Source organism: Capricornis sumatraensis, chromosome 10 (genome assembly GCF_032405125.1).
Source record: "Capricornis sumatraensis isolate serow.1 chromosome 10, serow.2, whole genome shotgun sequence".
NCBI classification, from domain to species: domain Eukaryota; kingdom Metazoa; phylum Chordata; class Mammalia; order Artiodactyla; family Bovidae; genus Capricornis; species Capricornis sumatraensis.
In genome coordinates, this window is record NC_091078.1 from 19866732 (window position 1) to 19938820 (window position 72089).

At 41.7% G+C, this 72089-nt stretch overlaps 1 protein-coding gene, 2 non-coding genes and 1 pseudogene across 4 annotated transcripts; 1 reads left to right on the top strand and 3 right to left on the bottom strand.

Moving 5' to 3' along the window:
• Window positions 1-14223: 14223 nt before the first annotated feature.
• Window positions 14224-29507, bottom strand: SRGN (serglycin). Of its 2 annotated transcripts, none has more exons than XM_068982578.1 (3): window positions 29379-29507; window positions 19646-19778; window positions 14224-15086 (listed from the first exon to the last, which is right to left on the bottom strand). In XM_068982578.1, exons 1-3 carry the CDS (start codon window positions 29449-29451, stop codon window positions 14855-14857), a joined length of 438 nt encoding a protein of 145 aa, XP_068838679.1. In that variant the 5' UTR covers window positions 29452-29507; the 3' UTR covers window positions 14224-14854. The 2 variants fall into 2 exon arrangements, with proteins under 2 accessions (XP_068838679.1, XP_068838678.1); XM_068982577.1 differs by having other exon boundaries at window positions 19631-19778.
• On the bottom strand, window positions 18224-18293 carry LOC138088090 (small nucleolar RNA U2-30). The gene has a single exon (XR_011145676.1). It is a non-coding gene; the product is annotated as a small nucleolar RNA U2-30 (small nucleolar RNA).
• On the bottom strand, window positions 18418-18497 carry LOC138088091 (small nucleolar RNA U2-19). The gene has a single exon (XR_011145677.1). It is a non-coding gene; the product is annotated as a small nucleolar RNA U2-19 (small nucleolar RNA).
• A 33714-nt stretch (window positions 29508-63221) lies between the features above and the next one.
• On the top strand, window positions 63222-63836 carry LOC138087886 (meiotic nuclear division protein 1 homolog pseudogene; annotated as a pseudogene).
• The last annotated feature ends 8253 nt before the right edge of the window (window positions 63837-72089 follow it).

Here is a 72089-nt window from a genome sequence, read left to right on the forward strand (position 1 = left end):
CTGTGATTTTTGTTGGGATTGACTAAACATTTAGCTCTATTTGAGCTTCCCTGGTGGCTCAGATGGTAAAGAATCCACCTGCAATGTGGGAGACCTGGATTCGATCCCTGGATTGGGAAGATCCCCTAGAGAAGGGAATGGCTACCCAGTCCAGTATTATGGCCTGAAGAATTCCATGGACAGAGGACCCTAGCAGGTACAGTCCATGGGGTGGCAAAGAGTTGGACACTACTGAGCAACTTTCACACTTAGCTTTATTTGAGGGAAATTGACTTCTTAACAATATTGAGCTTTGCAATCCATGAACATGGTATATTTCTCTATTTAGGAAGGTCTTTACTTTTTCTTAGCAGAGCTTTGTAACTTTCAGTGTAGAGATCTTGTACATGTTTTGTTAAATTTATCCCTAAGCATTAATATTTTTCTAATATTATAAATTGAATTTAAAATTTTCATTTTCCAGTTTTTCCATGCTTGTGTGTGTGTGTGTGTGTGTGTGTGTGTGTGTGTATAAGAGACAGAAAGATATTCCATGTTGACTTTACAACTCGCAATCTTGTTAAATTCTTTGTTAGTTTCCTCCCTTCTCTTTTCTCTCCTCTTTTCCTGAATCTTGTATTCATCATATTGGGCTTCCTAATTGATTTTGTCATTTTCTTTCTTTTTCTTTCCTATTTTCCAAAGCCAGAAAGACAGTCTCACCAAGATGGTTAGATAGCATCATGGACTCAATGAAAATGAATTTGAGCAAACTAGGAGGTAGTGGAGGACAGAAGAGTCTGATGTGTCACAGTCCATGGGGTTGCAAAGAGTCAGACGTGATTTAGTGACCGAACAACAACAATGGCAACTCTGTTTGAAATAATACATGTTATTGTTGTTTTAAGCCACTGAGTTGTGAGGCAATTTATCACACAGCAATAGATAACTAATAGATGTTATATTTTTTATTTCCAAGAACTCTTTTTAGTCTCTGATAGTCCCATTTTAATAGCTTGTTGTCCTTGTGGAGATAAAGAAACAAAACATCCAGTAATCAACATATAAACATCTAAAATTGCAGACTTTTTCATAAATCACTGATATAATTTCTGTCGTATCAGATGATATATCAAGTAGCTGAATGATCATGATAGTAAAGTTTCTGATTCCTATGGACCAATGATAAATCATACTATTTCATTATAAGGTGAGAAGATAACTAATAAGACTTTAGTCCACAAATAATCATTGATTTAGTGCCGTGATTCTCAAGAAAGAAAGAAAGAAAGTGAAGTCACTCAGTCGTGTCCTACTCTGCAACCCCATGGACTATAGCCTGCCAGGATCCTCTGTCCATGGGATTTTCCAGGCAAGAGTACTGAACTGGGTTGCTATTTCTTTCTCCAGGAGATCTTTCCAACCCAGGGATTGAACCCACATCTCCCGCATTGTAGGCAGACGCTTTACCATCTGAGCCACCAGGGGAGTCTCAAGAGGAGAGGATAATTCTCCTCAATGGATATTTGGCAATGTTTGGAGACATTTTTAATTGTCAAGTCTGGGAGAGTGCTACTAAGATCAGAAATGCTGCTAAACATCTTAACAATGCTCAGGACAAGCCCCTACAACAAAGAAATATTGTGTCCAAAATGTCAATAATGCCAAGGCTGAGAAACCCTGGGGTAGTATAAACCTAAGAAGAAAACAGAATTATGAAAGATCAATTATATAATATTTTAAGCAATGACTTGAGTGGTAAAACAGACTACATGTTGAGGGAATAGAGACACAAAGCTTAGCAAAATCAATCATTCCCTTCTCTTTGCTACCTTAGCATTTTGTTTATAAATGTTAAAAATTGGGGGAAAAAAGCATAATGTAATGTATTACAGTTATTTGTTTCCCCCACTACATTGTGAGTAACCTTAACTGTTTATTCCTAGTATCTTGGTCCTTAGTACATTTTTGTTGATTGCATAATATGAGAAAAAGTGACTGTGAATTAGAGGGGTACAGAAAGTTCAAACTGGAAAAAGCCCAACCCTTTCCCTTCCCTCATACTCTATAATTATGGCAAATGACTGATTAAAAAAAAAAGGTAAAAGAGTAAGAATGAGAAAGAACATGGGTTATATACTATTTCCCCTATGTGCCTGAGAATAGTTACTTCTATCTATCTACCTTCTTTTGTGCCAGGCAAGACTAACATCTATTCAGTCTCACTTGATCCCTGTTAAGACTCTAGGCTCAAGGTCAAAGTCTGTCTTGGAAATTCCCTGGTAGTCCACTGGTTAGGACTGTGAGCTCTCATCCCTGAGGGCTGGGGTTCAGGAGAACTAAAATCCCACAAGCCTTGAAGGTACAGCCACAAAGAAAGGACAAAAGCTGTCTGGTGTGTCTTTGTTTCCCTTTGTATCTTCAGTGCCTAGCACAATGCTTGGCTATGCCAGGAATCTTTAAAATAATCTTAGGAAGTAGCTGTAACACATATTCATGATTATAATTTTTAGGGGCTTTGAGCTAATCAAATCTCATACATTGCCTCATTTAATCTTCACCACAAGCCTATGGGCAAATGTTGTTAACCTGTAGTACAGATCATAATAACAGCTTGTACATTTATTGATCACTCAATGACATTGTTCTAAGCATTTTACATACATTATTTAATTTCAACAAACCTATAACGTAGTCACTATCATCATCTTCATTTTAAAGAGAAGAAAACTGAGGTACACAGAGGTTGAGTTAACTCATCTGTTGTAACTTAGTGACAGCTTTGAGCCCAGGTGATCTGATTTCAGAGGCCACACAATTGCCCTCCCTAGACAAATTAGCAAAATTAACTAACTTGCCTTAAAAGAGTGAAGTAAAGGGTGAAATTGGTACTTAAGCCAGGACTTTGAAATTCTAAAGTTTATACTTCTTTTATTAATCTAATTACTTGCCTAAACATAGACATATTCTACATTTTCTTTGTGGCAAGTTTAAGATCTTTCTCCAAAAAAAGGTCACTTTTTAATAAAAATCAGCCTAGATTATCCTTTCCAAATGTGTAAAACCTTGTACTTAACTCGAAAATGCAAAAATGGTATGTGTATTTTTTAAAACATGCCTTATTTTTCCTGCTGTGTTTTGAGGGAGCCCAAAAATAGATCTCATGACAGTAACATCCTATTGGGCATAAAACTCTCTAAATTCCTATTAAATAAATCACAGATTTATTCATGGAAAATTCAAGGTATAACTTAACAACTGTCATCAGAAGTAAAACGCTATAAAGATAATTCCTATGAGTTGGATCCTATGGAAAGCAAACCCACAGAAGAAGTTTATCAGGGATTGTCCTTAGGATCAATGCCTGTGGATGATTGGAAGGAAGCAAGTTTAGACAGGCATAAACTGAACTGCAATGGAATCACAACAAAGCTTCATATGACACCATAAAAAGTAGCTGTCCCTTCAGAGTTGCCCCAAGGGGAGCATGAAGTCTGCAACTTTATACTGCCACATACAGAAGTCTTCGTCCTAGGAAGAGAGTATGACTATCAGCCAGCCTTCTCTGTAGCTGGAGGAATAAGTCCTCTGATTCTCAAGGGGAATCGGCAACACGGTACAGCACAGTCCACCCTTGTGCCTCTCAGCTCTGCTTGCTTCATATCAATTCTGGAAGCAGCTTCTTAAGGACTCTGGAGAGTTCTTTTCTTGGGGAAAACTTACGAGGGGAGGTTCGATGGAATGAACTGCAGCTCCTTCTGCTGCAGCTGGTAGCAAGATATAATTGATACTCGTCAAATTCCTCCTTTGTTATCAGTGTAGGTTTTTCTTATTCCTAGCTACTTACATCACTAGTGGTCTAGATGGCTTAGTTGGAGGATTGACGGTACCTTTAACCATGAGGATATGAGCCGCTGGTTACCATACATTTCTCAGGCCTGACTACTAAATTTGTCCATTTACCATCAAAACTGGATAAGGAAGTACTAAGAGAAGCCTGAGTAGATTTCAGTGGCTTTCAAAGATAGTCCTCCGTGTCCCTGTTGTGTAGCAGCAGCCCTCTCTCTTCTTGATGATCAGGTCCATTGCCCCCACCTAGATGACTACTTCATATTAACTGTTGAACCCTTGGCAAAAAGACCTTAAAGTGCCTGAGTGATGACAGTCATAGCTTAAAGTTCAATAGGATTCTTACTATGTCTGTCAACTGGTAGAAACATTTCCCCAAATATATTATAACATCTAAATCTGCAAAACACAGTTGCAAGAATCGGAAGCATAGATTCCCAAGTAGGCTTGATGTTAAGTTACTTCCACTCCTTGGTTCCTAGAGCCATATATTCTCTGCATATTAAGGATAACATAAATGTTATTGATTTAGCATGTATATTGCATCCTGGCAGTTGGTGTGCAAAACTCAGTATGTGATATCCAAGGTGGTACCTCAGCTGTGCCTTCAGTAGGTCCTTCCATCATTCTACCATGTTGGTGGCATCTAGAACCAGTGGATCCTATTTTCATGTGCCGCTGGTAAATCTCTTTGGCTGTAGAATAGGTCCTTAGGTCTGATACAATGTTATACATGAAATCTGTTAGTGGATCAAACATTCTGTAAGCCCTTAGATATTGATGCTCTGAAGGCCCCAAGAGTAGCAAAAACAAATACATACCTAGAATACATATCTATTCCTATTAAAACAAATCTCTGGCGTATCCAGAATGGAAGGGGTCAAAGGAGTCAACCTGCCACCAGAGTCTCCTTGAAGAATAGCTCCATATCAGCAACATAGCAGTGAGCTCTGTTGCTAGCATATGGGACATTTGGCAACATCAGTAGCTAAATTTGCCCGGTCAGTGGGAACCTATGCATAGCCTGCCTCTCTGCCATTATGGCTACTTCTCCATCAGTTCACTGTGCTATCATTAGGGTAGCCCATTACAGAGACTGATGCCCACCCAAGTCATTTTATTTACCTGATTGTTTAGTGCCTCTTCTGTACTGGATGTTTTCTGACTGACATTTGACACAAAGATTTTCACACTTTGCATCTTCTCTCATTGACCCATTCATGTGCTGTTGCAGAATTCTTAGTCCTCATTCGTCCAATCTTTTCTATTTTAGGCCCCTTGTTGTTGTCGTTGTTCAGTTGCTAAGTCGCTAGTCCCCTTACAAACTTACCAAAACATTTACCACTACTTGTGAAACTGTATGTATTGTAACCTTGGACTACTTCTTTTTCTATACAGGGTAAATAACCAGGTATACCACTTGAAGCTCTATTCATTGGGAGGGTTTCCCCTCACAGCTGTTTTCAGCACTACTCCTGATGGACACTGCAGAGCAGCTGCCATCCTTTTTTAAAATTATTATTAATTTATTTTTTAATTGAAGGATAATTGCTTTACAGAATTTTGTTGTTTTCTGTCAAACCTCAACATGAATCAGCCATAGGTATACATATATCCCCACCCTTTTGAACCTCCCTCACACCTCCTGCCCCATCCCACCCCTCTAGATTGATACAGAGCCCCTGTTTGAGTTTCCTGAGCCACACAGCAAATTCCTGTTGGCCATCTATTTTACATATGGTAATTAAGTTTCCATGTTACTCTTTCCATGCATCTCACCCTCTCCTCCCCTCTCCCCATGTCCATAAGTCTATTCTTTATGTCTGTTTCTCCACTGCTGCCCTGTAAATAAATTCTTCAGTACCATTTTTCTAGATTCTGTATATATGTGTTAGAATACAATATTTATCTTTCTCTTCCTGACTCACTTCAGTCTGTATAATAGGTTCTAGGTTCATCCACCTCATCAGAACTGCCTCAAATGCCTTCCTTTTTATGGCTGAGTAATATTCCATTGTGTATATGTACCACAACTTCTTTATCCATTCATCTGTCAGTGGACATCTAGGTTGCTTCCATGTTCCAGCTATTGTAAATAGTGCTGCAATGAACAATGGGATACATGTGTCTTTTTCAATTTTGGTTTGCTCAGGGTATATGCCTAGGAGTGGGATTAATGGGTCATATGCTGATTTTATTCCTAGTTTTTAAAGGAATCTCCATACTGTCTTCCATAGTGGCTGTATCAATTTACATTCTCACTAACAATGCAAGAATGTTTCCTTTTCTCCACACCCTCTCCAGCATTTATTATTTGTAGACTTTTTGATGATGGTCATTCTGACTGCCGTGAGGTGATATCTCATTGTAGTTTTGATTTGCATTTCTCTAATAATGAATAATGTTGAGCATCTTTTCACATGTTAGCTGTCTGTATGTCTTTGGAGAAATGTCTGTTTAGGTCTTTTCCCCACTTTTTGATTTGATTGTTTTTCTGGCATTGAGTTGTATGAGCTGCTTGTATATTTTGGAAATTAATCCTTTGTCAGTTGTTTCATTTGCTATTTTTTTCTCCCATTCTGAGGGTTATCTTTTCACCTTGCTTATAATTCTCTTTGCTGTGCAAAAGCTTTTAAGTTTAATCAGGTCCCACTTGTTTACTTTTCTTTTGTTTCCTAAGAGGTGGATCGTAGAGGATCTTGCTTTGATTTATGTCATCGAGTGTTCTGCCTATGTTTTCCTCTAAGAGTTTTATAGTTTCTGGTCTTACATTTACGTCTTTAATCCATTTTGAGTTTATCTTTGTGTGTGGTGTTAGGAAGTGTTCTAATTTCATTCTTTTACATGTAGCTGTCCAGTTTTCCCAGCACCATTTATTGAAGAGGCTGTCTTTGCTCCATTGTATGTTCTTGCCTCGTTTGTGAAAAAGAAGGTACTCATAGGTGCATGGGTTTATTTCTTGGCTTTCTATCTTGTTCCATTGGTCTCTATTTCTGTTTTTGTGCCAGTACCATACTGTCTTGATGACTGTAGCTTTGCAGTATAATCTGAAGTCAGGAAGGTTGATTCCTCCAGTTCCATTCTTCTTTCTCAAGACTGCTTTGGCTATTTGGGGTCTTTTGTGTTTCCATATGAACTGTGTTCTAATTTTGTGGAAAATGCCATTGGTAATTTGATAGGGATCACATTGAATCTGTAGATTGCATATGGTAGTATAGTCATTTTCACAGTATGGATTCTTCCTACCCAAGAACATGGAATATCTCTCCATCTGTTTATATCATCTTTGATTTCTTTCATTAGTGTGTTAAAATTTTCTGTGTACAGTTCTTTTGTCTCCTTAGGTAAGTTTATTCCTAGATATTGAATTCTTTTTGTTGCAATGGTGAATGGGATTGATTCCTTAATTTCTCTTTTTGATTTTTCATTGTTAGTATATAGAAATGCAAGTGACTTCTGTGTGTTCTACCTCCTGACCTCCAGGAAAGGGAGATGGGAGAGGGGCTGGAGATTAAGTTCAATTACCAGTCATCAAGCAGGAGATGGCAAGAATGAACACCAACGTTTTAGGAATCAGTGAACTAAAGTGGACAAGAATGGGTGAATTTAATTAAGATGACCACTGTATCTACTACTATGGGAAAAAAAATCCCTTAGAAGAAATAGAGTAATCCTCATAGTCAACAGAAGAGTCGGAAATGCAGTACTTGGGTGCAATCTCAAAACCGAGAGTAATCTCAGTTCATTTCCAAGACAGACCATTCAACATCACAGTAATCCAAGTCTGTGCCCCAACCACTAATGCTGAAGAAACTAAAGTTGAATGATTCCATGAAGACCAACAAGACCTTCTAGAACTAGCATCAAAGAATAAAGATTTCCTTTTCATCACAGGGGATTGGAATGCAAAAGTAGGAAGTCAAGAGATACCTGGAGTAACAGGCAAGTTTGGCCTTGAGGTACAAAATGAAGTAGGGCAAAGGCTAAGAGAGTTTTGCCAAGAGAACACACTGGTCATAGCAAACACCTTCTTTCAACAACACAAGAGATGATTCTACACATGGACATCACCAGATGGTCAATGCTGAAATCAGATTGTTACATTCTTTGCAGCCGAAGATGGAGAAGCTCTATATAGTCAGCAAAAACAAGACCTGGAGTTGACTGTGGCTCAGATCATGAGCTCTTTATTGTAAAATTCAGGCTTAAATTGAATAAAGTAGGGGAAACCACTAGACCATTCAGGTATGACCTAAATCAAATCCTTTATGATTATACAGTGGAGGTAACCAATAGATTTGAAAGATTAGATCTGGTAGAGAAAATGCCTTAAGAACTATGGATGGAGGTTCATAATATTGTACAGGAGGCAGTGACCAAAATCATCCCCCAAAAAAGAAATGCAAGAAGACAAAGTGACTGTCTGAGGAGGCCTTACAAGTAACTGAGAAAAGAAGAGAAGCTAAGGGCAAAGGAGAAAGAGAGAGAGATATAACCAACTGAATGCAGAATTCCAGAGAATAGCAAGTAGAGATAAGAAGGCATTCTTAAATGAACAATGCAAAGAAGTAGAGGAAAGCAATATGAAGGGAAATACAATTTTTTGCAAGAAAATTGGAGATACCAAGGGAGCGTTTCATACAAAGATGGGCACAATAAAGGACAGAAATGGCAAAGACCTAACAGTAGCAGAAGAGATTACAAAGAGGTGGCAGAAATGCACAGATACAACAAAGGTCTTAATGACCCAGATAACTATGATGGTGTGGTCACTCACCTAGAGCCAGACATTCTGGAGTGTGAAGTCAAGTGGACCTTAGGAAGCATTACCATGAACAAAGCTAGTGGAGATGATGGAATTCCAGCTGAGCTATTTAAAATCCTAAAAGATGATCCTATTAAAGTGCTACACTCAATATGTCAGCAAATTTGGAAAACTCAGCAGTGGTCACAGGACTGGAAAAGGTCAGTTTTCATTCCAGTCTCAAAGAAAGGCAATGCCAAGAATGTTCAAACTACTGCACAATTGAACTCATTTCACATGCTAGCAAGGTAATCTCAAAATCCTTCAAGTTAGGCTTCAACAGTATGTGAACTGAGAACTTCCAGATGTACAAGATGGACTTAGAAAAGGCAGAGGAACCAGAGATCAAATTGCCAACATCCATTAGATCACAGAAAAAGCAAGAAAATTCCAGAAAAACATCTGCTTCTTTTACTATGCTAAAGCCTTTGACTGTGTGTATCACAGGAAATGAAAATTCTTAAAGAGATGGGAATACCAGGCCACCTTACCTGCCTCCTGAGAAGCCTGTATGCAGGTCAAGAAGCAACAGTTAGAACCAGACAGGGAACAACAGATTGGTTCAAAACTGGGAAAGGAGTACATCAAGGCTATATATTGTCACCCTGCTTATTAACTTATACGCAGAGTACATCATGTGACATGCTGGGCTGGATGAATCACAGCTGGAATCAAGATTGCTGGGAGAAATATCAACAACCTCAGATATGCACATGATACCACTCTAATGGCAGAAAGCAAAGAGGAACTAAAGAGCCTCTTGATGAAGGTGAAAGAGGAGAGTGAAAGATCTGGCTTAAAATTCAACATTCAAAAAACTAAGATCATGGCATCCATTCCCATCACTTCATGGCAAATAGATGAGGGAAAAGTGGAAACAGTAACCGATTTATTTTCTTGGGCTCTGAAATCACTGCAGTTTGTGACTATTGCCATGAAATTAAAAGAACTTGCTTCTTGGAAGAAAATCTATGACAAACCTAGACAGCATATTAAAAAGCAGAGACGTCACTTTGCCAACAAAAGTTGGTAAAGTCAGAGCTTTGGTTTTTCCATGTATGGATGTGAGAGCTGGACCACAAAGAAGGCTGAGTACTGAAGAACTGATGCTTTTGAATTGTGGTGCTGGCAAAGGCTCTTGTGAGTCCTTTGGACTGCATGGAAATCAAACCAGTCAATCCCAGAGGATATCAACCTTGATTATTCATTGGAAGGACTGGTGCCGATGCTGAAGTTCAATACCTTGGCCACTTGATGCGCAGAGCCAACTCATTGGAAAAGACTCTGATGCTGGAAAAGTTTGAGAGCAGAAGGAGAGGGGGTTGGCAGAGGCCGAGACAGCTGAAAGGCATCACTGACTCAATGGACATGAGTTTGAGCAAACTCCGGGAGTCTATGAAGGACAGAGCAGCCTGGTGTGCTGCAGTTCACGGTATCACAAAGAGTTGGATATGACTTAGCAATCAAACAACAACATGATTTATTTAATTAATCATACCTCTATAATGAAGGCTTCAAAAAAAAATAAAGGACAGGGTTTAAAGAACTTCAGATTGGGGAACCAGAACCTTCTGCTTGCCACTGTGCCAGGTGTTAGGGAAATTAAAATGGAGGAAGTCTTGTTCAGACTTCAGAGACAAGAAAGCAGAGCAAGCCTCTCATCTTGCTTCTGGCCTGCCTAGACACTGCCTGACTATGTGCTTGCTTGTGAGCGCACCAGTTGTTACCAGTAAGCCAAGCAGCACTATAGATAAGATAGGGAAGCCCCTGAAGATCTGGCCCATCTCCCAGGGTCTCATTACTCACCAGATAAACAGCATTGTAAAAAGATTAATGTGAAACCAGAGCTGCATTTTTGCTCTCAAACTAATGATGATATCAGTTTGTGGCCCTGGATTATAAACAGGAACCCCCAAACTCAATTTGTAGTCTTGCCCATAGCAGGGACACACTGCCCAGGACCTTTTCCCAACTGGGACTCCAGATTGCCGTTACTTAGGACTTCCCAGTGCTATTTCAACCTGGATGTTAGTCGGCCCAATTTGGTGATATATGTACTGTTACTCTCCTCTGCTGTTTCTATTTATCTTTGCTTTTCATGATCATATGTTGAAAATAAGTTAGATAATTCACTATTAAATATTGAAATTATGCACCTGTGTCTGATTCATGTCAATGTATGGCAATAACTGCCACAATGTTGTAATTATCCTCCAATTAAAATAAATTTAAAAATTTAAAAAGATGTTAATTTTTTTTAATATTAAAATTGTTTATTTCTGTAAAATGAGTGATTTCTTTTGTTAATGAATCCTTCAAACCTGAAAGTTAAAACTTTCAGCAAAACACGAGGCCCTAAACTCCGCAAGGACAGAACCTCCTTTATTTGGGAACTCATCTTGGGTATCTCCTCATCTAGCTTGAGTTATATGCTTTTATAATAAACTGGTGATCGAGTAAGTAAAATGTTTCTCCAAGTTTTGTAAGTTGCTTTAGCAAATTAGCTGCACCTGAGGAGGGGACCATTGGAAGCTCTAATTTATACCCAATCAGAGGCATAGGAAACAACCTAGGCATCTGAGGTGAAGAGAAGTCTTATGGGACTGAGCCTTTACCCTGTGGAATCTGATGCTGACTCCAGGTAGACAGTGTCAGAATTGAGTTGAATTATAAGAAACCTAGATGATGTCAGAAACTTGCTTGTTGGTGTGGGGAAATTCCTCCCTACTACCACACTACTCTACCCCTACTGCAATGGAATTGGGTGCAGACCGTTACCAACTATCTTACCTCTGAAGATGCCACTCCATTACTTTGCCCATCAGGCTTCCCTGCTTTCCAGTCTGACCTTGCTCATATGGTAATGATACCATCTGGCTTCCGATGGCTGAATGGCTTCAGCTGGCCTCTATTATTTTGGGATGCCCATCATTCCCACTGCTATTAGCCCAGTTCTGTAACAACGTTCTACCATCAACTCTGCCCTGTAAGGGGAGAGCTACCACTGATAGTTCAGAGATGCTATCTCTCTTGCCAGCATATTCTTCATTGCTTTGACTTTCCTGCAGAACTAAGCCATTTGGTAGGTTTTTAGAGCTTACACAATCTGTCCATTCTAGCATGCTCGCTTCCTTAAACTTTTTGACCCCTTTTCCACTGTCTGCCATAGTAGTTCTAGCATTTCTACTTAAGGGAAGCTTTTACTTTCTCCAGGCTTCTAAGGGCCATTCTAGTGTATGTCAACACTTTCTCCCAGGGTTCTTACCAGGATGACAACACCTGTTTCCCAGATGAGTACTCCTGTTGCAAGAATGGGGACCCTTTCAGGGCCTGAGAGTAGGCTCTTGTCTAACACTCAGAAATGAATTGTCTGAGGAGAACACATACTGACAAAGTGAGAGAATTTATTGGCAAGGGACACCTGGGCAGAGAACAGCACGATAAGGAAACCTAGAACTGTTCTGCCATGTGGCTCACATTCTCAGGTTTCATGGTAATGGAGTAAGTTTCTGAGTTGTCTCTGGCCAATCATTCTGACTCAGGGTCCTTTCTGGTGCGGCACACATTACTCAGCCAAGATGGATTCTAGTGAGAAAGATCCTGGGAGGTTGGTAAGACATATTGACTTGCGTCTCCTCTCCCTTTTGACCTTTCCCAAATCCTTTCAGTTGGTGGTAGCTTGTCAGTTCCACGTTCCTTGCTTGGACCTTCTGTTGTTAACCACCTGTAACTCATACAAGCTAACTGTTGTTAACCACCTTTAACTCATACGAGTGGTTACTGAGTTGGTTGAACAGGGTAGGACAGTTTTGGTCAGTGATTCCACTAACGCTTCTGTATTGGTGAACATTTCCTTATCCAACTTTATGATTTGTCTCCATCCCTTGATCTAGCACTCTTGGAGTTAAGTTGGGCTTCCCTAGTTGCTCAGAGGTAAAAAATTCGCCTGCCAATGCAGTTCAATCCTTGGGCTGGGAAGATCCCTTGAGAAGGAAATGGCAACCCACTCCAGTATTCTTGCCTGGGAAATCCCATGGACAGAGAAGCCTGATGGGCTATAGTCTATGGGATCACAAAATAGTTGGACATGACTTAGCGACCAATCAACAATAGAGTTAAGTCTCATAGACCCTCTCTTGGCTTCTGAGGTGCATAACAACTAAGTTCTGCCGAACCTTCACCTTTCCTCCTTACCAGGCCCAACACTCTCCTGTTGGTTTATATTGTAACTTTAGTTATGGATCTGTTGGCTAGGCAGGGGGGTGGGGCAGACCTTGAGGGAGAGTGCATATGGTCTTAAAGGGCAGAGGCCTCTTAACCATCTTCAAGCCAGAGGAAAGCATTAATTTTTAAGGAGTGAGCCTGTTCTATAAAACCAAAGGGTTTGAAGAAGCTTAGGGGTTCAAATTCTGAATGTATCGACCCAGATACATTTATACCCAGATGTCCTCATTTCTGAGGTCCAGTACTTTCCAAATCAGGGTCCTGACGTTGTATAACAGACTTGGTTAGATTGGCACCTTAACATTCTTGAACTCTGCTATTCTTCTGATTATATCCTGGGCCTGGGCCTCAACTTTTTCAGCCCTCCCACTGCAGAAGAGAGTTTCTTAATATGCTGCTGAGGAGACCCATTTGTTTTCACAGTTAGTCTTTAATTAATCATCCTTGATCTTTCATTAGTTACCTCCAGCAAGAGCTATCTAATGCCGTCATCTTTATAATTACTGCTTCTCCATATTCTCAGATGTTTCATATACTGCACCCTGGTACACTTCCTTCCACTGGTACACCATCCCAGTTCATCATTAGTGCAAGTTTGAATAATTGCAATGCTCTCTTGTGTGTTTTCTGCATTTACAGCCAGGGATAGGGTCCTCATTACCAGCCAAGACAGTAGGCGATCCAGCTCCAAAATCTCATTTTAGCAACTGCTTTCTCCCCGTCCTAGCAGTTGGAATCTCCATGGAAGAAACATTGATATGAAAACTAGTGTGCACAAAGTTTCTAAGGGAGCTACGTCAGGGGGGATGCAAGGAAGCAAGACTAAGTAAAAGAAGAAACCGAGCTACAAAGCAGTCCCAACAAAGCCTCAGCCAAATCCTCAGGGAATTCTGAATCTGTGATTTCCCTGCCAAGTTGTTCCAAGTTCAGGGGAGGAATATGGTATCCATATGCCCACCTGGACCAGGCATTGGGTGAAGGCTGCTGTGGGAAGCAGTGTGGCCTTAGACAAGGTGCATCGCTTCCACAGAGGTTAATTTCAATAAGGTATCAGTTCTGAAGAGGGGATCTAGATAATGCAGGATCCATGAGAGACTTTTAAAAACTAGGGGGAACAGGGATGGGTACAGTATAGCCTTCAAGAAGAGGAAGTGTTTGGACAAGAATAACCCTCTTTCTGTATAATGATTGTTTTCTTCATCTGCTAGTTAATAGGATTTGATTATAGCTATAAAATTTGGTCTCACTGTAAAGTAACTTTACACTTGATGAGAATCTAGAAACATTTAAACAAAAATAATCCTTTCATGAACAAAAGAGAGCCCAGACAGCGTAACTCTTTGATAATACTTCTGCTTTAATAGACTGTTTGCAAATACATAGATATCCAGGAGGAAAGGTAACACAGCATGACCTACAGAGAGCACAACTGTGCTTTAATTTAGGCACTAAGTTTCTAAATGTGGCAGCAATCACGCTTCTAAGCAAACAATGTCCACTAGCTCGCAAACACATTTGATGCCGATATTAGAACAGTTAACTTCATACTGTAAAATATGTTACATACCTCCTCTATACATTCATGGTATGTTGCATCTGTGTTTTGTCACAAAAAAGAGGCATGTCTAGATTTCATAATCAGAGTCAGCTTCATGAAGACTTAGATATGAAACAGTGCCTCTCAATTTGTTTCTCAAACTAAATTTTTTAAAAACAGTGTAATTTATTCTTTAAAGCAATTTTATAGATATGGAGAGTCTAGCTAATTTCGTAGTGATATAGTTGAATATGATACATAAGAAATGCAGGTATTTTCCAGGACAGCAGGATAGATAAAGGAGGCTTTAAGAATCCATGAGGAAAAAAGATTATAAAACTTAAACTTCCTTTTCAGACGTTTTAAATTTTCTAAAAAGCTTTTTGTCCTCAAATTAATTACATTGTATTTAATTACAAATTAAATACATTGTCTGGTGTGAAGATGGGAAACCCTCTCTTTTATATAGTAAAATCTTCTTCTGGTCCATCCTGCCCCAAGTCCTGGTTGTATGAGGGCGCATTTCCCTCCTTAGATCTAAAGTTGTAATAAAAAGCATCATTTTCTTCTACTGGTTGGTATTCCTGTTCTATTTCATTTAGGAAGCCATTTCCAGATCCTGCTCCAGAACCTGATCCTGAGACGTCCTCAGAAAGAGGGAAGACTTCATTCAAATCCCTGGAATTCTCCAGTCTGAAGTAAGACAGAAAAAAGGGGGGAAAAAACCATTAAAGTTTGAGACATAAAAAGATAATCATGAAACATTTTTTAAGGTAAGAAAGTAATAGTGACTCAGTTGCTGAAATTAGAAGTTAAAAGTTTCTAGTTATTTAGTGCTTTGAAACAAAAAAATAAGTCAGCCTTTCCACATGTTTGCATATACTTAGTGTAACTAACTCATTGCCTTTTTCAGTTCCACATCTGCTCATTGCAGATGGATACAAAATGCTATCACTAACATGGCAATCCTATATTTGGAATTTCTTTTTTTTTTTTTTTAAACAGAAAAGTTCCCATTTCTACACTTTCTCCCACTCAATAGATAGATGATATTTTTCCTAATTTAAAACTTCTACAAAACTTCTAATAATGTCACAGTACTTCAACAAAGCTCACTCTTAGGTAATTCTTTGTAACAAGTCAAGAATTATATATACCAACATGTTAACATTTCAGTTTGTATGTGCTCAGTCGCTTAGTCATGTCCAACTCCTTGTGACTCTGTGGACTGTAGTCCACCAGGCTCCTCTGTTCATGGGGATTCTCCAGGCAAGAATACTGGAGTGGGTTGCCATGCCCTCCCTCAGGGGATCTTCCCAACCCAGGGATCAAACCCAGGTCTCCTGCATTACAGGTGGATTCTCTACAGACTGAGCCACCAGGGAATCCCAGTTTAAATGTTTATAAAGCTTTAAATTCCCTCAGAATTTTTGCCAGTGTGAAGGAAAATAAAAAAGAACTTAAATTGGGAATTCCCTGGTGGTCCAGTGGTTTCACTGCTGAGAGCTCAGGTTTGATATCTGGTCGGGTAACTTGGATCCCACATGCCAAGCAGCCAAAAAATAAAAGAAAAAGAAAAAGAAAAAAAGTAAGTGCTTCCACCAAGCACTCTGGGTAGAAGGTAGAACCAGAAGGGGTTGAGGAGAGGAGAGGGGTGACAGTAAGCAGAGAAAAGGACAACAGCTGGAGAGGAAGCAGAATCAAAGAGAAGATTTTACCTAAAAGTAGGTGATACTAGAGAATGTCTGCAGACTAATGCTGGCTTCAGAGGGTGGACTGCAGAATTGAAGTCCTGGAGAAGGTGCATGAGATAAGATACCCAGCACAAGGAAGGTGGCCTTGGAAGCTGCCACAGTCAGAGTCCAATCAGGAAACTTAATCTAAATATTTAAGACAGGGAATTGCTTACACATGAGATGGAAAAGAAGGAAAGCCAAATAGAGAACAGTGAGGAACTCCAGAGATGAGCAACAGCAAGAAAACACTTCTCTCCCTGGGCTAGAAGGACAGTAGAGGAAGTGGTACTACCTAAGCCCAGGGACCAAGAGCACTGGTGGAAGCTGAAGTCATGTATGAGATATTAGCCTTGCCAGAGGTGCCACCAAGGCAGGAATGAGAAGAAACATATTTCTCTCTCCCTGCCACCCATGCTGAGCAGTCTCCCTTCCAGGCATCCCAATGGCCAAACTCAGCCACAGATCCAGAAGTGTGAGAAATGCAGATCACAGGGATCAGCCCTCATCCCTCCACCCAATACAGAGCAGGGATGGGGAAGAAGAAATGCATCTGACTGACACAGAAGGAGAGGCTGTGCATCCATAGTGACAGGAGTTTCAGACCAGGAAGGAAAGTTACTGGCTGAGAAAAGGGAAGATTATACAGATGTTTTAAGAAACTATTTAAAGGTTATGTTCTATTTATGGCTATTATAAAACATTGACCATATTCCCTGTTGTATATACTACATCTTTGTAGATTGTTTTAGTCATAGTATTTTGTACCTCTTAATCCCTTGCCCCTACCTTGCCACTCCCCACTTTCCTCTCCCCATTGGTAACCACTGGTTTGTGCTCTACATCTGTGTATCTCTTTTTTGTTATATTCATGAATTTGTTTTATTTTTTTAGATTCCACATATAAGTAATATACAGTATTTGTCTTTCTCTGGCTTATTTCACTAAGCATAATACCCTCCAAGTCCATGCATGTTGTTACAAATGGGAAAAATCTCTTGGACTTTTATGGCTGAGTAGTATTCCAATGCATGTGTCCGTGTGTGTGTGTGTGTGTATCACATCTTCTTCATCCATTCATCTTGTTGATGGGCACTTAGGTTGCTTCTGCATCTTGGCTATCATAAATAATGCTGCTGTGAACATTGGGGTACATATATCTTTTCAAATTAGTGTTTTCATTTCCTTTGGATAAATATCTAAGAATGCAATTGCAGGATTATATGGTGACTCCATTTCTAGTTTTCTGAGTTTTCTACAGTGATAGCACCAATTTACATTCCCACTAACAATGTACAAGAGTTCTCTTTTCCTACATCCTCACCAACATTTGTTAATTGTGGTCTTTTCGATGACAGCCATTCTGACAGGTGTGAGGTGATTTTTTCGTGGGTTTTAGTTGCATTTCTCTGGTGATTAGTGATGTTGAGCATCTTTTCATGTTCATGTTGCCCATTCTTCTTTGGGAAAATGTCTATTCAGATCTTCTGCCCATTTTTCAGGTCGTTTGCTTTATGATGTTGAGTCATGTGAGCTGTTTGTATATTTTAGATATTAACCCCTTATCAGTCATATCACTTGTAAATATTTTCTCCCATTTCAGTAGGTCATCTTTTTGTTTTGTCAATGGTTTCCTTTGCTGTGCAAAACCTTTTATGTTTAGTTAGGTCCCATTTGCTTACTTTTGCTTTTGTTTCCTTTGCCATAAGACACAGATCCAAAAAAATATTGCTACAATTTATGTCAAAGAGTATGGAAGATTATGGAGATTTGAGGAGGGAAGAAATAGTATAAAATAGCTGTTTTGGAGGATTTAGGTTATTCCTCTAATATTTTAGATTAAATGAATTAGTATTGAAATCCATGACTTAAAATAATGGAGGAAGTTGTAACATCAGGTTCAACCTTTGTGCCGGAGAATTAAAACAGAAGCACAGCGTTGCAGACTTGTATTTTGAGGATGGTGATGATATAATTTCAGTGATGAAGGGGGTTGCCGGTATCCCCAAAGTGATAACAGGCTTACCTGGTTTGGGCACAATGACTTATGTGGCTTTCAAAAGGGTGATTTTCTTTTATTATTTTTTTCTTTAATTTAGAGCTCAGATCAAGTGTAGAAATCTTTATAGTTATAAAGGTCTGTAGTAAAACCTTTTCGTCATTGCTCAGAACTGATCAGCCTTTTATACACACACACCTGCAGCCAGTTCTCACTCACTCACCTGTAAGTCCTCAGTTATCCATTGTTACTTTTACACACATGCACGCCTTATTTTAAATTACTCTTTGCTTCTCAGAACTACAGAGATCATACATCAAGTAGACTAGGAGATCTTCAGATGCTCAGATTTGGCTATTTTCATCATTGATCCACTTCATTTTTTAAAAAAGATTTCTTTATTGGCCGTGCTGGGTCTTTGTTGCTGTGAGTGGGCTTTCTCTAGTGGCAGTGAGCAGAAAACTACTCTCAGGCTATTCTCTAGTTGCAGTGTGCAGGCTTCTCACTTCAGTGGCTTCTCATATTGCAAAGCACAGGCTCTAGAGCACACGGGCTCAGTAGTTGTGGCTGACGGGCTTAGTTGCTCTGCAGCATGTGGGATCTCAGTTCCTGGACTAAGGATTGAACCCATGTCCCCTGCATTGGCAGGAGGATTTTTACTGGGCCACCAGGGAAGTCCCAGGAGAGTGATTTTCTATTTAAGCCTGAATATTAAAACTTTTATGATAATTCTTTTCATAATATATCTTTGCCACATGTAACTTTGATATTCAGTGAAATAATGGGCTCTAATACAATTCAATTTTTTGTTACTTATGAATTCCTATCGGATCCTTTTGGCAAGTATAAGGCAGGTTTTATTTGATCAAGAAGAGGTATGGCTTTCTTTTTTATGAGTCACAGCCACTTATTGTTCCTTCCCCTAATTTCTTTTTTTTATCACTACTGTCTAAACAGAACATTTTTATTACCCCTCAAAAATTATTTTCTGTGGGTTTTGCCTATTTTTGTACACTTCATATAGATGGAATCATATAATATGTGGCTTTTTATGTCTGGTTTCCTTTACTTTGCATAATGCTTTCCAGATTCAGCCATGTTGCAGCATTTATCAGTACTTCTTTCTTATGGTCAAATAATATTACACTTTATGTACATGTCACATTTTGTTTATGCATTCAGATGATAGACTCCTACTGGATTTTAATATATAATGTGCTCTATTTACATTAATAAAATAATGTTCAATTATTTTCAATACCTATTGGTGAAAAGTATTCAATTTTTGTTTCTGCCACCAGAAAAAGACCTTGCGAAAGTGTGAGTCATGTATTCTTGTGCATCTCATATACCAGTAAATACACTACAGTTTTACCCTGCACTATGCAGTAAAAACTGAACTGTGGAAGCAAGAGCCTAAAGAAAACACTCTGGGCAACCCTTCTGCCTCCATGCCAAGATCTCAACAGAGGCTGACAAAAGTAAAATCAAGAAAGTCCACTTACGAGAAAATGTCAGACCTTAGAGGTGGGATTCTGCTGGATTCATCTGGAAGTATATCAAACACTCTTCCCTTTTCTTCAATGCAGTTTGCAGAATTACTGTCAGGATTGCAGCGTACCCACTGGTATCTGGCTCTCTGCACAGGAGAACCTGCCCAAACAAGGAAACCTCATGATCAATAAGTATCTCTTACACAGCTTCTAATCACTTTTCCCCTAAGAAATTTTTAATTAAATAGATTTTAAATTTGGTAGGTAAGGTGTGGACAGGTTTTATGACCATTAATATAACAGGAGCACCCACTGTTTCCCAGCCCTTTATACATAGTTTATCCTTCTCACACTACACCTGTGCAAAGTAGCCTAGAGTTTAACATTAGAATAGGCTTTGGCAGTTAGCTGCCTCTGTTACTGGTGACTTGTGAAACCTTCACTTCCCCAAGTACCCAACAGAAAACTCAGGAACTAAAAGTGTCTCTTTTTCATAAGCTGGTCACAAAAATTAAATGAGAAAATGCATGTAAAGATCTTAACATAGTGCCAGGCACACAGTAAATAAACACCTAATAATATTAACTATTATTGTCTCTGTACTATTATTTCCATTTTATACAAAGGAAAACTGAGGCTGCACAGGTACTAAGCATCCAGAATCCAACCTTCTATCTGACCCCGAAGTCTGCCTCTTCTGATAGAGATGAGTCAAATTATGTTCAGAAAGGTTAAGAAATGTACCAAATAGTCCTGAGATATTACAGAATCCTAGTTCTTTGGGGTCATGTGGTATTCTTGAGAATTAAAAGCAGATTATGGAGAAGGAAATGGCAACCCACTCCAGTGTTCTTGCCTGGAGAATCCCAGGGACAGGGGAGCCCAGTGGGCTGCCGTCTATGGGGTCGCACAGAGTCGGACATGACTGAAGTGACTTAGCAGCAGCAGCAGCAAGAATTCTGAGAAAAATGGTCTAAGAACCATTGCTTTCTCTTAAAGTATGTAATTTAATCACTGGTTTTAATATTTTCAACTTGGATAACCTAGTTAATGTCTGAGAATATAAAATTTATATGGGTCTGCTTTCTTCATTAAAATAAAATTAAGAAAAGCAGATTAAAAACTTAACCTCTTTCTTTGGCCTCACATCTAGTCAGAGATTTCAAAAGTCAAGGCTCTTCTGTTCACCAAAGATGGGCTTTCACAGCCTCTTTTAATTTCTACATAAAAGGCTCCATATCTTGTGTTGGGAGGTTATATAGGAGATTGCTTATTAATTTACAAAATAAATTTCATTCCTCAGTTTAGCAAGGATGGAGCCCTGGTGGTGAGAAATATTTCACTACCCTGCCAAAGGATCGTCTCCTCCCCACCTCAAGTACATTTGATTCACACAAGTACAGCTAATCGTCACCTAACATGGAGGAGCACATCTAAAACTCCTGAAAAGCAGAAAAGGAGGTTTTGTTAGGGGCACCACAGACTAAAGCTCCCTTGTCCTGGCCAAGCACAATCGTAACCACTTGCTCGAGTCATCTATCATACAGTAGGAGGTCCTGGTAAAGAATGCAGACTAACAAGCTACCACCTGGAAGCATTTAGGAAAGGTCAAAAGGAAAGAGGAGATGAGAGTCCATATGTCCTACAAACCTCCCAGAATCCTCCTCACTAGAATCCATCTTAGCTGAGTGATGTGCATGCTACCAGGAAGGACCCTGAGTCAGAATAACTAGCCAGAGAGAACCTGAAAACTAACCCCATTACCAAAAAACCTGAGACTGCAAATTACATGGAAGAGCAGTTCTCCTGGGTGCCCTACCCTGCTGCTCTCTGCCCGGGGGTCCCGTCCCAATAAAGTCTCTTGCTTTCCCAGTACATGTGTCTTCTTGGACAATATATTTCTGAGTGTTAGACAAGAATCCACTCTCAGGCCATGGAAGGGGTCCCCCTTCCTGCAAGAGTTTTAAAGCCCAGTACATTATTGTTCTGTACAGATTGAGATGCAACTGATAACACATATTTAAGAAAACAAAATAAAATGAAGAACAGTGTTGTGGATAATCACTGCAATAATTTTTTGCAGTACCAAAGACTATAAAATCAGATGTTAATGAGTTAAGATGCAGTGTACAATACTATGCAGCTATTAAAATAATGTGGCAATTCTCTGGGTACTGATATATAATAATCTCCAAGTGTGTGTGTATACATAGTACATATATGTATATGTATGTGTATGTGTGTGTGTGTATACGTATATATATATTTTTTGGCCATGCTATGTGACTTGCAAGAATTTAGTTCCCCGAACAGAGATTTGAACATGTCCTCGGTAATTAAAGCATGGAGTCTTAAATACTGGACTTCGAGGGCATTCCCTCCAAGGTTAAAAAAAGTAAAGAACACTATGCATTGTGTGTTACCATTTGTGTGTGTTGTGGTTTTTTGGAATTTATTTACATACAAGCTTACGTGCACAGAACACCTCTTAAAAGATAGACAACAAACTGATCATCTTAGTGGAGAGAACTGGTGGCTAGAAGAGAGTGGAAGGAAGAACACTGACTTTTCACTGCATATCCTTTTGAACTTTTAGATTCTTGAGTTATACTATGTATTATCTTTCAAAATTAATTATTTTTATTTTTAATAGCTTTATTAAGTGGATTTGACATTCAATAAGCTGTGCATATTTAAAGTGTACTATTTAATGTTTCAACAAGTGGATACAGCATGGAACCATCACCACAATCAAGGGTATAAACATATCCAACATCCCCCAGAGTTTCCTTGTGCCCCTCTGTGACCCTGCCCTTCTCCCTCCCTTCTCCTGACTCCCCCAAGCCCCCCTCAACCATTAGTCTGCTTTCTGTGATTATAAATTAGTTTGCATTTTCTAGATTTTATGTAAATGGACTCATACAGCTACTTGTCAAAAGTTTTCTGACTTTAACTCTGGGTCTAGAGGGCTCTCTACCTTTTATAGTACTCTCTCCTAAAAGTGGAGAGATTAGTTAGGTACTCCTTAAAACTGAAAAATGTAGCAAACAAAGAAAAAAAATTATTCCTAATCTCATTAGCCAAACCCCTAGAGACTATAAGTTTTAGAGTTTTCTTTCCTTCTGGGTATCACTATTTCTCAGAGAATATGCACAAGTTGTTTCCCTTCTCAGCTATCAGAGGTTGAAAAGTGGAGCCTCTACCAAGGTCAAATTCACTTTATATCTCAATGGGATGGCCAAGGGCTTTGTTACTAAAAGACTGCAGACCCACAGAATTTTGCAAAATGTTCTTTCCTTATGAACCTCTATTATGTCTATTTATACTCAACTTTGTCCTAGTTAATATTTCTGATTAATTTCATAAATACAGCTTTGTTAGGTTTCATTAAGATATACATATATATGAAGGGGAATATATAAATAATTCATGATGCTGTTCACCCTAGTATTATTTAAAATAGGAAAACAGTAAATAACTAATCAAAACAAGAGAAAACACTGAGATTAACTCTGAGGCATTACTATGAGAGAATATTAACCAAATGGAAAAAAAGTAGTAGCTATGGAAAAGACTACATAGCATCATAGGAAAATTTATATTAAAAAATGAGTTAAAAATAGTAGAATGCCATTCTATGCATAATAGTTATTAATGTAACTACATATATAGATATGGGGGATGGGAGGAAATACACAGAAATAGCTATAGTGGTAGGCTCTGGTGATTTTTTTTTCTCACTTTGTTTTCTAAATTACTCTAATAAACAATATTCTTTTAAAATATAAACAAAGCAAAAACTCTAATGTAGAAAGTAAATGTTCTCCCATTGTTTTTCTTCTTTCTTTCTGTCTTGCTTCATTTTTTTCTTTTTTTTTAGAACTGCTACTCTGTCATACTCTTCCCCATAGTTCCTGAATATAGCTTACAAATTTCTGGTCTGGGACACTAGTCATCCAGAATGGGTTAGCTTTGTCATGGCTTAGAGGCTGAAGGTAAGGTTGCCAGATGACATCACAATGGCTGACCCTTACTAGCTATATAACTATAACCTCCCTGGACCTCAGTTTCCTCATCCATAAAATGGGGACAGTAATAGATCTCATAATAAGATACAAATATTAGGTTCTTAGAATAGTTCCTAGCGCCATTGTCAGAGCTCTTTAAATGCTAGTTTCTGTGATGAAGAGGATGACAATGACCTATTGACCTATCTCTGATAGAGATAAACCAAATTTAAATTCCTGTCCCACCACTGAGCACCTTTCTGATTCTGAATTTCTCATCTTTAAAATAGGAATAATAGTCTCCCAAATAGCTCAGCTGGTAAATAATCCACCTGCAGTGCAGGAGACTCAGGTTTGATTCCTGGGTTGGGAAGATCCCCTGGAGAAGGGAAAGGCTACCCACTCCAGTATTCTGGCCTGGAGAATTCCATGGACTGACTATAGTTTATGGGGTCGCAAAGAGTTGGACAGGAATGAGCAGCTTTCACTTTCAAAGAGTTCCAGTTTAAACAAGATAGAAGTATGTGACACATCTATCACAAGCCTTTGTGTGCAGTAGGTATTGAATACAGTTTAGCTCTTTCTCCCTCTCTGATTCTTTCTTGAAGAACTTTGCCATCTAATGAATTGCTGCTTAGAAGCTTCATCATGTGAAATCGGGTGAAAATTCAACATGTCCTCCAGCAGAGGGCAATGTCTTCACACCCTATGCCATCTTGACCAGTGCAGTCCAATAGAAACAAGAGGAACCATCCGAACATGTATGAAATTTTCAATATTAGGACAGTCATATTTTAAAAAGTAAAAAAAGAAATGTGACCTTAATTTTAAAACATTTTACTTAAACCAATATATCCAATAAACAATGTAAGTTATCAATGGATATTTTACACTTTTTTTCACACTAGGATTTTAAATCTGGTGTGCATTTTGCACTTACACCAGGTGTGTTTGGACTTGCCACATTTCACACATTTCAAGTGCTTAGTAGCCGCAAGAGGCTGCTGCCCACCGTTTTGGATAGAACAGGTCTAGACATACCCCTCTACTGCCATTGATGACCGAGTATCAAACCGAGAAAGTGCTTACATAGACAGGAAGTTAAACAGAAAAGTAAAACTAATAGTTTATGAAGAAGAATCCAAGTGAAAGACTGTATCTTTTCACTAGCATAAAAAAACACAACTTTCATAAATTAGAAAACTAAAATACAAATTCTTTCTAGAGTTTGGCATCTCAGCTTTCAAAATTTATAACGAGTTTCTCTTTTTGAGAGAGAGAGAGCATGTGAAAATTCTCTTTAAGGCAAGACATTTCTTTCCAACGTCAGCACGTGGGACCTTAGTTCCCTGATCAAACCCATGCCCCCTGCGCTGGAAGTGTGGCGTCTTAACCACTGGACTGCCAGGGAAGTCCCCAAGAGGGATTTCCTTTTTTGGGTAATGAAAATGTTCTAAAATTGACTATGGTGATGGTTGCACGTATCTGTGAATACACTAAAAAACCATTGATGTACACTTTAAATGGGTGAATTGTATGGTATATGAACTCTAGCTCAATAAAGATGTTCCAAAATTTATAAGAAATCAATAGTAGAAGTCCATCTTCCCCCAAAAAATGTTTATCTAATTTGAGATTGGGGCTTCCCCGGTGGTTCAGCAGTAAAGAATTCTACAATGCAGGAGACATGGGTTTGATCCCTGGGTCAGAAAGATCCTCTGGAGAAGGAAATGACTACCCACTCCAGTATTCTTGCCTGGGAAATCCTATGGACAGAGGAGCCTGGCAGACTACAGTCCATGTGGTCGCAAAGGATCAGACACAGCTTAGCGACTAAACAACAACAACTTGAGACTGATGATTTTACTTCATTTATTTTAATTTAAAAAAGTTTTATTGGTATTTAACATATTTAACCCGGCACACAATTCACTCTTCTAATGTGTAAATTTCAGTGTTTTTTGTTTTTTAGCATGTTTATAGGTATGTGCACAAATTTAAAACAATTTTATCATCACAGAGAAATCCTCTGTCCTTTAGCTATCCAACTCCTGTATCTTATGTGTCTTATCCCGAAGTAACCAGTAATCAATCTACTTTATGTCTCTGTTTTTTTTTACCAAATTGGACATTTTATATAAATAAAATAATATGAGGTGGGTTTCTTTTTTAAGTATAACTGACCTATAACACTATATTTGTTTCAGATGCATAACATAATGATCTTCCATTATTATACATTACAAAATGATTAACATAGACTGGGGATCTTAAATCTGCTTTAAAATAAAGAATGTGGTTACAGATACCAAGTTCCTGATATACTTATTCAAGAGTGTTGGCAGGATGTGAAAATTCAACAGTTCCAGCCCTGCAATGTGTGGGAGTATCTTGATTCTCTTTTGCTTGAGAGAAGTGTCTTGTGATTACCATAATTAAAAAAATAAGAGGAAACATGCTCATGGACAGAAAAATGATCTTCCTAAGAGATCCCACTTACAGGTCTCCTGGTTAATTCTGTAGTGGACTCAAGGAAGAAGAATGTTTTTTATTTAGAATCACTTCCTGTCCTTTCTCTCTGTGTCTCTGTCTTTGTCTTTCATACATACACAGTCTACTAGTTCTACTTCAGCAAAACCCTTTCTATGAATAAATATTACCATTTATAAAAATAAACCTCTGACACTGGGCAAATAACTTACCCCAGTAATCTCTCTGTATCTTTTTATATTGTAGTATCAATATTTCCCCAACGTCATCACAGTTTACTAATTTCCTATTCTTAATGGAGATTTGCTGTGGGTTTGTTAGAAAAACTTTAAAATTGCCATGTTAGGGGAGAAAAAAGACCATTTTCATTCATTGTTTAGTGGCATCCAAATAGACATCACTATCTAAGTTGGAGCTGCTTCCTACTGGCCAATCAATTGCACAAGATTCCTCACCCTTGTATGGTTTGACAAGCTATAAAAAGTTCCAAGTTTACTTTCAATTTCTCCCTCTCTGTCCCTCAACTCAGAGGCTTTAGTAATAAGAGCTGTAGACAAAGCAAGGTTGTTTTAAATAAAGACAATCTCTACTCCACCTAGAAAACAGCTAAATTACAGTAGAAAGTTAATTTGAACTTGAAATCAGGTGACCAGCTCTGCCATTAATTAGTTGTAATGGGCCTAGGGCAAGTCTCATGCATTTTCTGAAAGAGGTTGATGTAAAGAGGAAATGAGATAATGAATGTAAGATCCAGTTTTCTTCTCTATAAATTGGTATTAATTCCTCCTCACAGGGAATGTGATGACCATTTACCTGAGAGTGGATGCTAAATCACTTTACAACTGAACAGCAGTGAACACTGGTGGAATCAATATTATTATTGTGATCTCAGAGGCAATGTAGAGTGGACATAGGGTCTGGCAATGACCCCCCGGCTACACCTGCTCATGGACTTTCCATTTTCCTTCTTTATGGGCATCTTTGAAAAAGAGAGTTAATAAAAGAATTTGAGATTCACAGCCCTCATCAGTAATCTCCTGAAGCTCTACATTAAATTGATTAGCTATCTGTCCTCTCCAGGGTCTCCCACATCTTGCCAAACTTCCGTCTCTTTTGCAACTGGTAGATAGGCTTTTATAGCATGTTTTTATTTCAGCTTCACTTATAGTCACTGATGTGGGCTGAATTGTGTCACTCCAACTCAATGTATTGAAGTGCTGACCCCTAGTACCTCAGAATAGGACTGTATTTGGAGATAGGGACTTAAAAGAGATAGTTGAGATATAACGAGTTTACATGGATGAACCCTAATCCAGTATGGCTGTTGTCCTTATAAGAAGAGGAAACCAGGAACACACAAAGGACCATGTGGAGACAGAGATAAGATGGCTATCTACAAGCTGAGGAGAAAAGCTGCAGGATGAAACTAACCCAGCCAACACCTTGATCTCGGACTTTTAGTCTCCAGAACTGTAAGGAAATAAATTCCTGTTGTTTAAGCCACCCAGCCTGTGGTACTTTGTTATGGCAGCCCTAGCAAATTAATACAGTAACCTGAGATGTTTCGTTTCAGTAAAAGCAAGCCAAAAGCCTAGTGGAATTGATCATTCAGTTAAATCAATGGGTTAAGGAAAAAAATTATTTTTAAGTGGGGAAAGAGTGCTACAGAATCATATCTGGCATCACATAGAATATTATGAAATAGAGACCTCTTTGCAGCCTTGAGTTGATGTCACGCACGTGCGTGCACACACACACACAGAGCCAGTGGGTGGGCGTCTGTTTCCCTTCTTATTCAAATGTGGGCACAAACCCTTAATTCCAATACCAACTGCACTTCTCCTTTGGAAACTCCCTAGTGTTTCAGTCTATTCATTCTCTTATTTTTGGTTCCCTTCCCAACACGGAGCAAAATGTACCCAGTGATGACATAAATACTAGTGCTTTATACAATTTTATAACGGTTTCTTCACTACTTTCTGGAAAATACCTATTATATAAAGAACACTTTTGTTTTAATTTTAGTTTTCCCTATTGAATCTTAGTGGGAAATGTGACATTTCTGGGAGATTTTGAAGATGTAAAGATTCATCGAGCTCTGGTTAGAGTAGACCCAACACCAACAGGTCCCTCCGGTCTGTTCTACAAACATGGACTTGACTGCCTGGATCTTGTCAGAACACATTAGGGAATTATTTCATTGGCTGAAGGTTTTCCTTGAAAGATTGGAGTAAAGCCTGTTCCTTACAATCAACAATGTTTTATCCTTTAAAAAAATAAATAGATTAATGGAAAGGTTTCATCAACATCATTTGCTGGTTTTTCTTTAATAACAAGAAGAAAGTGATTTTTATAAATTTCCAATATATAATGAATGTATCTGAGGTTATGTATATAATTTCATTTCCACCAGAAGTAAAAACAAGACAACTAGAAGTCACTTCGAAGAAACGTATCTAGATGTGTGCATCGCTATGACTCAATATTTCCTTTACGATTTGGAGGAACTTAGTGTTTTTCTACTATAAATTCTCCCTTCTACTTATCAGGCCATGACTATAATCCCTTATTTACCAAAGGAGAAGAAACTGTGTTTTTCTTACAAACTGATCATTTTCATTTTCTTAGTCATTAAAGGTTTTAAGTTGTTTCATTCTGACTAAAACAATCCTAAATGATAGACCTAACAAGAATTTTCCAAATATGCTGTTTCTCTGAGCAATGACACAATTACTAAAATTCTTTGGCCTTTCTTTAAAATCTGAGCGGGTATTCATTAGCTGTGTCTAAACATAATTGAATTTTCACTAAGAAGCAGGTTTTTAAGAGGAGAGAAAATGCAAGCAAATTTACTCTGATTTTAAAAATAGCATTTCCCAGTGTCAAAATAATTATAACATCACTAATTATTAAAACTTGGGATAGATGTGGGCACTTAGACGTAAACCATTTTCTCTATTCCTTTCTTGAGGCTTTAGAAATTTGTAAGCCATTTCCACCTGACAATAAAATAATACATTTCAATCATTTTAAGAACTTACAAGGCCATAGCTGCCTCAGAGTTTAACTTTTTTTTTTTTTTGGTAGCAAACTTAACCAACTTCACTCTAAAGAGTTCAGCTACCCCAAATTCTTTTTTTTTTTTTTCTTGGCCTACTTTCCCATAATATACTATATTCTATACCTTAGAGTGAATATAATCATTTGTGTGGACCCTGGGGCATACAAGAAGATTATAAGGTGACAAGATTAGTGGGTCTTACCTTGAACTGAAGATGAAATCAGGATGAAGGCAAGAGCCAGAGCAAGCCTAGTGCACTGGAGGAACACCTGCATGGTGACCAACTTGCTTCAGCTCCACCAGCTGTGCACCAACCTCACAACAGGGAAGTGTAGCCGGGTGCTCTCTGTCCCTTTTAGAAAAGGTTCCAAAACCTCAAACCCTGCCCAGAACACACGTCACAGTTTCCTGAACAAATAGAAAGAGATCCACATCAACCCCAGAAAGATTTCGAAAAAAAAAAGAAAAAAGGCAGCAAAATAACTATTCATACCATTATGAAACTGCAGTGAACTCTCCCCAGGTCTGCTTTCTCAAAAGTTTTGTTGTTTGCCACTTGCCTGTTAGAAACTGTTTCCCACTGAAACAGTAGAATCAGCATTCAGGGCACTTTGTTTTTTCTTTCTTCAGGTAACAATCTAAACACAAGTTTGCTAGCCAACCGCACAGCTGATGAGATAAGGGAGTTGGATGCTGCCTTTTCACCACTGAGGCCCTTCAATGTAAAATATTCTTGATTTTATTTTTCATCAGGAGTAGCATAACTCACAGAGCCAAGCATAGCAAGTGAAACTTCAAAGCTGAGTTCTAATCCACAAGAAAGTGTTGTTGGATTTCAGATAACTGGTTTCTTCTTATCAGATTCAGTTTCTCTCACTGGACCACCAGCCTCTCGCTCTGCCTCAAGAATCTAGTGAGGATTTTTGGTTATGAAGAACTGGGTAAAACACAAAAATGATTTTGCGGTCCTCTCCTCTTTCACACCGAGCATTTCCTATGATTTGATTCCATTTATAGTCTGGTTTGTTTTTTTTTTTCCTCCTGGTAAAAGTTTTCAACTTGACTTTCAGGTGCTCTGGCCTTGAATAAGCCAGAAATCAGAAACAAGGGGAGGTTGTCCTGTCAGTGGGCTGCTGGACCTCAGAAAACACAAAACAAAGTAAAAGAATAGCATCTCCCCTGTATCCTGGGGATCATATGCTGACTGAAGCCTGAGGAACATGAAGTACAGGCTCCATAATAAAGTCACATAATAAACACAACAGTTCATCACACACTCTTGCCCTTGAAACACACACTGTCCATCCCAGCGTGTCTAACCCAGCAATGCCCACTTTCCATTTTCATCCTCCCTCTGGCCTGTTCTTTGACAGGAGGGAGGAGTTTCCCTTCCCTTGTTCTTGGCTTCCTGCTGATTCCTTTACCATTTCCTGCCAAGGATGGGCCTCAGACTAATCGCTGAGCAGCTGTGGTGCAAGTCCACAAATGCTGCAAAGCATGCACATTTTGACCCTCCTCAGAACCATCTGGAAATGTGTCCAGGGACGACTCCAAGTGCAGTAATCAACCCCCAGACACTCAAATCCAGGGGGTTCCCCACCATGGAATACTAGTTTCAGATTGAAATAACAACCCTCATCTTTGGCCCCTTTTAATTTTATCCCTCAATTTAAAACCCTGGCACCAAAACAATAATCCCTGTCAATAGCTTAAATAAGTCCGCTTTCAGTAAGTTCTCAAATCTGATTAGAGCTTGTGCTTTAAAATGGTAATTTTGGAGCCTTTTTCCACTTGAGTATTTTTTTTTTATTTTCTACGTTTTAGTGCAGAGAAGGCAATGGCAACCCACTCCAGTATTCTTGCCTGGAAAATCCCATGGATGGAGGAGCCTGGTAGGCTGCGGTCCATGGGGTCTCTTAAGAGTCGGACATGACTGAACGACTTCACTTTCACTTTTCACTTTCGTGCACTGGAGAAGGAAATGGCAACCCACTCCAGTGTTCTTGCCTGGAGAATCCCAGGGACGGGGGAGCCTGGTGGGCTGCCATCTATGGGGTCGCACAGAGTCGGACACCACTGAAGCAACTTAGCAGCAGCAGCAGCAGGTTTTAGTGATTTTTTTTTTAAGTATTCACAATATTCATTAGCATTTGCTCTGTTTATGCTACACTGACAACCAAGTTTCTTTTTCCAAATAGTCTTCCTCCGGCTTCATTTCCCTAGTCCTGTTCAAGCTGTGCAGAGCAGGACACATGGCTGCAGAAGCCACAAGTCCTGGGTCTGAGCTCACTGACCAGATGAGAGATGCTGGGCCACATGCTCCTTGCGTGCCCATCATTCTAGTTCTAAGGATGGTGTGGGACACCAGTGAGGGGGCACCCACGAGAGCTCATGACTGTGAGAGTTGTGTTGGCAGTGGTCCTCTGGGTTGGGTATGGTCTTCTTGCCCAAGCGTCCTCCATTAGTGAAAAAGGACCCCTATCTTGCCCTAAACCTCAACCTCTACAAAAGACGAATTCCACTCCAGATTTAATTCTTCATTCACCAGGCAACCTTTTTTTTTTTTTTTAATAGAGTTCTTCTTTTTAATGTTTATTTATTTATTTATTTTTGACTGTGCTGGGTCTTGTTGCTGTGAGGGCTCTTCTCTCATTGCAGCGAGCGGGGGCTACTCTTTGTTGCCGCACACGAGCTTCTCATTGCAGTGGCTTCTCTTGCAGAGCACAGGCTCTCGGACTGCGGGCTTCAGTAGTTGCAGCACACAGGCTGCCCTGCGGCATGTGGCATCTTCCCCGATAAACCTCGAACCCGAACCCGTTGTCTCTTGCATTAGCAGGCAGATTCTTTACCACTGAGCCACCGGGGGAGCCCCTCACCAGGCAACCTTAAATGCACCTACTTTACTTGATTTACCTCTAAAATGAGTATCTTTATGCCTAAGAGTCATCCTGGAACAGTTCCTTGTTGTCTTAAAGTGTAACTACCCCCCACCCCATTCCAGAGCAATATAAATACTATCTTTCACTAGCTATTGGTATCTGGGTGGTCTTTGGAAAAGGGGAGTCTGGAGCACTTGAACTTTCCCAGCATCACAACTCAGCAGAACACTTGTTACGACAAAGTGATGCTGTTTTAAGACAAATTGAAGTTGTCAGAGGAGATGCTGAAGGCAGCACAATCTGTCCCAAGGGACAGCTCCAGCACTCAGTTCTTTTAAAAAACTCCAAGTTAAAGATTCTGCCACTTAGCAGCCTCTGGGACTTTCTTGGCTCTTCACTGAGAAGGTCTTGACTCTGAACTGGGCACTCCCGCCACCCAAGAAAACAGGAAATAGATACTGTACCAAATCTGCATTATGTTTCTGGAGGATAAAAGAGTGATTTTTCCATGAACTTTTGATTTCTAGAACTGGAAGAGACCTTGGAAATCACCTACCTCACCCACTCAAGTGGGAAAAGCACAAGTCCAGAAAGGTTATGTGACTGCAGCTGGTCGCACAGCTGGCAAGTGTCAATACCAGGTCAGAACTCAGAGTTCCTACTTCATAGTCCAGTGACAGAGGATGAACAAGGAAGCAACAAGATGAAGATTCGTAATCATTAGAAGTCTTCCTTTTAGTCCTTTTGGTTTTTAGAGGTATGTACTGAAATATTCCTGTTTAGAATGATAAAATGACTGGGATTTGTTTCTAAATAATCCAGTTTGAGGAGAGGGGATAAGAAAGGTATATCAGTGGGCTGATGATTGCTGAAGATGAGCAATAGGAAAAGTGGGGGCTCGTTACACTAGTCTCCCTACCGTAAAATGTTTTTAGAATTTCCATAATAAAACACCTTTTAAAAAGGTTTTCTTTATCTTTTCGGAATCCACATAAATCAGAAAACATCTCCTGAGTAAAAATAGGGCTTTGCAGGAAAAAAAAAATCTTTTCTTTAAAAAGCATATTTTTATTCTTAGATCTCCGTCATCCTTTGAATTTCCCATTCTTTCAGTTCTACTCTCATTCTCCCCTCCCCTCCCTTCAGTGCATGGGGAGACTGTAGCTAAGACAGAAAAGTATCTGGGTGCTTCTGGTACAACAGGAGCAGCTACCACTGTGTCCTAAGACCTCTCACCAAGTGCCTATGGATAGGCACCCACAGGATGAGTGCCCTAGGAGAGGGCACAGGCATCTCCAGCAGCTCTTTTCCTTGATCCTTCCTCCTCATCACTGACGCCACATATCCAGCTTCCCAGGAGCAGGCGCCCCCTTGTTGAAGGTTTCCACAATGCTACTCCAGAAGTTGCTGTAGGTGTTGCCAAGTATATAAAAGCTTGGGAACTTGAGTGTTTTAATCTTGAACTGGGAATAGGGGAGGGAAAGGCTCACCTGCCCCCTGTGAGTGAAGTCGCTCAATCGTGTCTGACTCTTTGCAACCCCATGAACTGTAGCACACCTGGCTCCTCCATCCATGGGATTTTCCAGGCAAGAATACTGGAGTGGGTTGCCATTTAGTTTGGTCTATAATTTGACAAGAAGAAAAACAAATGGTACTGATGGAGCTATTTGCAGGGTAGGAATAGAGATGCAGATGTAGAGAATGGACTTGTGGACACAGCAGGGGTGGGAGAGGGTGGGATGAGTTGACTGAGAGAGTAGCATTGATATACATACATTCAGTTCAGTTCAGTTCAGTTCAGTCGCTCAGTCGTGTCCGACTCTTTGCGACCCCATGAATCACAGCACACCAGGCCTCCCTGTCCATCACCAACTCCCGGAGTTCACTCAAACTCACATCCGTCAAGCCGGTGATGCCATCCAGCCATTTCATCCTCTGTTGTCCCCTTCTCCTCCTGCCCCCAATCCCTCCCAGCATCAGGGTCTTTTCCAATGAGTCAATTCTTCACATGAGGTGGCCAGAGTACTGGAGTTTCAGCTTTAGCATCACTCCTTCCATAGAACACCCAGGGTTGATCTCCTTCAGAATGCACTGGTTGGATCCCCTTGCAGTCCAAGGGACTCTCAAGAGTCTTCTCCAACACCACAGTTCAAAAGCATCAATTCTTTGGCGCTCAGCTTTCTTCACAGTCCAACTCTCACATCCATACATGACTACTGAAAAAACCATAGCCTTGACTAGACAGACCTTTGTTGACAAAGTAATGTCTCTGCTTTTCAATATGCTATCTAGGTTGGTCATAACTTTCCTTCCAAGGAGTAAGCATCTTTTAATTTCATGGCTGCAATTACCATCTGCAGTGATTTTGGAGCCCCCCAAAATAAAGTCTGACATTGTTTCCAATGTTTCCCCATCTATTTGCCCTGAAGTGATGGGAGCAGATGCCATGATCTTAGTTTTCTGAATGCTGAACTTTACGCCAACTGTTTCACTCTCCTCTTTCACTTTCATCAAGAGGCTTTCCCATGTGTAAAATAGCTAGCTAGTGGGAAGTTGCTGTACAACACAGGGAGCTCAGCTTGGTGCTCTGTGATGACCTAGAGGAGTGGGATGGGGGGTGGAGTGGGCGGGGGGCTGAAGAGGACGGAGATATATGTATACTTATGGCTGATTCATGTTGTTGTACAGCAGAAACTAGCACAACATCGTAAAGCAATTGTCCTCCAATTAAAAAAGAAGAAGAAAAACAAAGGGGCAGGGGGTATGTAGGAAATCTCCATAACTTCTGCTCAACTTTGCTATGAATCTAAAACCGCTCTAAAAAATAAATTCTATTTTTAAAAAGAGGCATAAAAGAACTTCTCAAATGCTAACTAGAGTCTAGCAGAATATGATGTTCCAATTCCAAAATTATAGGGCTTTGAAGAACCGAAAGTTGCAGTGGAATTTGTTGAATATTAGTGATATAAATAACCAGGAACAGGGGGATGTGTTACTTTTCTTGGGAATATTTTCACAGGGATCAAAAATACGGGAAACAAATCTTTTAGGAAATATTTCAGATGTGAGGGAATGGGAATGGACACAAGACTAGGGGGAATAAGACCCTTTAAAAATGAATCAAGAAAGGAGGTCTTTATTTGACTTAAGTCTTATGTTTTCCCAAGACATACTGTCTATCAATACTATTCTAAATTATTTTTATATCCTTATTAAATTATATTTCCTTGTTAGAAATTAATAAATGCTTACTATGGAAAAGTGGGCAGCTGAGGGATGGCCAAAGGGGACTTACAGGAAAGTATAAATCCATTATCACCTTCCGTCCAGATTACCTCTGCTATGTCCTGCCTTTGGTAATTCAAAGTCGCATACACCACTTTCTTGCTCACTGGGGTCCTGCTTATTTCCTCTTATGGCTTTTATTTTGCACCTTAACCTGTGGCATTACCTGGCCTCACAAGTGTCTCCAGACCTAACATGTCTCCAGAACTAACTTGATTCCAGTCAATTCTAGCACCAATCCATCAATTCACCACCTGAATGCTCTGAGCTAACAAACTATCCAAGTTCCCAAACTGAGTGATAATATTTTCTAGGCTTCACAACTCAACCTCACTCCTACTTCCCAAAATACACAGATACTGAAGTTCCACTGACTCACCTGCAATTTTATTTAAGGTTATTGGTCACTATGGAAGAGAGAAATTCTTGCCCCTTAATTTGTAACCACAGGACATAAACCAGATCTTCAACGGCCTGTTGATTTCAATCCTCTTGAGGCTGACCACATTTGCCGATAAAGTTACTACACTTTAGTTGGTTCTTATTTTTTTCCTAGACTCTAGGCTCATTTTTTTCTTTTTTCCAGGAGTTGGGGTGGGGAGGTTGTTTTTGTTACAAACATGAAAATGAACAAAATCTCTTAGTTAAATGCTTTTTAGAAGCTTCACCATTTGGTCACAGTTACTACATTGAGATAGTAAAGGTTTTTCTCATGGGAAACCTTAACTTTTAATCCCCACTAAAGAATGGAAAGAAACTGCCTGCCCTCCATCCAAAGAGACAGAATCTACTGCTGGAATAGTTGCTCTTCTGGCCTCAACACTATGCTCTGCATTTAATGACCTTTATTTGATGACATACATGCCCAAGTAGACTGAATTTCTAGAAGAGGTTACCATGTTTCTGTATTTTCCCATAAGGCAATGAATGATTGGATAAATGAATGAAATCTGTATTGAATATTTCTATTTTGTTGTATGTGCTAGTCCTGTCTTCACACCTTGATTATTCCAGGGATATAGTTTTGACTAGTATAGAATCTAATGGGCTCAAATAACTATTGCTTACCAAAAAGTTAACAGTGGTGTTTTCTAGACAGTAGGATGACAAATGTTTCTTCTTTATCCTTTGTAGACTATGCCAAATTTTGTAGAATAAAATTATGGATCATCTTAGTAATCAAGGAAAACACAATAAAAATATTTTGGTTGTTGACAAAAGTTAACTTTAAAAAAATCAACACTTTTAGTGGCAAGCATTCTTTGGATAACCTCCCTTGAGACACAGTGAGACTAAAGATGTTGAGTCAGAGATTAGCACTCAGGAACTGCCTGATAAAAGTAATTTTCCTCAAGGTGATGTTGCTGGGAATACCATGCGCCAAGTTGCTTCAGTCACATCCAACTCTTTGAGACACTATGGACTGTAACCCCCACCGTCCTCTGTCCATGGGATTCTCCAGGCAACAATACTGGAGTGGGTAGCCATTTCCTTCTCCAGCGGATCTCCCCAACCCAGGGATCGAACTCACATCTCTTATGTCTCCTGCATTGGCAGGTAGGTTCTATACCACTAGTGCCACCGGAGAAGCCCCAAGAATACCACAGACTGAGGGAGAGTAGCAGTCAGGGAGGCTGAGGGGAAAGAACATTTGTGAGTTAGCTAAATAGTCCAATATCATCACAGATGAAACAAGAAGAGTTTCTTTTTGGATTTTAGAATATCCACAGAGATAATAATACTATCAGCTCATGGGAGTCGGGGGTTCCCTGGTGGCTCAGCAGTAAAGAATCTGCCTGCAATGCAGGAGACACAGGGTTAGATCCCTGGGTCAGGAAGATCCCCTGGAGAAGGGAATGGCAACCCACTCCAGTATTCCTGCCTGGGAAATCCCATGGACAGAGAAACCTGGAGGGTTACAGTCCATGGGGTCTCAAAAGAGTCGGACATGACTTAGCTACTAAACAGCAACAAGATGGGGGTGGAAATGAGGTCTCTTTCACTCTTTCCAAGAACTTGGAAATAGGGAAATGAGACCTTCTTCAAATAATGAATTGGAGGAAAGATGTACAAATTCACCCTAAAACAACAGAATGAAGAAAGGGACAGATAAAGACAAAAATCACATTAGCCTTTGCCAAAGCACATCTTACTCTAAAAACCAAACTGAAATCTCCTTGAATGGAATCAAAGAGCATTTCCCCAGGGGGAAAGGGGTGGTCTCTCCTTCTTCTGGGCTGCTAGGAATGGATGAGTAGGTCAAGTCTGCAAAATTCCTGTTTTAAGAGATATAGTTTAAAATTCAGATTTATGCACCTAAAAAAAAAATAAACCCAAGGTACTCAGAATGTTAGTGTCTGCTCTCATTCTCATAGCTGCTGCCTTTTGGTTAATGAGGTTCCCACTAGAGCTAAGTGACTTGTGCTAGAAGGGCTCATTAAAGAGCAGAATTAGCTCTGCAAGGCTTTCCTATCACTGCTCACTTTCCTACCATGCTACTTCCCAGAGCTTCCAAACAGAACCCAAAAAGACATTCTACTTCCCATCTTTATCTCTATCTCAACTGCCTTAGTCTTAGGTGATACTCAATGAAGGTATTATCCCAACATTTGCATTTTAATAGAGGATGATAACCATTAATAAACTTATTTTAGATTTTAATCCTCAAGACAAGCAGAGGCAGAGGATGGGGTTAGTGGGGAGGGATAGACCGTTAGGGGCAAGCAAGAGCTTACTCAATCTATCTCTGTTCAAAACCACACTGTTGGACTTGTAGGGCTTGCATCAGGAACCTCCTTGTTCCATATGACCAGGAAACCCCCTCTTCCCAGAGGCCATAATGGTTATCATAGTAGTGATTGGGATAAAGTCAGGACACAGCATGACTAACCCACCCAAGCTCCCTGCCCAGAACCATCCTCTTGTCATTTAGAACTGTAGTGTCCATCAGGGTAGCCACATGTGGCTATTAAGTACTTGAAATGTGACTAGTCTCAATTGAGATGTTCTGTATTTGTAAAGTATACATTGAATTTCAAAGATATAGTAAGAAAAAGTGAATATAAAATCTCATTAATAATTTCTCTATGTATTTGTATTGTGTTGAAATGCTATTTTAGATATATTAGGTTAAAATGTATTATTAAAATTAATTTCACCTGTTTCATTTTACTTTTTTAAATGTGACTACCAGAAAAGTTGAAATCAAATATAGTGGCCTGCATTTGTGGAGTGCATTGTGTTTCTATTAGACAGTTTTGGCTTAGAAAAGGAGGCTCTTTTAAGATTAAAAAACATATTCTCTAGAAAGAAGAGAGGCACAAAGAACTATATTCAATATCATGTGGTAAACCACAATGAAAAATAGTATTTTAAAAAACAATATGTATATATCTAGCTGAATTATTTTGCTATACAGCAGTAGTTAATACAACTATAAATCAAGTATACTTCAATTAAAAGTAAGTATTTCTATAAGAAAAAATTAAAAAAAAATAAAGACAGAGAGAGATGCATGACCTGCAAGTGTGCTTGTACTGAAAATGACCCTAAATAGGTATTTCTCAATGAAAAACACTCATTCATTAGGAGGAATCCACATAACCCAAAGAAAAAACACCCACTGGTGACTTTTTCATTAGGACATATGTACAATTAGATTTCATTGTTTAATTCACTCGATGATCATAACTGTACTGTGCAGTAGCATCGTTTTTACACCTATTATACAGATGAGGAAACTGAGGAACAGAGAGGTATAAATGCACATGGGATTTGACTTTTGGCAGTCAGACTTCAGATGCTGACTTGTACCTGTTCTGCAACCCCTCACATAAGCTCTCCTTCCTGGGTGTAGGTTCTGAGGGGACTTTTCTTTGTTAGTCTTTTTTTCCCCAGCAGGCCCACCTCAACTATGTCCTGGCACTACAAAATCAAACACTCCAGTCTGTCATGGATAGGGAAAGCTCCATGATTCAGGACTCTGAATCATGGAGGTTGGGCAAAACCAAGTACCTGAAAATATGGTGCTCTCAAACTCCTCTTAGCAACTTAGTAGGTTGTTAGAACACAGTTTTACATTTTTGGACCCAGCAGCCTGAAGGCTAGGAAGTTTTGCCAGGTTTTTAATTTGTCAGAAACCGTTTTTTTCACCTTACATAATACTTTCCAAACTTTCCCAAACTGACAGTTGGCTGCTTGTAAATGTTCTGAAGCTCAGCTAAGGAAATATTCTCAGGGAGCAGCCCAGAGGCCCTCAGAGCCCAGTTCCCACAAAGGGATGACAGTTAAATGCTGGTAAGAGGAAGCCTTTTGCCTCTTTCACCTCATTTTTTTTTTTCTCCTGACCAAAAACCATATTCTTGCCTTTGGTTTCCTCAGAAACCACTGAAGTTAGATAGTTTTGCTTTTAAAAAGGCTCAAAAATAAGAATAATTTTCTTACTCTTGCTGGAAAGATGCCGCAATTGCCATCTTATTTGTAACTTTGTTATTATTATTGTAACTATTATTGTAATTACTATTATTATTAAAAAGTGCACTCAGGGGATTGGTGGGTAGGGGGGAGCGGCCAGATGTTCCCTATCTTCTTTGACAGACCTGGTTTCCGAGGCCCAGGGAGCATATGATGCAGTCAAAGCCATGGCCTATTGTGTAAGAGCCTGGATAGAGGCTAATTTTGCTTGACCAGAGGTTCGGGCAGAGCCTGGTTCCCTGGGTCAGATAAGTCATCCCCCCTAGCAGGGCAGCCACAGAGCAATTAGCAAAGGCATGTGTGGCCTCCTGCCTCCTTCCCCTGGCCTCTTCTCAGATTCTTTATCTTTTGAGTAGCCACTTCCTGATGTTTGTGTTGGATTTTTTTCTTTGAGACTTTAGCTATTTCCACTGCCTGAAATGCTGGATTCCCAGACACCCTCAGGCTAAATCACTTTTCAAGTCTTCACTCAAATCTGACCTTCTTTAGAGGGTCCTATTTCCCATCTAATGGCTTCCCCAATGATGGTGGTGGTTTAGTTGCTAAGTCTTGTCTGACTCTTTGAGACCCCATGGACTGGGGTTCCCAGGCTCTTCTGGCCGTGGGATTTTACACCCAAGAATACTGGAGTGGGTTGCCATTTCCTACTCCAGGGGATCTTCCCGACCCATGGATGAACCCTCATCTCCTGCATTACAGGAAGATTCTTCACTCTGAGCCAGCGGGGAAGCCGGGAATCCTTGGTGGATCAGCGATAAAGAATCTCTCTGCAATGCAGGAGATGAGGGCTTGATCCGTGGGTCGGGAATATCCCCTGGAGTAGGAAATGGCAATCCACTCCAGTATTCTTGCTGGAAAATCCCTCGACAGAGGAACGTGATGGACTACAGTCCATGGGGTCACAAAGAGATAGATGATGCTCTTGTGCTTCCTATCTAATACTGCAGCCTCCCAGCCCCCTTCCTTTTCTTCTTTTCTATAACATTTATCAACTAATTGTCTTCCTTCTCCTCTAAAATATAAGCTCCATGAGACCAGTGGTTTTTGTTCATTGATGTTCCCCAAGGGTGCAGAAGAACCCGTGGTCACAGTAGGTGCTCAGTGAACAGTGGGTGAAATGGAAATTGTTCAAAGCTGTTCTTGATGCTCACCAGTTCAGCCAGTAAGAACTTCAAGGCAAGGCCTGTGTCCCTGCCACAGGCCCAAAAGTGCAGTGCCCGGCACATAGGCAAGCCCTTGCGATCAATGTACATTCTAATCTGCATAAAAATGTCAGGAGAGGAGGTCTTATGGATAACATTTTTTTTAACTACTTCTTTTCACTTTTATTTCCTGTCTGGAATATGAAAATAACAAACCAGGCTAAAACAAAACTCTGAAGACCTCATGTGCTCTCTGGGTGGGACCCTCATTGTCTAGCACGTAACCAGTGGAAGGAGAGAGCCTGTAAACTCCAAACACTGTTCTCAGGGCAGGGGACAGGAAACTGGGCCAGTGGAAAGAAGCCAAGCCCTTCTTCCTCAGAGAGATTTAGAGACATCATAAGACTATTTTCAAGCATGATAAAGAACATGCTGATGGGCAATTTTCCATCCCTACAGGTGACAGAAGGCCTTCAAATGAGATTTAGAGAATACTTGCCTTAGAAGGAGATGAAATATCAGCAGAATATAATCAGGGGAAATTCGAGATGCCTAACTCTGGAGTAAAACACTTCTGATTTAAAAAAAAGTAAGGACCTTCCTGGCAGGCCAGCAGTTAAGACTCTGCCCTTCCACTGCAGAGGGCACAGGTTCAGTCTCTGGCTGGGGAACTAAGATCCCACATGCTGTGCAAGGCAGCCAGAAAGAAAGAAAGAGAGAACATTAAAAAAAAAGGCAAACAAGTAAAATTCTTACATTCATAGGACAAAGTTGATGTTCCTTTCCCCAGTTCTGGATTCTAAACATTAGGGTCATATTGTGGCAAGAAAATGGTGTGGTTGGGAGCTGAGGCTTAGACTGAGACTGCTTGGGTTTAAACTTTGCCCTATGATGTTGGGCAAGTTGTTTAACAAGTTATGCCTCAGTTTTTCTACCTTTTAAATGGGGTGATAATTGCATCAACCTCCAAGGATCAGACAAGCGCATTCACCTTCCTGTGAAGATCTGGCACCTTGCAATAAGGAACAAAATCAGTCAGGCCCTCAGTCAGTGCCCAATAAATAGGCTCTCTTACCATATGGGCATGGTGAAGTTAGTAGTCCTTAAAGGTAGAGGTGGAAAACTGGAATAGGGGCCACAGGGCAATTTTAATGGAGACAGAAGCAGCAGGGAGACACACTACATCTGGGAACTGGAGGGTGGTAAACTTGGGGGTTGGAGGCCATGAGAGGGTGGACAATTGGGAATTCTAGAAGGTAAAAAAGCAGGAGCAAAGGCTTCCTGACAATCTCATTCACCATTGCAATGAAAAGAGTAAAATACTTAGGAATAAATTTACCTAAAGAAACAAAAGACTTATACATAGAAAACTATAAAACATTGATGAAAGAAATCATAGATGACACAAATAGATGGGGAAATATACCATGTTCATGGATCAGAAGAATCAATATAGTGAAAATGAGTATCCTACCAAAAGCAATCTCTAGATTCAAGCCTATCAAGCTACAATGGTATTTTTCATAGAACTAGAACAAATAATTTCACAATTTGTATGGAAACACAATAAACCTTGAATAGCCAAAGCAATCTTGAAAAAGAAGAATGGAACTGGAGGAATCAACCTGCCTGACTTCAGACTATACTACAAAGCTATGGTCATCAAGACAGTATGCTACTGGCACAAAGAAAGAAATATAGATCAATGGAACAAAACAGAAAGCCCAGAGATAAATGCATGTACCTATGGACACCTTATCTTTGACAAAGGAGGCAAAAAATATACAATGGAGAAAAGACAACCTCTTTAACAAGTGGTTCTGGGAAAACTGGTCAACCACCTACAAAAGAATGAAACTAGGACACTTTCTAACACCATACACAAAAATAAACTCAAAATGGATTAAAGATCTAAATTTAAGACCAGAAACTATAAAACTCCTAGAGGAAAACATAGGCAGAACACTCTCTGATATAAATCACAGAAAGATTCTCTAAGACCCACCTCCCAGAGTAATGGAAATAAAAGCAAAAATATCCATCTAGTCAAGGCTATGGTTTTTCCAGTGGTCATGTATGGATGTGAGAGTTGGACTGGAAAGAAGGCTGAGTGCCGAAGAATTGATGCTTTTGAACTGTGGTGTTGGAGAAGACTCTTGAGAGTCCCTTGGACTGCAAGGAGATCCAACCAGTCCATTCTGAAGGAGATCAGCCCTGGGATTTCTTTGGAAGGAATGATGCTAAAGCTGAAACTCCAGTACTTTGGCCACCTCATGTGAAGAGTTGACTCATTGGAAAAGACTCTGATGCTGGGAGGGATTGGGGGCAGGAGGAGAAGGGGACGACAGAGGATGAGATGGCTGGATGGCATCACTGACTCAATGGGCATGAGTCTGAGTGAACTCCGGGAGTTGGTGATGGACAGGGAGGCCTGGCGTGCTGCGATTCATGGGGTCGCAAAGAGTCGGACACGACTGAGCAACTGAACTGAACTGAGCTGAACTGAAATGAATGGGACCTAATTAAACTTAAAAGCTTTTGTGCAATGAAGGAAACTATTAGCAAGGTGAAAATACAGCCTTCAGAATGGGAGAAAATAATAACAAATGAAGCAACTGACAAATAATTGATCTCAAAAATATATAATGCAGCTCAATACCAGAAAAATAAACAACCCAATCAAAAAATGAGCCAAAGAACTAAACAGACATTTCTCCAAAGAAGATATACAGATGGCTAACAAACACATGAAAAGATGCTCAACATCACTCATTATCAGAGAAATGCAAATCAAAACCACAATGAGGTACCATCTCATGCCAGTCAGAATAGCTGCTATCAAAAAGTCTACAAGCAATAAATGCTGGAGAGGGTGTAGAGAAAAGGGAATACTCTTACACTGTTGGTAGGAATGCAAACTAGTACAGCCACCATGGAGAACAGTGTGGAGATTCCTTAAAAAACTGGAAATAGAACTGCCGTACAACCCAGCAATCCTACTACTGGGCATACACACCGAGGAAACCAGAATTGAAAGAGACACATGTACCCCAATGTTCATCACAGCACTGTTTACAATAGCTAGGACATGGAAGCAACCTAGATGTCCATTGGCAGACAAATGGATAGGAAAGTTGTGGTATATATACACAATGGAATATTACTCAACTATTACAAGGAACACATTTGAGTCAGTTCTAATGAGGTGGATGAAACTGGAGCCTAACAACACTATATGTGAGACAGCAAAAGAGACACAGATATAAAGAAGACTTTTGGACTCTGTGGGAGAAGGCGAAGGTGGGATGATTTGAGAGAATAGCACTGAAACATGAATATTACCATATGTGAAATAGATGAACAGTCCAAGTTCGATGCATGAAACAGGGCACTCAAAGCCAGTGCACTGGGACAATCCAGAGGGATGGGATGGAGAGGGAGGTGGGGGAGGGGTTGGGGACAGGGGGACACATGTATACCCATGGCTGATTCATATCAATGTGTGGCAAAAACCACCACAATATTGTAAAGTAATTAGCCTCCAATTATAATAAATAAATTAATAAAAAAAAATTTTTTTAAAGCTTCCTGAGAAATTGTTAACTTGTTTTCTAAAATCTTGGGTGAGGAGGAGCTTACTAGGTGCCAGGTAGGGTGTGGGTGTGAAATCTGATCTCCACACAACTCTGCCAGGTTGACCTGACCAGCTCAAGCTGGCTGGTAAAGGGAAAGAGCCAGGATGGACTGAGGCATCTGTCCATCTCTGTTTATGTGGCCACATATAATTACAATAATCATCACCCTTGTAAAAGATGAGCAGGCTTTGTTCTAAACACTTTTCACATATCAACTGTCACAGTTGATATGACAGTTTAATCCTGTCACAGTCCACTGAGGATGGTACTAGTGAGGAAGCTGAGGGTAGAATTTGATCAGCTGAGGCCGAGGTCCAAAAGTATAGAGCAGAGGGGACCTCCCCAACACAGGGCAGGCCTCCAGAGTTGAGGCTGAGGTGGGCTCCCAAAGGGCTGACCCTAGAGGAGAGCCCAGAAACAGGCCCCACTAATCTTACTACCACCCAGTGGCCAGAGCCAGCTTGTTATAACACAAATCAGATCAAGTCACACCCCACCAGACCTTCTGAAGGCAGAGCCACCCAGTCAAGCACAATTTCTCTCTAGCAGAAATTTCTATTTAAGGCCTCTTAATCCTGGCCTCAAAGTTTCCTTAGAAGGAGCTTCTCTGATAGGATCCATCTACAGCGTCTCCTCTTCTGCTGTGTGTATGTGAAGCAGAGATAGGGAAAACCTCACAATGGGCGTGTGAGGCAAGACCCCACAGAGGTCCAAGGCCTGGAGATAAGCAGGCCCTAGAGACCTCCAACCTTGTTTCAGTCCCCTAAAGAGGATAGTTACTATCTCAGAGCAGCCACAGGGGATGAGGTTAGTGTCACCCCTTTATGCCTTCTGCAGGCGAAAGGAGATGGGAGGCAGGGTCCTGCTTCTGCTTAGGTCCAGTGTCCCCTGGATGCCATTTTCCTGGCTATTCCAACCCTTTCCCGACCCTGGCCTGTCATGACACCAGCATGGAAGCTGGTAAGGGCAGGGACTGGTTCTATATGGGTAGCCAGCAGAGACGAGGTTCTCAGGATATTTTTGTAGACCAGACACAGCTGGATCCAGTGCATACTGTATATAGCATGAGGGTTCAGAGCATGGTTGAACCAAGCTGCCTATGTTCACTTCCCTGCTCTGACATCTGCTAGCTGAATGCCTTGGGGAGCCTTTAACTTGCATGTACTCCAGTTTCCGCACTTGTTAAAAATGAGACAATACTACTTCCTTCACAAGGACGTTATGAGAATTAAGTGAGTTGAAGCAGGAAGCCCTCTAGTAGTAAGTGCTCAATGGTTGTTAACTGTCAATTAGCACTACTATATTTAGCTGCATAATACTGGACAAACCACATCTCTGAGCCTTGGTTTTTGTTCATGTAAAGTAGTGATATTATCCACCTCACAAGGTTGTTGGGAAGATTGAGAATATCATGTACAGGGGACTTAGTATACCGCTTGGAAAACAATGGGTAAGAAGTCAGCCATTTACTGTGTTGGGCAGACTTTATTTTCCTGTGCTCCAAAATCACTGTATATGGTGGCTGCAGCCATGAAATTAAAAGATGCTTACTCCTTGGAAGAAAAGCTATAACCAACCTAGACAGCATATTAAAAAGCAGAGACATTACTGACAAAGTTCCATCTAGTCAAAGCTATGGTTTTTCCAGTAGTCATGTATGAATGTGAGAGTTGGATCATAAAGAAAGCTGAGTACCAAAGAGCTGATGCCTCTGAACTGTGGTGTTGGAGAAGACTCTTGAGAGTCCCTTGTACAAGAAGGAGATCAAACCAGTCAATCCTAAAGGAAATCAGTCCTGAATAATCACTGGAAAGACTGATGCTGAAGCTGAAGCTCCAATACTTTGGCCATCTGATGCAAAGAACAGACTCATTGGCAAAGACCCTGATGCTAGGAAAGATGGAAGGCAGGAGGAGAAGGGGGCTATACAGGATGAGATGGTTGGATGGCATCACTAACTCGATGGTGAGTTTGAACAAGCTCTGGAAGTTGGTGATATACAGGGAATCCTGGCATGCTGCAGTTCACGGAGTCACAAAGAGTTCGACACAACTGAGTGAGTGAACTGGATTGATTCCAGTCTTTAAGGGTCTTCTTTGTTGAGTGAACAACTGGCTGGATATATTAGTAGTCCAGGTGGACTCTGGAAAAGATAAACATACTCTGGACCTCCCTTGTTGGGGGCACATCAAGAATAGCTTCCAGATACAACATCCATCAACTTGATTCACTGGTTAATTTCCTCCAGTGTTGAGTCACCTAGTGCTCGTCTTTCCATTGGAGAAATGTCTCAGAGAGGCTCCATTTCCAGATCTGTGCCTGAGCAGGAGCCTCAAAACCCTACCCTCAAGGATGGATTAATGGTGATATTTCAACCAAAGGGTGGTTAGTGAGGGATTATTCAGGGCAGGACCTTTACTAGTCAGCAAATGTCAAACCAAACCAAAAACACCCTACTTGTTCCTTGTCCCCAAACCAAGTCCTCCACCATGTGCTGACTCAAAGGTCCCCACAAGACTGGCAGAGTGGGGGTCTTATACACACCAGGACCTCAGGAAGGGAAAGATGGCAATGAATGCCTGCCTCCCAGGTTCACAGAGGCCAACCTCTGGAACATGAGGAAGGTCGACCTGCAGTTCTCAGCTCTGAGTCCTGGGCCAAAAGGGGATGTTAGGAAGTGCCTCCTCCATGAAGGCCAGCCTTTTTTACCTCGCTGTTCTCTGAACTCAGAATGGGTCCCAAGTGGACAGGGGTTTTCCCCTCCTTTTTGTGATCTTATTCATACACAAAAAAACCTTAGAGGTTAAAAAAATTAAATCATTTGATTATGCTTTTACTAAACCACTTTAAAGAACTAACTTACATGCAACCTAGATAAGAGGTGACAGTGCTTAAACTTTTCCTTTGATGGGTGATATGTGGCTGAGAAGTGATTCTTTTCCCAGGTCTTTTCCTCCTCCAATCTAAATACCTCTCAGTTCAGTTCAGTCGCTCAGTCGTGTCCGACTCTCTGCGACCCCATGAATCGCAGCACGCCAGGCCTCCCTGTCCCTCACCAACTCCCGGAGTTCACTCAGACTCACGTCCATCGAGTCAGTGATGCCATCCAGCCATCTCATCCTCTGTCGTCCCCTTTTCCCCCTGCCCCCAATCCCTCCCAAGTTCAGAGTCTTTTCCAATGAGTCAACTCTTCACATGAGGTGGCCAAAGTTTCAGCTTTAGCATCATTCCTTCCAAAGAACACTCAGGGCTGATCTCCTTCAGAATGGACTGGTTGGATCTCCTTGCAGTCCAAGGGACTCTCAAGAGTCTTCTCCAACACCACAGTTCGAAAGCATCAATTCTTCGGCGCTGAGCCTCCTTCACAGTCCAACTCTCACATCCATACATGACCACTGGGAAAACCATAGCCTTGACTAGATGGACCTTTGTTGGCAAAGTAATGTCTCTGTTTTTGAATATGCTATCTATATTGGTCATAACTTTTCTTCCAAGGAGTAAGCGTCTTCTAATTTCATGGCTGCAATCACCATCTGCAGTGATTTTGGAGCCCAAGAAAATGAAGTCTGACACTGTTTCCCCATCTATTTCCCATGAAGTGATGGGACCAGATGCCATGATCTTCATTTTCTGAATACCTCTAGGTACCTTCAAAACAGACCCAAACCTTTGGAATAAGCTGCCCACTGATCCACTAGTTCAGCAAGTGTCTATCAAGCACCTACTATGTGCAAGATACAGGGCCATGAGGGTGAGGTATGAAAAACACAGACCCTGCCTGGAGGAGTTCCATCTAACCAGGACAAGACAAGTAAAGGACTTTGGCCCCCTGAGTCCTGGTCATGCCTACCAAGGAATACACCCACAGAGGTCAGGGTTTTGTATTATAATGATGATGCAAACATTAAAATTTAAGAAAAACTTTGACTAGTCACTGCACATAATCTAACTGTCTTAGCACAACTATTTCCATTTGTCTTTCCTTTCATTTCCTAACTATGGCGTACACATCATGTTCTATAGCAGAAGCAATCACAACCTACTTACCAGAGAATACTTTTCCTCCATTTATATTTTTATATATTCCTGCTTAGTTTTCATAATCACACTTTCAAAAGCTATACGCTGCTCTATTCTGGTTCCTGTGCCATAATTACAAACTATTCCCCTGTTGTTGGACTTCTACTTTTTTTCTTGGATTGTGGATAACAGTGCAGTGTTCATGGACTCAGCACTGCCTGGGAGCATCTCTTCCACCCGGGTCCTGTGCTGAGAGCGTCAGGGCCCAGGAGTCACCAGCCACCATCCTCTAAGAGCCCAAGGTTCCATTGACACATAAAGTCCCGAAGCACACCAGCAAACCATTTTAGCAAAATGCAAAGAAACCTTGGAAGACATACCGAGTGAATCATGCTAAAAGCCCAAGCAAAAGGGACTGAAGTCTGAGGGGCCCAAAAGAATTCTACATTTTCAGAATGACTGAAGTAAAGTGTTTGAGGAAGTCCCAGCTCCCAAATTTCAGTTACCAGCAGACCTGAAACTACCTCCACACGAGGTTGTATTTCTAAACGGCAAGTCTTCTGATTTCATTGGCAACTGAGGGAAAACCCACCTTTAATTCAGAATGAATTCCCTAACCCTGTTGCCAGCCAGGAAATCCCAGACACCTTGCCCACACACAGGAGAAAGAATTTAGGCCCATTTCTGGCCTGGTGGAGCTACTGCATGGGCTGGCCTCTCTCTGGACCTTCCTGTCTTCTCTCCACTTCTCACTCTAAACAGAGGGTGGGAAAGGAGCCCTATGGCTTGGATTTTCTTGTTATTTGACTTTTCCACTGTTTGGGGGTGGGGGTGTTGGCAGGGTGTTTTGGGCTTCACTGTGCAGTTTGTAGGATCTTAATTCCCTGACCAGAAATCAAACCAGGGTCCCCTGCGGTGGAAGTGCTGAGTTCTAACCACTGGGATGACCACCAGAGAATCCCTTCACTCTTTCTTCTTTAAATTAATTATCAATCAGGCTGTGCTTCAATTAATTAGTTGCAGCATGTAGAATCTAATTCCCTGACCAGGGATTGAACCCAGGCCCCCTGCACTGGGAGAATAGACTTAGCCACTGGACCACCAGGGAAGTCCCTCTACTCTTTCTTTAGAAATAAAAGAACTCACATTCACTTATTCTACCACACCAGGATTGTCTCTCATGTGAAACCCTCTTCTCCGGTCCCCATCCTAACCCAAATGCCAGAGGCTGATGTAGAAGAAACACTAAGGGTACACAGCCCAGCTGGAAATTCTAGGCCTCAGACAACCTGGGAGCTATGGTTTTGTCCTCTTCCTTAGATTCCGAGGCCCCACAGGATCAGATGTGTGGCCAGTGATGTGGGAGGAAGAATGGTTACTGGTCAGATATTGCCCTTCTCGGAATTACTGAACAGCAGAAACTCTTTATCATTTTCCCCTCCAAGGCTGGCCCCAAAGTCTATCTCCAGTATTTGGTAAACCTCGGGGGATTTGGCAGAGCACTTATCACTCATTGTGAAGGGAGTTGGTGCTCAGTTGCTCAGTCCTGGCTGACCCTTTGTGACCCCGTGGACTGTAACCCACCATGCTCCTCTGTCCATGGAATTTTCAAGGCAAGAATACTGGAGTGGGTTGCCATTTCCTTCTCCAGGAAGGGAGTTTACTTGCCCCTGCAAAGCCTTGAGCTTGGGGGTAGGCATAGATCTCACAATGACAGCTTGGTCAGTAGTCTGTAATCAGTGACTAACGAGCCCTCTCTGGAAGCTTCATCCCATCCCAGTCTTCACTAGAGAGGAGACCCAAGGCAAGTCACATCCAGATCTAGTCAGGTCCTGGTGATGGCACAACAGTGGGACCTTCCTCACCAGTAGAGGGCCACATACTAAGTTCACTAGCTTTTTTGGTCTGGATCTCTCTGGCTTTGAAAGATTTCAGAAAATGAATTCTCCCACCAGACTCAGCCCAAGGGAAACATATCTCCAATGATACTCAGTAGGTGCTAAATAAATGCATGTCTATTTTCTTGGCAGAGATTCTGCAGACCATAGCCAGAGAAAGAGCCCAGAAATAACTAGCACCTGATCCTCAAACTCAGCTGAAATCGAGTAGCGAGCATTAAGAAACCCTTGTGTTAAGGGCGTGGGGTAGATGGAAAGATGTGTGATTAAGGAAGCAGTCAGATGGCCATGGCGAAGTCTAGGCGGTGAGTATATGGCTGTTCACTGCAAAGTTCTTTCAATTTTACTATCTGTTTGAAAATTTCCATAGTGCATTGTTGGAAGGAAAATCCTGATGCCTGGTCTAAACCTATAGATACATTTAATTGGTACAGCCTTTGCACCAAGAGTTGTAAGAACTCCACCAAGGTTGACTCTCCTTGTCTGGTGTGTGGTAAGTGTGGTTCAGACCAGCAAAATCAGCATCAACTGGGAACCTGTTAGAAATGTGAATTCTGGGGCCCACTTCCAAATCTCCCTGGTGGCTTAGATGCTAAAGAACCTGTCTGCAGTGCAGGAGACCCAGGCTCGATGCCTGGTTGGAAAGATAGCTTGGAGAAGGGAATGACTACCCACTCCAGTGTTCTTGCTTGGAGAATCCCATGGACAGAGGAGCCTGGCAGGCTACAGTCCATGGGGTTGCAAAGAGTCAAACCTGACTGAGCAACTGACACTTTCATTCCAAATCTACAGAATCAGAAACTCAGGTGGTGGGCCCAACAATTGTTATTTAAGAAACACCTTCCAGTGTTTCTGGTGCACGCTAGCTAAAGCTAGTGGTTTCCAAACTTGGCTGCACATTGGAATCATCTAAGGAATTTGGCAGGGGTAATCAACACGATTTCAGAACCAGGCTCAGACCTTCTGAATTAGGCCTTAGGAGCCTATACTCTTTTTCATAAGCTCCCCAGTGATTCTGATATTAACCAGAGTTTGTGCCCAGGCCCCTCCTCATGCCAGTCAGGAACTGAGCCTGCTGGGGAGATTAGGGCCAGGTTCCCTGGCTCCTTGATCCACTGTTGACCCCACTGTCCACCTCCATATATTACCCATTGTTTATGTCAATCAGGTGGTTTTGTTAGCTCCCTTACTTCTAGTTCTCAAACTTTGCTGTACATTTCGATCACCTGGGAGATTTAAAATACCAGAAAACTTTCTCTGAAATAAGCAGAGTATTAGAAACGTACTCTGGTATCATTGTATCTCTCCTGCAATTCCCCTCACTCCAGACCTGCACCCAACTTCAAGAGGGTAGGTGAGAAGGGAGTTCTGTGGCTTCCATGATTGCTAATTTGCTCAATCATCAATCTCAAGCCATATTTCTGGAATCCAAGCATGAGATGTACAGCTACTTCCTGCTCTGCCACAAGCTTGCCTGTTACTCTGGAATTGTTACCTTTGTTCCCTGGGGTTACCAAGGAGGTTGGAGAAGCCATTAAAAGGAGTGACGCAGAACTCCTTTTCACCTTCTTGTCTAAAAAGATTTGGTAAATAATGTCCTCAAAAAGTGCTGGGAAGGGACTTCACTGGTGATCCAGTGGTTAGGACACTGCTCTTCCACTGCAGGGGGCAAGGGTTTGATCTCTGGTGGGGGAACTACAATCCCACAACCTGTGCAGTGTAGCCAAAATAATAATAATAATGCTGTGGGGAACAATGGGAAAGGGAAGAAAATGAGACAGAAGGAGGAGGGGATGTTCCTCAAAGTAAGCTTGTCACTTTCCCAGGCCCCAAGCAAGGTGGGAGACTCAACATTAAACAGGGAAAGAGTCCTTCCTGATCTAAGAGCAGTTGAGAGCACTCTTGGCCCCAGGGCAATCCAACAGACCAGGAGATGTTTCCTCTTCCTGAGTGTGTCCTCAAATACCAAGAAAGAAGCTTACAGGATGGTGGGGTTCAAAATTTACCAGGGTTCTCCTCTTGTAGATGAGGATACTGAGATTCAGAAAAGAAGCAACTTGCCCATCATATGCTGGCAAAGAGAGAGCCAGAGTCTAAACCCATATGTGTCTCCAAAGACTGGACTTATGCAGCGTCTAAGTAGTCAAGCTCAGATCAAAGTCTCCAGACTCCAGGGCTTTTGCTCTTTCCCAATAGCTGCTGTTTGTCTCAGAACAGCAGCTGCAGGAAGGTCTTAGAGACCATGAGTCAACCTGTCCTTAGATTCAGGGCAGTGACAATCGTCTCCAAGTGAGCAGCCCCCAGCATTACCCACCTTCTCAGCTGATCCCAAACTCTTGGTCCGAGTATTTCTAAGCCAACGTGACTGAGTTCTAAAACACAAGAACCTGTCTGGTGATTTTCTTTTAACAAGACTTATTGTGTCCCAACCCAACCACCCCCAGAAGAATCACTAATTAGTGCCCAGGAAAGGCAGGAGAGTTTGATCTCAAAGACATTCACCTCCTCTGGCTCCAGTCCCTGTCTTTGTCCCTGCCAGAGCTGCACTGTGCCAAGGGCCAGAGCTGAGCCTGAGGTTGTGTTTCTAGATGCAGGCAAAGTCAGACAAGGAGAGTTTGAGTCTTTTGCATACAATAGGAGCACCTTCAGGTCAGCTGACAGCCTGGCCCAAGGGAGGGTCAGAGATTGCTTCACAAGGTCTGCCCACCTCTGAAAGCACACACCTGCAGCCATCTCAGAGACCATCCTGGAGGGACAGGGATCCAAGGACCTCAGACCTTTTTGGACTCAGATTGAATTCTTACATTTGTGACTTGGGAAAAAGAGCACTGGGATTAAATGGAGAGGGCAGTTTCACTTATCACTCCATTAATCTATTTTACTCCTTATCCATTCAAGCATTCAATAGATAGTTTTGGGTCATCGACTGTGAGCTGGCACTGCTATGTACTTAGTAGGATGGTGTCATGACAGCGCAAGGAGTCCAGTTATAATTTTCTTGAAGGAGTCCATGCTCTTGATGTAAACTCCTAAGGCCACTACAGGAACCCCTGAAGACAACTGATGAACACTCTTTTTGGAAAAATGACTGTAACCATAAAACTATTCACATAATTTTAGGGATTTTAGAGTTAAACTTTCTATTCTGATGTTTTCTACCTCAACTCTTCCATCACTTCTCCTGGACATATTCTTTCCCTACTGTAGACTTCAGTTTCCCCATCTGTAACATGAATTCTCTAGACTCTCTTGGCCATACAGTCTCAAATCTCATACATCAGTGATTTCAGAAGTCCCCTAGTTCTTAGACAGCAAGCCACCTAAAATGAGATTGGAAAGAGGAAAGCATGCATGACTTTGGAAGTGTTTGAAGATGAATAGAAGGTGGAAGCTTCCTGCTTCCCTGGTAGCTCAGCTGGTAAAGAATCCACCTGCAATGCGGGAGACCTGTGTTCGGTCCCTGGATTGGGACTGTCTATGGGGTAGCAAAGAGTCAGACACAACAGAGCAACTAAGCACAGCACAGAATGTGGAAGATACAAAACACAGTTCTTTTTTTTTTTTTTTTTTCGACCCCATGGACTGTAGCCCACCAGGCTCCTCTGTCCATGGGATTGTCCAGGCAAGAATACTGGAATGGGTTGCCATTTCCTTCTCCAGGGGATCTTCCTGGCCCAGGGATTGAATCCAGGTCTCCTGCGTTGCAGGCTGACGCTTTAACCTCTGAGCCACCAGGGAAGCCCCAAAACACAGTTCTTAAAAGAGATAGGAGGGAAAGAATGCTGGCCCCACCTGAGGAATAATCAGTCTTTCCCAAGGACAAAGAATGTCTGGATAGGACAGTAATAAACCCCTCAGGAAAGCGTCAGGCCTATGGTGACACTCCGAGGCCACCCCTTTAATCAGAGGAATTTCCAGGAGGATGTCATCAAATGTCCCATCCACTCAGTAAATAACTATTGAGGAAGGCTGTAGGGATACCAAGGTATTGTTCAGAGGTCTGAGGAAGACCCTGACCTCATGAGTGTCCTTTCTGGAGCAGAAAACAGACAACTCACATGTAAAACAAAATCATTTTAGGTTATCAGGAAGCAAGAAGAGAATAAAACCAGGAAGGGATAAAGGATGTGTTTGTGTGGGGAGGAGTACATTACATGGGGTCCACAGAAAAAGTGATGTTTGAGCTTAGACCTGAATGGTAAGAACAAACCAGCCAGGAGAAGATGGGGGGGAAGGGCTTTCAAGGCAGAGGGAACAGCAAGGGAAAAGATCCTGAGATGGGAAAGAACTTGGCAAAGCAGTGAGGAGGTACTGGGGTCTGAAAGTCTTAGAGCCGAGGAGCTAGAATCCACTGGAAGGTTTTACAGAGAGGAAAGGATGGATGCCTTTCAGACCATGGTGTCCCCCCTCCCCCATTTACCTGTTTGACCTCATTGCTTCCTTTCCTTCCCCCAGCCGCACTGCTGGCCTCTGCCTTCCATCCGCTGCAGGCTACTATTAGTGAGTCCTTCACACTGGCTGTTCCCCCTGCCTAGACACTTTCCCCCAGATAGCTGCATGGCTCACTCCCTCTTTGTCAGTCTTTGCTCAGATGATATCCTCTGGATTTCGGCCTTGCCCACCTCCAAATTTAAAACTCTAACTCTTCAACCCACTACTCCCCATATCCATCCGTTTTATTTATCTCCAGAGTACTTACCACTTTCTATCAGTCAAATGATTTGTATACTCACTTGTTTATTGTCTGTCTCTGTTGAAATGTCAGCTGCTTTAGGGGAGGGATTTTTGTATGTTTTATTCACTGCTGATCCCCAGTACCTGAACACTGCAACACAAGTAGGTATTCAGCAGAATTCCATGTGGGCCAGTGGTTAGGACTCTGAGCTTTCACTGCCAAAGTCCTGGGTTCAGTCCCTGGTGGGATCTTAGGATCTTAAGATCTCATGATACCACAAGCTGCTCGGTGTGGTCAAAAGAAAGAAAGAAGGAAAAACCAACCTAGTAGGTGTTCAGTAAATATTTCTGGAATGATTGAAACAAGAGGGAATTGCAGTAGTTCAGACACGAGATGACAGTGTCTTGCAAAAGAATGGAAGCAGAAGAAATAGAGGCCATACTTTATCCAAATGTTGGACATCTGTGTTTCCACATTTTGACACCAATATGGTAATGCCGCTATGAGTATTCATGTACAAATTTTTGTGTAGACATGAACTGTATTTTCAATTCTCTTGGGCATAAACACAGGAGTAGACTTGCTATGTCATACAGTAACTCTATGTTGAACTTTGTGAGGAACTGCCGGACTGTTTCCTAAAGCTTCACCTTTGTCATCATCCTCATTTTGTTGATGAGGAAACTGAGGTGGGGAGGAAGTGAGGTGATTTGCTCATATTCCCCAGCTACTGAGTGGCAGAAAGAATTCTGAAATGTTAGGCTGAGCAATTCTAGAGTTGGCTGGTCCCCAGCCCAAGTGCTCTTTTAACATCCCCTACATATTAGTCCTGGGGAACCCGGAGTAACATCTCTCTTTTGCCTTCCTGTTTAATATCAATACCTGAACTAGATCAAAGACCAAAAAAAGAAAAAATCTTAATTTTTTGAGACTTGTGCTCAGACCGCCACATTCCTCAGTTCATTTCAGTTCAGTCGCTCAGTCATGTCTGACTCTTTGTGACCCCATGAATCGCAGTACGCCAGGCCTCCCTATCCATCACCAACTCCCGGAATTCACTCAAACTCATGTCCATCGAGTCCGTGATGCCATCCAGCCATCTCATTCTCTATCATCCCCTTCTCCTCCTGCCCCCAATCCCTCCCAGCATCAGAGTCTTTTCCAATGAGTCAACTCTTCACATGAGGTGGCCAAAGTACTGGAGTTTCAGCTTTAGCATCATTCCTTCCAAAAAAATCCCAGGGCTGATCTCCTTCAGAATGGACTGGTTGGATCTCCTTGCAGTCCAAGGGACTCTCAAGAGTCTTCTCCAACACCACAGTTCAAAAGCATCCATTCTTCGGCCCTCAGCTTTCCTCACAGTCCAACTCTCACATTCATACATGACCACTGGGAAAACCATAGGCTTGACTAGACGGACCTTTGTTGGCAAAGTAATGTCTCTGCTTTTGAATATACTATCTAGGTTGGTCATAACTTTTCTTCCAAGGAGTAAGCGTCTTTTAATTTCTTGGCTGCAGTCACCATCTGTAGTGATTTTGGAGCCCAAAAAAATTAAGTCTGACACTGTTTCTACTGTTTCCCCATCTATTTCCCATAAAGTGATGGGACCGGATGCCATGATCTTCGTTTTCTGAATGTTGAGCTTTAAGCCAACTATTTCACTCTCCTCTTTCACTTTCATCAAGAGGCTTTTTAGTTCCTCTTCACTTTCTGCCATAAGGGTGGTGTCATCTGCATATCTGAGGTTATTGATATTTCTCCCGGCAATCTTGATTCCAGCTTGTGCTTCTTCCAGCCCAGTGTTTCTCATGATGTACTCTGCATAGAAGTTAAATAAGCAGGGTGACAATATACAGCCTTGAAGTACTCCTTTTCTTATTTGGAACCAGTCTGTTGTTCCACATCCAGTTCTAACTGTTGCTTCCTGACCTGCATATAGGTTTCTCAAGAGGCAGGTCAGGTGGTCTGGCATTCCCATCTCTTTCAGAATTTTCCACAGTTTATTGTAATCCACACAGTCAAAGGCTTTGGCATAGTCGATAAAGCAGAAATAGATGTTTTTCTAGAACTCTCTTGCTTTTTCGGTGATCCAGCGGATGTTGGCAATTTGATCTCTGATTCCTCTGCCTTTTCTAAAACCAGCTTGAACATCAGGGAGTTCACGGTTCACATATTGTTGAAGCCTGGCTTGGAGAATTTTGAGCATTACTTTATTAGCGTGTGAGATGAGTCCAATTGTGCGGTAGTTTGAGCATTCTTTGGCATTGCCTTTCTTTGGGATTGGAATGAAAACTGACCTTTTCCAGTCCTGTGGCCACTGCTGAGTTTTCCAAATTTGCTGGCATATTGATTGCACCATTTTCAACAGGCAAATTTGGCCTTGGAATACGGAATGAAGCAGAGCAAAGACTAATAGAGTTTTGCCAAGAAAATGCACTGGTCATAGCAAACACCCTCTTCCAACAACACAAGAGAAGACTCTACACATGGACATCACCAGATGGTCAACACCGAAATCTGATTATATTCTTTGCAGCCAAAGATGGAGAAGCTCTATACAGTCAGCAAAAACAAGACTGAGAGCTGACTGTGGCTCAGATCTTGAGCTCCTTATTACCAAATTCAGACTTAAACTGAAGAAAGTAGGGAAAACCACTAGACCATTCAGGTATGACCTAAATCAAATCCCTTATGACTATACAGTGGAAATGAGAAATAGATTTAAGGGACTAGATCTGATAGACAGAGTGCCTGATGATGGAATAAGGTTTGCGACATTGTACAGGAGACAGGGATCAAGACCATTCCCATGAAAAAGAAATGCAAAAAGGCAAAATAGCTGTCTGAGGAGGCCTTACAAATAGCTGTGAAAAGAAGAGAAGTGGAAAGCAAAGGAGAAAAGGAAAGATACAAGCATCTGAATGCAGAGTTCCAAAGAATAGCAAGAAGAGATAAGAAAGCCTTCCTCAGTGATCAATGCAAAGAAATAGAGGAAAACAACAATGGGAAAGACTAGAGATCTCATCAAGAAAATTAGAGACACCAAGGGAACTTTTCATGCAAAAATGGGCTCGGTAAAGGACAGAAATGGTATGGACCTAACAGAAACCACATTCCTACAAAATATAAACAAGTAGCCCACCTGAATCTATGCAGAACTTAGTATACTGTTTTCACTTCCATTATTTTTTTGAGATGTAAGTCAGAGACCATAATATTCACCCTTTAAAATTCAGTAGTTTGTTAGTATCCTCACCACTAAGTCCAGAACATTTACATCAGTCCAAAAAGAAACCCTGTATCCATTAGCAGTCACTTTCCACTCCTCCTTCCACCTAGTCCCTGCCAATCACTTTCTGCCTCTCTGGATTTGTCTATTCTGGATATTTTCATATAATTGGAATCATATAATATGTGACCTTTGACTGGCTTCTTAGAATCATATTTTGAAGTTTCCCTGTGTTGTAGCATACATCAGCACCTCTTTCCTTTTCTCAGTCAAATGCTGTTCACACTTTATCCAAATGTTGGACATCTGAGTTTCCACATTTTGACACTAATATGGTAATGCTGCTATGAGTACAAATTGTTGTGTAGACATGAACTGTATTTTCAGTTCTCTTGGGCATAAACACAGGAGTAGACTTGCTATGTCATATGGTAACTCTATGTTGAACTTTGTGAGGAACTGCCAGACTGTTTCCTAAAGTTTCACCTTTGTCATCATCCTCATTTTGTTGATGAGGAAACTGAGGTGGGGAGGAAGTGAGGTGAATTGCTCATATTCCCCAGCTATTGAGTGGCAGACCCAGGGGATGGATGGGGGTGCCCATGAAAAGGAATCCTCTTTCCAATGCATTTCATCCATTCTTCAAAACTTTCGAGTTCCTTCTATGTGCCAATCACTAGTCTAGGCACTGACATTGCCTCTAAACACAAGATAGATAGAATCCCCACCTTCTCAAGACATAGTCCAGTAGAGAAAACAGAAAATAATTACAGCTTTGACAAGCACCACGGTGAAGTCTATGGGAGGGTATGGCTTAACTTATCCTGTTCTTTGTGTAGTGGGGAAGAACTTGGGTTGGAGCCAGCCATCCCAGTTTCAAATCCTTACTCTCCACATACTAGTCGAGGGACTTGGGCAAGTTCCCTACCCCCATGCCTCCTTTTCTTATGTGGAAAATGGACAGGGTAATAGCGCATACTCTGAGGGTATAAGGTAGATTCAGTACATCAAAATCTGTAAAGCACTTAAAACCTGGCCTTGGTAAATCCCAAAGAAATACTAGCTGTTGAAGTAGCTATTATACTGTCTACACTTTACCCTTCATTCTGGAGTACGAACTCTGGTCCCTCCACCCGGCTCTGTTACCCACTCCATTTCCCTACTGCCCATACACACAGCTCTGGCCAAGAACTAAGCAGAATTCCCACAGTGCTGTGTTCCAGGGTCCTGCAGGTGAGTTCATCTGGTTTGGTGCCCCAATTAGAGTCCCTGGATACCAGGTTCCTCACAGTACGGAGAAGGAAATGCTTTGTCGTCTATTCATCTTTTCTCCTTAACCAGACTGTGGGCTTCTTGAAGCCAGGCTTTCTCACTTCTGCTGCTGCTGCCGCTGCTAAGTCGCTTCTGCACTGCTCAAAAACATCTTGGTGAGGAAAACAAACGGAGGCCAAGTCATAGAGTGGGTGGTAGGGCTACAGGAGTGCAGGCTCTGGATCCAGACAGACCTGGTCCTGAGCTCTGCTCCTCCACCTAGAGTGGCCTGCCCTGGGCGGGTTGTTGAGCCTCCTTGTCTCATCTATGAAGTGTATGTGTATGGTGGGGGAGCGGCCTCTCAGAGCTGTGGCGGATCTATAGTGAGCAGCAGCAGTTCCTTGTTTGTGCCAGGAAGACTCCAGCAGCCCATGCTTGCCAGCAGTCTCATCATGGCAGTGCTGCCAGAGGAGCTGGAGCCCTGCAGGGGCAGCACGCCCAGCAGAGGCAGCTGAGTACAGGAAGTACAAAAACGTCAGGAGGAAACCAAGCCGTCAGAGATGTCCTCTGATCACTATCACGCACATGGGGTTGAGTGGAACAGAATTTGCTATTTGGGCTGTTTTCCTTTCCCAATCTCATAGATGCTCCTTTTGCTATTTTTATGAAGTGCCAACAGGAACAAGAAGTATTCATTTAACTACATCCAGTGACTTAAGAAATGCATGTGAGCAGAGATTGTGTAATTCTCAAACTGCCAGCACCATTAGCCTATAAGTCCGAGAAATACTGTAACTCCTAAATCATGCTCTGTTCCTGGGAAATTTCCTGGATTGGCTTTATCACATTACTCCAGAGTTACAACAGAGTTGTAAATTAAGTAAATTTAGTTACATTAGTGTAACTAAGTTAAAAATTCTTCCAACTCAATGGTGCCCTGCCAAGGAGACCACAGGTCAGCAGTGCATGTCCCATATTTAATCTTCAGAAGCATGCGAGGAACAATACAGTGTTTGCCATTGAAAAGTGTCTTTTCTTCAGGTGGGCTTCATTAAGGATGAGCTGCTTATTTGTGTCAAAAGTGGTCACGGAATTTTTCTATTGCAATGAACAAGAATTCAAAAGTAAAAGTCATACACACACACACTTTTTTTTTTTTTTTTAAGTGGCTTTCCTTTTTTTTTTTTTCCTGTGGCAATTTTGAGAGGCAGCAGCTGTGTGAGGATTATCATTCCTGAGAGGCTCACCACAGTAGCTGGGAGGTTGAAAAGAGGCTATGGCAACTTCTGCTTCATCTCTGTTTTGAATTCAGAGGCTCTTACAGCCAGGAGAATTTCGCACAGAAGGAGCCCCCAACAGAATTCTGAACTCAGAGAAATCTTACTCATTTTGGCAGGGGCGGACCTGAAATTCCCCTTTACTTAGTAAACTCCTGAGATAGAGCAAATAAATTGTGCAAATGTAGATCCAGGGTTGGGAGTGGTTGGAGAGGCATTCCTAATGACTTAAGAAAACTTAAAGAGAATAAACTCTTCTAAGGCTCCAGATTAGTTAAGAGACATGCCAATTATAAACCAGTCTCATCTAGAGTCCTCTTCTTAAATATTCTCTAAGATAGACTCTTCATGAATCAGTCTGTATTTTGCCCCAAGATGGTCAATTTGTCCATGAAATAAAAAATTGATTGGTTGGTGACAGGAAGAGAGAGTTGACTTCTCTTTGGTAGTGGCTAAAATTAGGCAAAAGAGAAGAAAAGAGAGAAAGAGAAAAGAGGCAAGAATTGGTCCACAATGAACTGATATTAAACAGAAACCAATAAAACCTGGAGAGTGAATGCTGGGGACAGAACTCTCAAATCCAGACTCTATGTAGACTGCTGAGCCCTGCCCACAGTAGACACCACAAGGTTTTGCCCCAGCCTTTGTAATGACATGTTTTCTGAATCAATAACCAGGACATACAACTGAAGGGAAATAGCAAATCTGAAATGAACATTGATTCAGAAAATCCAGGGCCTCTGGGCACAGCATTCTTACATGCAAGTCTCAGATACCTGCAGCCTGCATCACTCTTGAACCCCAGCCCTGGGAGGGGTTAGCTCACTAGAAGCACATGACCTACCCTTTCCTCCTTGTTTGTAGGTAGAGGCAGTTGAGATTGCGGGTGATCCTCTATTTATTTGCAGCAGGCTCCTCTTGTCACCAGCAGCCCCTGTGCCTTGCTGGGGGTGTGGGGGAAAGGAGTCTGCCCTCTGCTGCTCAGCTCATTCTGAGAAAACACTACTTCCAGGCACCCTAGGTATAAAACCTTTGGCCCACTTTCCTTCCAGTTTTCAGCAGGGAGAACACTGTAGGGTCACCATGGTTTGCTTCTTGTGAAAATTCTGAAAACTTTCTCTGCTTGAGGAGGAAGGTATTGAATACAGAGGAAGCTAGAAGGCTCTTTATAATATCCCCAGATTATGCCTCAGGGAGAAAACTTATTGGTCCTTTGCAATAGAATCAAGAATTCAGAGGGAGGATGAGAACTGGGGGGAACTAGAAGCCTCTGCCACCTTTGGGGCCCGTAGTATCTTGTGTGTATTCTTACCAAGCAGCATCCTGGATGTAGTGTGGAACCGGACGTGTGGCCTGCCCTTCCATCCTTTGTCTCCTCCAAAGGAGACAATGTAGGGAAGGGAAAGGGCATCAGACCTGGGCTTCTGGCTCTGCCACCAGCTGTGCAGTGGGTTGTGGGGCAGTCACTCCACTCCTCTGGCTTCATGTCTTTCTCCTGAAAACAGAGGGTTTCCACCTTTTGGTTGAGAACCTCTGAATGCTGTGCAGATTTATATGGTACACGTGCATTCTCCTAGGAAGAAACATCTGTAATTTTCTCCAGGGACTAAAGCAATTCCCTGACCCCATGTGGATGAACTTGTGTCTGAGGGCCCCGTTCTCTGACTCTGGGAGCCCTGGGTGCCATTTCCTAGCCTTTCCATTGGACAGGGTTTCATGCAGGCCCTTGTGTCAGTGATCTCCTCCCCCGTCCCGATGCCTGCCACCCACACTTACTATTCTTTTTGTTCAACAAAGCCTTGCTTTTGACTGCAGAGCCAAGAAGTCAAGCTCCCCCACAGTGACGCTGCCATCTCCCACTGACTGGTCACTGCTCTTCTCAGTGTACATGTCCTCAGGGTGGGGCATGCGCCCCAGGGACACCGCCATGATCTGAGCAGCTAACCCTTTAGCCTATTCTCATCCACACCTTCCTCCTCAAGCAGAGAAAATAATCAGGGTCTTAACAAGAACCAAACCACGGTGAACCAGAGTGTTTGTCTTTGCTGAAATCTGAATGGAAAGTAGGCCAAAGTCTTTTGCATCCAGGCTGCCTGGAAATGGCGTCTTCTCAGCAAGAGTTGAGCAGCCCAGGAAGTGGGCCCAGACGCCTCTTTCCAGCTCTTGCCTATGCCTCTACTTTTCATTTCCTCTAAACCACCTCAGCCCCTCTGAGCAACCCACCAACAGCCCAGGAAGCACCATTTAAAATTAACTTCAGAAACCAGCCGCCCACGCCATGTCGAAGAAAAAAGGACTAAGTGCAGAGGAAAAGAGAACCCGCATGATGGAGATATTTTATGAGACGAAAGATGTATTTCAACTAAAAGACACGGAGAAGATTGCTCCCAAAGAAAAAGGCATTACTGCTATGTCAGTAGAAGTCCTTCAAAGCTTGGTTGATGATGGTATGGTTGACTGTGAGAGAATTGCAACATCTAATTATTATTGGGCTTTTCCAAGTAAAGCTCTTCACGCCAGGAAACGTAAGTTGGAGGTTCTGGATTCTCAGTTATCTGAGGGAAACCAAAAGTATGCGAACCTACAGAAGAGCATCGAGAAAGCTAAAGTTGGCAGACATGAGACGGAAGAGCGAACTATGCTAGCCAAAGAGCTTTCTTCACTTCGAGACCAAAAGGAACAGCTACAGGCTGAAGTAGAAAAGTACAGAGAATGTGACCCACAGGTTGTGGAAGAAATACGTCAAGCAAATCAAGTGGCCAAAGAAGCTGCTAACAGATGGACTGATAACATATTTGCCATAAAATCTTGGGCCAAAAGAAAATTTGGATTTGAAGAAAATAAAATTGATAAAAATTTTGGAATTCCAGAAGACTTTGACTACATAGACTAAAACGTTCCGTGTTGTTGTTGATGGTTGAAGGAGCTACGTGCTTGTGAATATGTAAATTTTATACTATCCAGCTAAATGTACTGAATTGTCATTTACCTGTAACTGTCTTTATCGTTTTGTTAATTTTAAATAAAGTACAGAGTGTGGATGTTGTCACTGTTAAAAATAAATAAATAAATAAGTTAAAATAAAATTAACTTCATTGTTTCCAATTTGTTCCACTCACTTAGATCAGACTTCACCTCCAAACCTTTAAAAGTTTTTTTTAATTAAAAAAATTTTTATTGCAGTATAGTTGATTTACAAAGTTGTATTAGTTTCAGGTATACAGCATAATGATTCAGTTATACATATACGTTTATTCATTCTTTTTCAGATTGTTCTCCCATATAGGTTATCACAGAATATTGAGTAGAGTTCGCTGTGCTATACAGTAGGTCCATGTTGGCTGTAAGGTTTTAATCTCTTCCTACTCTGAGTTCTTTGCTCTGATTCCCTTGCCAGACTGCGAGCTCCTGAGGGGTAGGAACTCTGGCTCAGGCGTGGATGCCCTCTGTCTGCTGAAGTGAAGAAGGGCTCTACATCAGTGGGTCTCCCCTTTCCTCCATCTGGCTGATTACTATACTAATAACAGGGGCAAGGAGTGGTGAGAAGGCAGCTGGGAGCCAGTGGTCAACACACACTAGCCAAGGCTCAGGGAACAATTGCTCTCCTCCAGTCCAAGCTCTTCTTGTTGCCTTCATGTCTGGGTTGCCCCCTCCGCAGTGGGCCAATGTGACAGAAAGAATAGCCTCAGACCAGCACCAACAGACAGGCCTCCTTCAGGGCTGCCAAGGTGGGGCAAAGGGGCACTTTTGCCTAGAGAGGGGAAATGGGGTGAATGAGCTGGGGTGCCCAGCCCAAGGGCAGTCAGACAGCCCTGACCACGAATGGTGTGACTTTTGCTGGAGGGCCACATAGAACAAGAGATCAAGTTACTGTTTCTAATACATGCCACTTAATTCTCCTCTGGGGTAAGCAGGGAACTTCCTCTGAAGGTTTGCCTTGATCAAGGACCCCTTTGGGCCCCCTCTCAGAATACTGTTAAAAATGCGTATAATATACATAGAGTTTCAGTGGAAATGATCATACGGAATACCAGGAATCAAAATACTTTTAACACTGTGATGTAGTGTTGCATGTGCACCTATATGAATACATTAAATAACCCAGTCTAAGGCAAGTCTAGTACTCACCTTAATTTTGTAGGGATGAACTTATATGTTGAGATACCCTCAACAACCATAAATTGATATGACAATATCTATGACTCTTATGGGTGACAAAGTCATAGGCATCGTTGACACTATTACTTGACATCCACGTCCATACTGAGAGAAAATGCTCAGTTCCGGTTAGAGGTTGGTGAATGTTAAGGTGTGATTTATTTCAAGTTCACAGACTCCTTCTAATTCTGTCTGTGAAGCTACAGGGTTAAGAACCTTTAACCTGGATCCTCCCACAGTCCTGGGACAGCAGCAAGACTTCTAAGGCAGTGCTTCTCAAACTGGCTACACATTAGCAGCATCTAGTAAGGTGCTGCCTGGCCCCACTCCTGACCATCTGAATTAGAATCCCTGAGGAGAGGATTCCAGCATCTGGTGGGGTTTTTTAAACTTCTCATTTTTGAGTTTAAGCTTCTCCATGCAGGCAGAATGAAGAGTCACCAGCTAGAGGAATAGAGTCAAGGAGAGTCAAGCCCTACTGGGTTAGGGGGCCAGGTGTAAGAGCAAGCCTGCTCTCTTTTCCTAAGACTGGAGCCCGGAGTGAGCCTCACTCCCCACTCATCAAGCCTTCAGCTACTGGGCACTGGCCCTGGCTCGGCCTTGTACTGGGCGCAGGGAACACCATGGAGGCCGTCTTTGACCTTTGCTCCTCCTGGCCTTAGACTGGTAATACTCTTGGGCTGGGCCCTTCCTCTGTGCTGTCACTTCCTGCACATTTGTGCCCCCTCTTTCTTGCGAGCTCTATAACATGACCCACCCCCATCCTCTCCCCACTTACCTCACCCACAGGCAACTATCTTGAAAGAACTATAGGTACCACTTATATCATGTTCTGTGAAAATGATGCCCCCTGGTGTTGTGCAAGGAGGGGATCTACTCACCCCAATTAGAATGTGAACTCCTGAGGGCAGGTTCTGCGTCTGGCTCTTCTCCCTGCTGCCTCTCTGCTTCTGGCACCAAGCCTGGCATTCTCCAGCAGTGTCCTAAAGAATTCCTGTTTTCTGCATCTCATTTCCCTTGTAGGGAAAGGCACAAAGGAGTAATTACTCTGGGCTCTTGTAATTCAGCCACTTAAGATTCTTTCCCAAAACATATTCACTTGTCTATTCATTTCAATCCACAAACACTTGAATACCTACCATGTGCCAGGCACTAGACTAGAGGCTTGGGCTCCATCAGAGAAAACAAGGTACAAATCCTTGCCCTCTTGGAGCTTACAATTTCACAGGATTAGCGTGGGGCATGGAGCAGGAACAAAGTTACACATCATGCCCTGGGAAGTTGCACAGTGTGCTGCGGGGGGAGATGAAGGAATCAAAGAGGACAGGCAGTTTGTGGTGGGATGCACGCTTCTTAAATAATTCAAGCAGCTCTCCTGAGAAGATAGCATCTGAGTGGAGATTTGAAGGTGGAGGAGTAAGGCAGGTGGAGCACCCACCTGTGCAGGAGCCCGGGGCCTACTTGCCTCCTTCCAGAGAAGAGCAGAAGTCAGCCTCAAACCATCTTGGAGACACAGAGGCAAAAGTCTCAGGGTAACCCCTGGGGGAAGCAAGGAAGAAATGGAGGAAGGACCTTGAGCTTCCAGAGTAAGTAGCAAAGAAAAGACCCAACTGGGTTCTCATTGTCTGGAATGAGACAATGTGACAATGAGTATTGCACTGATTCAGTGAGAGCCGCAGAAAACCAGCCTCCACCCCAGCCAAACAACAGAGGAAAAGGGGCTAGAGGAAGTGAACCCCTCGAGCCAGATGCCAGGGAAGGCCCCTCCCCACTGCCAGTCCCATGCAAGTGCAGCAACTCTGGACAGAGGGTCCAGATGCCCAGCTTCCAGCCCAGGCCTTCTCACTGCTCCATGTTGGTCCTGGCACCTTTGATGGGCAGTCCACATCACCTGTGCTCTCCATGTGTTCCTTGAACTCATCAACCACTGTCCTGTTTGAGGGACTTTGTACTTGCTTTCGGAGAAGGCAATGGCACCCCACTCCAGTACTCTTGCCTGGAAAATCTCATGGGCGGAGGAGCCTGGTGGGCTACAGTCCATGGGGTCGCTAAGAGTTGGACACAACTGAGTGACTTCACTTTCACTTCTCACTTTCATGCACTGGAGAAGGAAATGGCAACCCACTCCAGTGTTCTTGCCTGGAGAATCCCAGGGACGGGGGAGCCTGGTGGGCTACTGTCTATGGGGTCGCACAGAGTTGGACATGACTGAAGTGACTTAGCAACAGCAGTACTTGCTTTTGTCTCTGCCCTGAATCTCTGCTCCTAGGTACTTCTGTGACTCATTGTCACCTCAGGTCTACTCTCATATATCACCTTAGAGTGGTCTCCCCTGCTCATCCCATCCTATAAGAATATCCCAGCTTATCTACCACTCTGTTTTTCTCTATCCTCCCACCCTGTTTACCACAACCTGACACCATATTATGTACTGATGCATCGATTGTCTGTCTCCATCGCTAAAAAGTGGGTTCCATGGACAAAGACTGTGTATATTCATCACTATGTCCCTAGAGTCTAGACCAGCGCCTACCACACGCTAAGTACTCTGTTCTGCCCTATTTTAAATTTCTTAAGATTTTATTTAAATATAGTTGATTTACAATGTTGTGTTGATTTCTTCTACACAGCTAAGTGACTCAGTGATATATATAAAGGAATATGAAAAAGAATATATATACTTTCCTTTATGGTTTGTCACAGGATATTGAATCTAGATCCCTGTTCTACTCAATAGGACCTTGTTCTTTATCCATCCTATATATAATAGTTTGCCTCTGCTAATCCCAAACTCCCAACCCATCCCTCCCCCCTGCCCCCCGCCCCCCCATCCCTTGGCAACCATAAGTTTGTTCTCTATATCTGTGAGTCTGTTTTTGTTTTGTAGATATGTTGATTTGTATTGTATTTTAAGTTCCACATGTAAATGATATCATATGGTATTTGTCTTCCTCTTTCTGACTTACTTCACTTAGTATAATAACCTCTAGGTTCAACCATGTTGCTGTAGATGGCATTATTTCAATTAATTTTGATGACTGAGTAATAGTCATATATATATATATATATATATATATATATATATATATATATATAAAACAATCCAGTTCAGTTGCTCAGTCATTTCCAACTCTTTGAGACCCCATGGCTGCAGCATTCCAGGCTTCCCTGTTCATCACCAACTCCTGGAGCCTACTCAAACTTGTGTCCATTAAGTTGGTGTTGCCATCCAACCATCTCATCCTCTGTCATCCCCTTCTCCTCCTGCCTTCAATCTTTCTAGCATCAGGGTCTTTTCCATGGGTCAGTTCTTTGCATCAGATGGCCAAAGTATTGGAATTTTCAGCTTCACCATCAGTCCTTCCAATGAATATTCAGGACTGATTTCCTTTAGGATGGTCTGGTTGGATCTCCTTGCAGTCCAAAGGACCCTTAAGAGTCTTCTCCAACACCAAAGTTCAAAAGCATCAATTCTTCCGTGCTCAGCTTTCTTTATAGTGCAACTCTCACATCCATACACGACTACTGGAAAAATCATAGCTTTGACTAGACAAACTTTTGTTGGTAAAGTAATATCTCTGCTTTTTAATATACTGTCTAGGTTGGTCATAGCTTTTCTTCCAAGAGCAAGCGTGGAGAAGAGTGGAGAAATAACTTCAGAAAGAATGAAGAGATGGAGCCAAGGGAAAAACAATACCCAGTTGTGGATGTGACTGGTGATGGAAGTAAAGTCTGATGCTGTAAAGAGCAATATTGCATAGGAACCTGGAATGTTAGGTCCATGAATCAAGGCAAATTGGAAGTGGTCAAACAGGAGATGGCAAGAGTGAACATCGACATTTTAGGAATCAGTGAACTAAAGTGGACTGGAACGGGTGAATTTAACTCAAATGACCATTATATTTACTACTGTGGGCAGGAATCCCTTAGAAGAAATGGAGTAGCCATCATAGTTAACAAAAGAGTCCAACATGCAGTACTTGGATGCAACCTCAAAAATGACAGAATGATCTCTGTTGATTTCCAAAGCAAACCATTCAATATCACAGTTATCCAAGTCTATGCCCCAACCAGTAATGCTGAAGAAACTGAAGAGAATGGTTCTATGAAGACCTACAAGACCTCCTAGAACTAACACCCAAAAAAGATGTCCTCTTCATTATAAGGGACTGGAATGCAAAAGTAGGAAGTCAAGAAACACCTGGAGTAACAGGCAAATTTGGCCTTGGTGTACAAAATGAGGCAGGTCAAAGGCTAACAAAGTTTAGCCAATAGAACACACTGGTCATAGCAAACACCCTCTTCCAAAAACACAAGAGAAGACTCTACACATGGACATCACAAGATGGTCAATACTGAAATTAGATTGATTATATTCTTTGCACCCAAAGATGGAGAAGCTGTATATAGTCAGCGAAAACAAGACTGGGAACTGACTGTGGCTCAGATCATGAACTCCTTATTACAAATTCAGACTTAAACTGAAGAAAGTAGGGAAAGCCACTAGACCATTCAGGTATGACCTAAGTCAAATCCCTTATGATTATACAGTGGAAGTGACAAATAGATTCAAGGAATTAGATCTGATAGACAGAGTTCCTAAAGATTATGGACAGAGGTTCATGACATTGAACAGGAGGCAGTGATCAAGACCATCCCCAAGAAAATAAATGCAAAAAGGCAAAATGGTTGTCTGAGGAGGCCTTACAAATAGCTGAGAAAAGAAGAGAAGCTAAAGGCAAAGGAGAAAGGAAAAGATATACCCATTTGAATGCAGAGTTCCAAAGAATAGCAAGGAGAGATAAGAAAGCCTTCCTCAGTGATCAATGCAAAGAAAGAGAGGAAAATAATAGAATGGGAAAGACTAGAGATCTCTTCAAGAAAATTAGAGACACCAAGGGAACATTTTATACAAAGATGAGCACAATGAAAGGCAGAAATGGTATGGAACTAACAGAAGCAAAAGATATTAAGAAGAGGTGGCAAGAATACACAGAAGAACTATACAGAAAATATCTTCATGACCCAGATAATCACGATGGTGTGATCACTCACCTAGAGCCAGACATCCTGGAATGTGAAGTCAATTGGGCCTTAGGAAGAGTCACTACAAACAAAGCTAGTGGAGGTGATGAAATTCCAGTTAAGCTAATTCAAATCCTAAAAGATGATGCTGTGAAAGTATTGCACTCAACATGCCAGCAAATTTGGAAAACTCAGCAGTGGCCACAGGACTGAAAAAGGTCAGTTTTCATTCCAATTCCAAAGAAAGGCAATGCCAAAGAATGTTCAAACTATTGCACAGTTGCACTCATCTCACATGCTAGCAAAGTAATTCTCAAAATTCTCCAAGGCAGGCTTCAACAGTACGTGAACCGTGAACTTCCAGATGCTCAAGCTGGATTTAGAAAAAGCAGAAGAACCAGAGATCAAATTGCCAACATCCGCTGGATCATCAGAAAAGCAAAAGAGTTTCAGAAAACATCTACTTCTGCTTTATTGACTACACCAAAGCCTTTGACTGTGTGGATCACAACAAACTGTGGAAAATTCTGAAAGAGATGGGAATACCAGACCACCTGACCTACCTCCTGAGAAATCTGTATCAGGTCAAGAAGTAACAGTTAGAACTGGACATGGAACACAGACTGATTCCAAATCGGGAAAGGAGTACATCAAGGCTGTATATTGTCACCCTGTTTATTTAACTTTTATGCAGAGTACACCATGCGAAATGCTGGGCTGGATGAACCACCAGCTGGAATCAAGATTGCCGGGAGAAATATCAATAACCACATACCTACATACTACGAGGGCTTCTCTGGAAGCTCAGCTGGTAAAGAATCTGCTTCCAATGCTAGAGACCTTAGTTGTATTCCTGGGTTAGGAAGATCCTCTGTAGAAGGGATAGGCTACCCACTTTAGTATTCTTGGGCTTCCCTGGTGGCTCAGATGGTAAAGAATCTGCCTGCAATATGGGAGACTTGGGTTCAATCCCTGGGTTGGGAAGATCCCCTGGAGAAGGGAATGGCAACCCACTCCAATATTCTTGCCTGGAGAGTCCCCATGGACAGAGGAGCCTGGCGGGCTACAGTCCATGGTGTTGCAGAGCTGGACACGACTGAGCAACTAATCACCACACAACACATGTACACATCTTCCTTATCCATTCCTCTGTGGATGCACACTTGAAAGGTTGTTGAATCACGACGCCAGGATTCTTGGCCCCCGGAGGAGAAGAATTCAATCCAGGGCTCAGAGCTGGAGCTTGCAGGAGAGCAGTGTGAAGAACCTTAAAACCTTTTGAGTTTCTGGAGACCAAATCAGTTTGTCAGTTTGGGCCTGTTGAGTTTCAGCTATAAGTTTATATAAAGGCCGGGCAAGTTCCCCATAACCCGGAATCCAAATTTTTGATTCCCAAAAATCCTCTCAATTGTTTCAAGTCATAGGTAGGGGATGATTTAGTATAGGTTTAATTCTCTCAGGGCCTATGGCCCTAGTCCCTGCTGATATGATTAGGCCCAAATATCTAACTGTTGACAACTAATTGTTGACAAAGCTGAGCCTTTTCTCTTGATGCCTTGTAACCACAGCCTGCCAGAAAGTTTAAGAAATCTTCTGAGGCTCACAAACAAGCTTCCTCTGTCTCAGCACAGAGCAAAATATCATCTACATATTGTAACACCACCCCTTCAGAGCTATTACAGTTTTGTAGATCCCGTGACAAACTTTGTCCACATAAGTGAGGACTGTCACGAAATCCCTGCGGCAAAACTGTCCAGGTTAACTGAGAAGCTGGCTGCTAGGGTCTTCAAAGGCAAATAGAAATTGACTTTCTTCCACCAAAGGCACTGAATAGAAAGCATCTTTTAAATCAATTACTGAGAAATACTTGGCTGGTCCAGGAATTTAGACAATAGAGTATAAGGATTAGGCACCATGGGGTATAAAGGACTACAGCCTCATTTATTATCCGTAAATCTTGAAC

What these genes read in the sequence shown, in the direction of transcription:
- SRGN (XM_068982577.1), bottom strand. Translation starts at nt 29,451, where the DNA reads ATGCAGGTGTTCCTCCAGTGCACTAGGCTTGCTCTGGCTCTTGCCTTC. An exon ending in GATTTCATCTTCAGTTCAAG is followed by an intron (nt 19,779 to 29,378) that starts GTAAGACCCACT and finishes TTGTTTGGGCAG; the next exon opens with GTTCTCCTGTGCAGAGAGCC. An exon ending in CTAAGGTCTGACATTTTCTC is followed by an intron (nt 15,087 to 19,630) that starts GTAAGTGGACTT and finishes GTCTTACTTCAG; the next exon opens with ACTGGAGAATTCCAGGGATT.